This window comes from Triticum urartu, chromosome 1A (assembly GCF_056163025.1).
Source record: "Triticum urartu cultivar PI428250 chromosome 1A, HENAU_Tu73, whole genome shotgun sequence".
NCBI classification, from domain to species: domain Eukaryota; kingdom Viridiplantae; phylum Streptophyta; class Magnoliopsida; order Poales; family Poaceae; genus Triticum; species Triticum urartu.
The window spans coordinates 161,286,580-161,358,668 of NC_141873.1; the positions used below are offsets into that span (position 1 = coordinate 161,286,580).

At 46.2% G+C, this 72,089-nt stretch overlaps 1 protein-coding gene and 2 long non-coding RNA genes across 3 annotated transcripts in view; 1 reads left to right on the forward strand and 2 right to left on the reverse strand.

The window, feature by feature from the left end:
- Positions 1 to 33,632: 33,632 nt before the first annotated feature.
- Positions 33,633 to 34,707, reverse strand: LOC125552796 (uncharacterized). The gene is made up of 3 exons (XR_015599559.1): positions 34,320 to 34,707; positions 34,055 to 34,177; positions 33,633 to 33,934 (listed from the first exon to the last, which is right to left on the reverse strand). It is a non-coding gene; the product is annotated as an uncharacterized LOC125552796 (long non-coding RNA).
- Positions 34,708 to 34,853: 146 nt separating this feature from the next.
- LOC125552787 (abscisic acid receptor PYL5) lies at positions 34,854 to 37,197 on the forward strand. Its single transcript, XM_048716471.2, has 3 exons — positions 34,854 to 35,207; positions 35,484 to 35,702; positions 36,534 to 37,197. Exons 1-3 carry the CDS (start codon positions 35,025 to 35,027, stop codon positions 36,747 to 36,749), a joined length of 618 nt encoding a protein of 205 aa, XP_048572428.1. The 5' UTR covers positions 34,854 to 35,024; the 3' UTR covers positions 36,750 to 37,197.
- Positions 37,198 to 71,782: 34,585 nt separating this feature from the next.
- Positions 71,783 to 72,089, reverse strand: part of LOC147990454 (uncharacterized) — a 3,229-nt gene continuing 2,922 nt past the window's right edge. Inside the window, exon 2 of the long non-coding RNA XR_015608608.1 lies at positions 71,783 to 72,052. This is a non-coding gene — a long non-coding RNA (uncharacterized LOC147990454). The remainder of the gene's footprint in view (positions 72,053 to 72,089) is intronic.

The following is a 72,089-nucleotide window of genomic DNA, read 5'->3' on the forward strand; positions in this document are numbered from 1 at the left end:
ATTGTATAGGTGCACTAGTTCGGCGAAGAGATGGTGATACAAGTGCAATATGGATGGTAGATAAAGGTATTTGTAATCTGAAAATATAAAAACAGCAAGGTAACTAATGATAAAAGTGAGCACAAACGGTATTACAATGCTTGGAAATAAGGCCTAGGGTTCATACTTTCACTAGTGCAAGTCCTCTCAACAATACTAACATAATTGGATCACATAACTATCCCTCAACATGCAACAAAGAGTCACTCCAAAGTCACTGATAGCGGAGAACGAAACAAAGAGATTATGGTAGGTTACGAAACCACCTCAAAGTTATTCTTTCCAATCAATCCGTTGGGCTATTCCTATAAGTATCACAAACAGCCCTCGAGTTCGTACTAGAATAACACCTTAAGACACAAATCAACCAAAACCCTAATGTCACCTAGATACTCCAATGTCACCTCAAGTATCCGTGGGTATGATTATACGATATGCATCACACAATCTCAGATTCATCTACTCAACCAACACAAAGGACCTCAAAGAGTACCCCAAAGGTTCTACCGGAGAATCACAACGAAAACTTGTGCCAACCCCTATGCATAGGTTCATGGGCGGAACCCAGAAGTTGATCACCAAAACATACATCAAGTGAATCACGTGGTATCCCATTGTCACCACAGATACGCACGACAAGACATACATAAAGTGTTCTCAAATATTTAAAGACTCAATCCGATAAGATAACTTCAAAGGGGAAACTCAATCCATTACAAGAGAGTAGAGGGGGGAGAAAACATCATAGGATCCAGCTATAATAGCAAAGCTCCCGATACATCAAGATCGTATCACCTCAAGAACACGAGAGAGAGAGAGAGAGAGAGAGAGAGATCAAACACATAGCTACTGGTACATACCCTCAGCCCCGAGGGAGAACTACTCCCTCCTCGTCATGGAGAGCACTGGGATGATGAAGATGGCCACTGTAGAAGGATTGCCCCTCCAGCAGGGTGCCGGAACGGGTCTAGATTGGTTTCCGGTGGCTACAGAGGCTTCTAGCGGCAGAACTCCCGATCTATTGTCTGTTCTGGAAGTTTTAGGCTACGTGAGTATATATGGGTGCAGGAAGTACGTCGGTGGAGCTTCGGGGGCCCCACGAGGCAAGGGGCGCGCCCCCCACCCTCGTGAGCTCCTCCCTTGGCTCCTGACGTGGGGTCCAAGTCCATCCGGTAGCTTTCCTTCCAAAAATAACTTCTCTAGTTGATTTTGTTCCGTTTCGACTCCGTTTGATATTCCTTTTCTTCGAAACACTGAAATAGGCAAAAAACAGCAATTCTGGGCTGGTCCTCCAGTTAATAGGTTAGTCCCAAAAATAATATAAAAGTGGATAATAAAGCCCAATATTGCCCAAAGCAGTAGATAACATAGCATGGAGAAATCAAAAATTGTAGATACGTTGGAGACGTATCAAGCATCCCCAAGCTTAATTCCTGCTCGTCCTCAAGTAGGTAAATGATAAAAGAAAGAATTTTTGATGTGGAATGCTAGTTGGCAAAATTTAAATGCAATTCTTCTTAATTGTGGTATGAATATTCATATCCGAAAGATTCAAGACAAAAGTTCATATTGACATAAAAATAATAATACTTCAAGCATACTAACTAAGCAATTATGTCTTCTCAAAATAACATGGCCAAAGAAAGTTCATCCCTACAAATCATATAGTTTAGTCATGTTTCATTTTCGTCACACAAGAATGCTCTCATCATGCACAACCCCGATGACAAGCCAAGCAATTGTTTCATACTTTAGTAATCTCAATCCTATAAACTTTCACGCAATACATGAGCGCGAGCCATGGATATAGCACTATGGGTGGAATAGAATATAATGAGGGGGGTTATGTAGAGAAGACAAAAAGGAGAAAGTCTCACATCAACGAGGCTAATCAATGGGCTATGGAGATTCCCACCGATTGATGTTAATGCAAGGAGTAGGGATTGCCATGCAACGGATGCACTAGAGCTATAAATGTATGAAAGCTCAACAAAAGAAACTAGTGGGTATGCATCCAACTTGCTTGCTCACGAAGACCTAGGGCACTTGAGGAGGCCCATTGTTGGAATATACAAGCCAAGTTCTATAATGAAAAATTCCCACTAGTATATGAAAGTGATAACAAGAGAGACTCTCTACTATGAAGATCATGGTGCTACTTTGAAGCACAAGTGTGGTAAAAGGATAGTAACATTGTCCCTTCTCTCTTTTTCTCTCATTTTTTGGGCCTTCTCTTTTTTATGTCCTTTCTCCTTTTTATTTGGGCCTTCTCTTTTTATGGCCTTTCTCTCTTTTTTTCCTCACTTGGGACAATTCTCTAATAATGATGATCACCACACTTCTATTTATTTACAACTCAATGATTACAACTCGATACTAGAACAAAGATGACTCTATATGAATGCCTCCGGCGGTGTACCGGGATATGCAATGAACCAAGAGTAACATGTATGAAAGAATTATGAACGGTGGCTTTGCCACAAATACTATGTCAACTACATGATCATGCTAAGCAATATGACAATGATGAATGTGTCATGATAAACGGAACGGTGGAAAGTTGCATGGCAATATATCTCGGAATGGCTATGGAAATGCCATAATAGGTAGGTATGGTGGATGTTTTGAGGAAGATATAAGGAGGTTTATGTGTGATAGAGCGTATCATATCACGGGGTTTGGATGCATCGGCGAAGTTTGCACCAACTCTCAATGTGAGAAAGGGCAATGCGCGGTACCGAATAGGCTAGCAAGGATGGAAGGGTGAGAGTGTGTATAATCCATGGACTCAACATTAGTCATAAAGAACTCACATACTTATTGCAAAAATCTACAAGTCATAAAAAACCTCGGCACTACGCGCATGCTCCTAGGGGGATAGATTGGTAGGAAAAGACCATCGCTCGTCCCCGACCGCCACTCATATGGAAGACAATCAAATAAAACCTCATGTTTCAAATTTGTTGCATAACGTTTACCATACGTGCATGCTACGGGACTTGCAAACCTCAACACAAGTATTTCTAAATTTCACAACTACTCAACTAGCATGACTTTGATATTATTACCTCCATATCTCAAAGCAATCATCAAGCATCAAACTTTTCATAGTATTCAACACACTTATATGGAAGTTTTATTATTAATCTTGCATACCAAGCATATTAGGATTTTAAGCAAATTACCATGCTATTTAGACTCTCAAAATAATCTAAGTGAAGCATGAGAGATCATCTATTTCTTCAAAATAAAACTACCACCATGCTCTAAAAGATATGAGTGAAGCACTAGAGCAAATGACTAACTACTCCAAAAGATATAAGTGAAGATCAATGAGTAGTCGAATAATTATGCAACTATGTGAAGACTCTCTAACATTTAAGAATTTAAGATCTTTATAATTTATTCGAACAGCAAGCAAAGCAAAATAAAATAACATTCTAATAATGGCAAACATCATGTGAAGAAGCAAAAACTTAGGATCAACCGATACTAACCGATAGTTGTTGAAGAAAATAGGTGGGATGCCAAACGGGGCATCCCCAAGCTTAGACGCTTGAGACTTCTTGAAATATTATATTGGGATACCTTGGGAATCCCCAAGCTTGAGCTTTTGTGTCTCCTTAATTCCTCTCATATCACGGTCTCACTAAATCTCAAAAGCTTCATCCACACAAAACTCACAAGGACTCGTGAGATAAGTTAGTATACACCATTGCAAAAACCTTATCATACTCTACTGTAGCAAATCACTAAAATTATTATTCAACATTGCATACTAAATGCCTCTGCATATTTAATAGTCCTATCCTCAAATAGAATCATTAAAGAAGCAAACATATGCAAACAATGCAAACATAACAGCAATCTGCCTAAACAGGATAGTCTGTAAAGAATGCTGCAACATCCATACTTCCCTAACTCCAAAAATTATGAAAGAAAATTCCCACTGTGGTAAATTTATCAGAGCGTAATATGCAAAAGGTTTCAACATTTTATCACATTCTGACTTTTCTAGGGAATTATTGCAATAGCGGCAAACTTTCTGTTTTCAAACAGCAACATGTGGACTTCTAAAATAGGCATAGTAAAGGCTATCAATGCCACTTTTATTGTTATAAAATATGCAAAACATTGTTATAAATAACAGTAAGCAAATTCTAACAAAATAAATTGACGCTCCAAGCAAAACACATATCATGTGGCAAATAAAAATATAGCTCCAAGTAAAGTTACCAATGAATGAAGACGAAAGAGGGGATGCCTTCCGGGGCATCCCCAAGCTTAGGATCTTGGCTATATTTGAATATTACCTTGGAGTGCCTCAGGCATCCCCACGCTTAGGCTCTCGCCACTCCTTATTCCATAGTCCATCGAATCCTTACCCAAAACTTGAAAATTTCACAACACAAAACTTAACAGAAAACTCGTAAGCTCCGTTAGCATAAGAAAATAAATCACTACTTCAAGGTACTGTAATGAACTCATTCTTTATTTATATTGGTGTTAAACCTACTGTATTCCAACTTCTCTATGGTTTATAAACTATTTTACTAGCCATAGATTCATCAAAATAAGCAAACAACACACGAAAAAACAGAATCTGTCAAAAACAGAACAGTCTGTAGTAATCTGAATCAAACGTATACTTCTGGAACTCATAAAATTCTCAAATAAATTTCTGGACCTGAGGAATTTATCTGTTAATCATCTTCAAATAGAATTAACTAAATATCACTCTCCAAATAAAAATGGCAGCAATTCTCGTGAGCGCTAAAGTTTCTGTTTTTTACAGCATGATCAACAAGACTTCACCCAAGTCTTCCCAAAGGTTCTACTTGGCACAAACACTAATTAAAAGCATAAACCCACATCTAAACAGAGGCTAGATGAATTATTCATTACTAAACAGGAGAAAAAATCAAGGAAGAAATATAAAATTGGGTTGCCTCCCAACAAGCGCTATCGTTTAACGCCCCTAGCTAAGCATGATGATTTCAATGATGCTCACATAAAGGATAAGAATTGGAACATAAAGAGAGCATCATGAAGAATATGACTAACACATTTAAGTCTAACCCACTTCCTATGCATAGGGATTTTGTGAGCAAACAACTTGTGGGAACAAGAATCATCTTGCATAGGAAGGTAAAACAAGCATAACTTCAAAATGTTAAGCACATAGAGAGGAAACTTGATATTATTGAAATTCCTACAAGCATATATTCCCCCCTCATAATAATTTTCAGTAGCATCATGAATGAATTCAACAATATAACCAGCACCTAAAGCATTATTTTCATGATCTATAAGCATAGAAAATTTACTACTCTCCACACAAGCAAAATTCTTCTCATGAATAATAGTGGGAGCAAACTCAACAAAATAATTATCATGCGAGGCATAATCCAATTGAAAACTAAAATCATGATGACAAGTTTCATGGATATCATTATTCTTTATAGCATACAAGTCATCACAACAATCATCATAGATAGCAACTTTGTTCTCATAATCAATTGGAACCTCTTCCGGAATAGTGGATTTATCACAAAATAAAGTCATGACCTCTCCAAATCCACTTTCATCAATAATCATCATAAATAGGAGGCATGCTTTCATCATAATAAATTTTCTCATAAAAACTTGGGGAACAAAAAATATCATCTTCATCAAACATAGCTTCCCCAAGCTTGTGGCTTTGCATATCAGTAGCATCATGGATATTCAAGGAATTCATACTAACAACATTGCAATCATGCTCATCATTCAAATATTTAGTGCCAAACATTTTATAGATTTCTTCTTCTAGCACTTGAGAACAGTTATCCTTTCCATCATACTACAAAAGATATTAAAAAGGTGAAGCGTATGAGACAAACTCAATTCCATTTTTTTCTAGTTTTCTTTTATAAACTAAACTAGTGATAAAACAAAAACTAAAAGACTCGATTGCAAGATCTAAAGATATACCTTCAAGCACTCACCTCCCCGGCAACGGCGCCAGAAAAGAGCTTGATGTCTACTACACAACCTTCTTCTTGTAGACGTTGTTGGGCCTCCAAGTGCAGAGGTTTGTAGGACAGTAGAAAATTTCCCTCAAGTGGATGACCTAAGGTTTATCAATCCGTAGGAGGCGTAGGATGAAGATGGTCTCTCTCAAGCAACCCTGCAACCAAATAACAAAGAGTCTCTTGTGTCCCCAACACACCCAATACAATGGTAAATTGTATAGGTGCACTAGTTCGGCGAAGAGATGGTGATACAAGTGCAATATGGATGGTAGATAAAGGTATTTGTAATCTGAAAATATAAAAACAGCAAGGTAACTAATGATAAAAGTGAGCACAAACGGTATTACAACGCTTGGAAATAAGGCCTAGGGTTCATACTTTCACTAGTGCAAGTCCTCTCAACAATACTAACATAATTGGATCACATAACTATCCCTCAACATTCAACAAAGAGTCACTCCAAAGTCACTAATAGCGGAGAACGAAACGAAGAGATTATGGTAGGGTACGAAACCACCTCAAAGTTATTCTTTCCAATCAATCCGTTGGGCTATTCCTATAAGTGTCACAAACAGCCCTAGAGTTCGTACTAGAATAACACCTTAAGACACAAATCAACCAAAACCCTAATGTCACCTAGATACTCCAATGTCACCTCACGTATCCGTGGGTATGATTATACAATATGCATCACACAATCTCATATTCATCTATTCAACCAACACAAAGGACCTCAAAGAGTGCCCCAAAGTTTCTACCGGAGAATCACGATGAAAACGTGTGCCAACCCCTATGCAAAGGTTCATGGGCGGAACCCGCAAGTTGATCACCAAAACATACATCAAGTGAATCACGTGGTATCCCATTGTCACCACAGATACGCACGGCAAGACATACATAAAGTGTTCTCAAATCTTTAAAGACTCAATCCGATAAGATAACTTCAAAGGGGAAACTCAATCCATTACAAGAGAGTAGAGGGGGAGAAAACATCATAGGATCCAACTATAATAGCAAAGCTCGCGATACATCAAGATCGTATCACCTCAAGAACACGAGAGAGAGAGAGAGAGATCAAACACATAGCTACTGGTACATACCCTTAGCCCCGAGGGAGAACTACTCCCTCCTCGTCATGGAGAGCACCGAGATGATGAAGATGGCCACCGGAGAAGGATTGCCCCGCCGGCAGGGTGCCGGAACGGGTCTATATTGGCTTTTGATGGCTACGGAGGCTTCTGGCGGCGGAACTCCCGATCTATTGTCTGTTCTGGAAGTTTTAGGGTACGTGAGTATATATGAGTGCAGGAAGTACGTCGGTGGAGCTTCGAGGGCCCCACGAGGCAGGGGGCGCCCCCACCCTCGTGAGCACCTCCCTTGGCTCCTGATGTGGGGTCCACGTCCATCCGGTAGCTTTCCTTCCAAAAATAACTTCTCTAGTTGATTTCGTTCCGTTTCGACTCTGTTTGATATTCCTTTTCTTCGAAACACTGAAATAGGCAAAAAACAGCAATTCTGGGCTGGGCCTCCAGTTAATAGGTTAGTCCCAAAAATAATATAAAAGTGGATAATAAAGCCCAGTATTGCCCAAAACAGTTGATAACATAGCATGGAGCAACCAAAAATTGTAGATACGTTGGAGACGTATCACGGCTATGCCTCTAAGTCATGCCCCGACACGTGGGAGATATAGCCGCATTGTGGGTGTTACAAGTTGGTAATCATAGCCTTCCCCGACTTAGGAGCCCCCTGCTTGATCCAATTGCTGACGTTGTTGAGTCTAGAACAAAATGTTTTGAGTCTTAGGATTATATATATCGGAGAGTAGGATTATTTTACTCCTCAATCCCTTCGTCGCTCTGGTGAGGCCTCCTGACGTAGAGTTTTGACTCTTCTCTTCTCAAATTTCATGAATTTTTTTAGGATCATGCGGGTATCTTGGAATTGTTCTGATGGTTTTGTGACGAGAACATTGTTCTTGGTGCCTCCTGACATTTAGGGGTTGTGGCAGTGTCCCGGGGAGTTGAGCTCCGAGGTGTTGTCGTCACAATTTTTTTGTTGCAGTTCTGGAATACCTGAGTTCGCCGACATCGAAAATCTCTTTTATGCAGTTGTTGGTGAGATAACCTCGACGCCACCCAGTAATGGGGCGGGAGTTCAGGAGTATTGCCATAACTGGTATAACAGATGCTTTTCGAAGGTTGAGGTAAATGATTTCCGAAGGTTTCTTGGTTATGTGTTGAAGGATGGATACAGCTGGATGTAGGAATTGTTAGTTTTGGGTGAGATATTATGCTTCCCCTGTATCCCCAACACCTGATTGCATAACCAGAAAGTTTCGGGAGTTTATAAGTGGGAATTCAAGTATATCGTAGGATATCTTTCCAACAGACATATGATACGATATGGTATCTATCATATGTTTGCTTCTGGCTTATTTTGCAAGCCAATCCTTTGTTTTTTTTTGAGTTGTGGTATTCGAGTTGCTTCGATGTCAAGTATTGAATCCATACCTTTTCCTAAGTGGTGTTCTCAAATTTCTATGTGAATACTAATCCTTCATGATAATTGAGATTGCCATGTCAATCCTTTTCAGCTGACGTGTTTCTCTTCAAGTGGATCCGATCATTTCAACATCCGCGAGATCACCTATCGGTTTTTTCCAATGTTGTTCGTTTCATCTATGCCCAAGTTTCCTTTGTTTTCCCGCCCACCCACCCCTTTTTTCTTCAAGGAATTAGATGTATTAATCAAGTATCCATTTTATTCATGTGAAGTCTCTTCGTTATTTTCAATCAATGTTCTTACCCGGTGGTTCTCATGAAGATGCTCTACAAGTTCATCATTCTTCGTTCTTTGTCTTCTCCGGTGGATTCAATCCAAGATTTCGGTGTTAATCTTATCCCTTTCCTCATTTCACAATGCTTTCTCACATCAGTGCACCTCTTAATTGCGCATCTCTCTCTATTCATATCCGTACTGCTGAAGATATCTCAGGAGATTCGCGTTTCCATTGCTACTTCGTTTAAGCTATCTCGAGGTTGTTATCTCATTCAAGCCATTTAATTCAACCGGCGCAATCTATCTTTTAAATCGTTCAACGGTGTTTCTTTTGAGTGGGCCCTAACCCACAGGTCTTTTTCCAGGATCTTACCTGACTCTTCTAATTTTTCCAGAGTTACTCTCAAATTCTTCTCCAAGTTTGACGTAAGAATGAATTATCATCAGCCATATGTCTTCCTCCAAGATCTTTCAAATTCTTTCATCGTTGGCTCAACCTCTTCGCTTTTGATTCTCCTGGAGTGTCTAAACAATTCTTAGTGGTGGTTCTCGTCATCATTCTCAACATTTGAAGACCGAAGAAGATTTTCTCTTAAATCTTGCTTCGTTCTCTTGAAGATGCATAGTTCAAGCTTGATGCCATCCTTTCATAGTTGTTTTCGATTGTGAGAATTCTTTTCGCCCATTTGGAGCAATTCAAGAGTCTTTCAGTTTGATTCTCCGAAGGCCATCATTTCGGGACTATTCATTCTAGCTTTCAGCTCTCGTTCTCCAAATCTTACCGGTGCATCATTCAAATTTCTCTAATAAGCTCGGGATCTCTTCGTTCACTTGTATCTAAATCCCCTCAAGTATCTTCATTCGTTCTCTAATTCTTCCCGGTGTTTCTTTATTTTTTTCTTCGTTCTTTTTCAATTCTTACGATGGTTTGTTCAAGTTTCTTCTTCCTTCATTTTCATATCAATTCATTCGTTGTTTCCAAATTCTACCGGTAGTTCGTTGAAGGCCTCTTCAAGTTGGCGCTATATCTATTGAAGGAAATATGCCCTAGAGACAATAATAAAGTTATTATTTATTTCCTTATAATCATGATAAATGTTTATTATTCATGCTAGAATTGTATTAACCGGAAACATAATACATGTGTGAATACATAGACAAACAAAATGTCACTAGTATGCCTCTACTTGACTAGCTCGTTAATCAAAGATGGTTATGTTTCCTAACCATGAACAATGAGTTGTTATTTTATTAACGGGATCACATCATTGAGAGAATGATCTGATTGACATGACCCATTCCATTAGCTTAGCACCCGATCATTTAGTATGTTGCTATTGCTTTCTTCATGACTTATACATGTTCCTATAACTATGAGATTATGCAACTCCCGTTTACCGGAGGAACACTTTGGGTACTACCAAACGTCACAACGTAACTGGGTGATTATAAAGGAGTACTACAGGTGTCTCCAAAGGTACATGTTGGGTTGGCGTATTTCGAGATTAGGTTTTGTCACTCCGATTGTCGGAGAGGTATCTCTGGGCCCTCTCGGTAATGCACATCACTTAAGCCTTGCAAGCATTGCAACTAAATGAGTTAGTTGCGGGATGATGTATTACAGAACGAGTAAAGAAACTTGCCGACAACGAGATTGAACTAGGTATTGGAATACCGACGATCGAATCTCGGGCAAGTAACATACCGATGACAAAGGGAACGACGTATGTTGTTATGCGGTCTGACCGATAAAGATCTTCGTAGAATATGTAGGAGCCAATATGGGCATCCAGGTCCCGCTATTGGTTATTGACTGGAGACATGTCTCGGTCATGTCTACATTGTTCTCGAACCCGTAGGGTCCGCACGCTTAAGGTTACGATGACAGTTATATTATGAGTTTATGCATTTTGATGTACCGAAGGTTGTTCGAAGTCCCGGATGTGATCACGGACATGACGAGGAGTCTCGAAATGGTTGAGACATAAAGATTGATATATTGGAAGCCTATGTTTGGATATCGGAAGTGTTCCGGGTGAAATCGGGATTTTACCGGAGTACCGGGAGGTTACCGAAACCCCCCGGGAGCTAAATGGGCCATGATGGGCCTTAGTGGAAAAGAGAAGAGGCAGCCCTACATGGGCCGCGCGCCCCTCCCCTCCCTTGGTCCGAATAGGACAAGGAGAGGGGGCCGGCCCCTCTCTCTCTTTTCCCCCCTCCGCGAATCCTATTCCAACTAGGATTGGGGGGGGAATCCTACTCCCAGAGGGAGTAGGACTCTCCTGGCGCACCCTCCTTGGCCGGCCAGCCTTCCCCCCTTTAGTCCTTTATATACTGAGGCAGAGGCACCCTAGAACACACAAGTTGATCCACGTGATCTATTCCTTAGCCGTGTGCGGCGCCCCAGCCACCATAGTCCTTGATAATACTGTAGCGGAGTTTAGGCGAAGCCCTGCTGCTGTAGTGCATCAAGATCGTCACCACGCCGTCATGCTGACGGAACTCTTCCCCGACACTTTGTTGGATCGGAGTCCGGGGATCGTCATCGAGCTGAACGTGTGCTAGAACTCGGAGGTGCCGTAGTTTCGGTGCTTGATCGGTCGGATCGTGAAGACGTACGACTACATCAACCAAACGCTTCCGTTGTCGATCTACTAGGTATGTAGATCATACTCCCCCTCTCGTTGCTATGCATCACATGATCTTGCGTGTGCGTAGGAAAATTTTTGAAATTACTACGAAACCCAACAGTGGTATCAGAGCCTAGGTTTTATATGTTGATGTTATATGCACGAGTAGAACACAAGTGAGTTGTGGGCGATATAAGTCATACTGCCTACCAGCATGTCATACTTTGGTTCGGCGGTATTGTTGGATGAAGCGGCCTAGACCGACATTACGCGTACGCTTACGCGAGACCGGTTCTCCCGACGTGCTTTGCACAGAGGTGGCTTGTGGGTGACAGTTTCTCCAACTTTTGTTGAAGCAAGTATGGCTACGCCCGGTCCTTGTGAAGGTTAAAACGGAGTCAAATTGACAAACTATCGTTGTGGTTTTGATGCGTAGGTGAGATTGGTTCTTGCTTAAGCCCGTAGCAGCCACGTAAAACTTGCAACAACAAAGTAGAGGACGTCTAACTTGTTTTTGCAGGGCATGTTGTGATGTGATATGGTCAAGACATGATGCTGAATTTTATTGTATGAGAGATCATGTTTTGTAACCGAGTTATCGGCAACCGGCAGGAGCCATATGGTTGTCGCTTTATTGTATGCAATGCAATCGCGATGTAATGCTTTACTTTATCACTAAATGGTAGCGATAGTCGTAGAAGCACAAGCTTGGCGAGTCGACAACGATGCTACGATGGAGATCAAGGTGTCACGCCGGTGACGATGGTGATCACAACGGTGCTTCGGAGATGGAGATCACAAGCACAAGATGATGATGGCCATATCATATCACTTATATTGATTGCATGTGATGTTTATCTTTTATGCATCTTATTCTTCTTTGATTGACGGTAGCATTATAAGATGATCTCTCACTAAATTATCAAGAAGTGTTCTCCCTGAGTATGCACCGTTGCGAAAGTTCTTCGTGCTGAGACACCACGTGATGATCGGGTGTGATAGGTTCTACGTTCAAATACAACGGGTGCAAAACAGTTGCACACGCGGAATACTTAGGTTATACTTGACGAGCCAAGCATATACAGATATGGCCTCGGAACACGGAGACCGAAAGGTCGAGCGTGAATCATATAGTAGATATGATCAACATAATGATGTTCACCAATGAAACTACTCCATCTCACGTGATGATCGGACATGGTTTAGTTGATTTGGATCACGTAATCACTTAGATGATTATAGGGATGTCTATCTAAGTGGGAGTTCTTTAAGTAAATTAACTGAACTTAAATTTATCATGAAACTTAGTACCTGATTAGTATCTTGCTTGTTTATGTTTGATTGTAGATAGATGGCTCGTGTTGTTGTTCCATTGAATTTTAATGCGTTCCTTGAGAAAGCAAAGTTGAAAGATGATGGTAGCAATTACACGGACTGGGTCCGTAACTTGAGGATTATCCTCATTGCTGCACAGAAGAATTACATCCTGGAAGCACCGTTGGGTGCTAGGCCTGCTGCAGGAGCAACGCCGGATGTTATGAACGTCTGGCAGAGCAAAGCTGATGACTACTCGATAGTTCAGTGTGCCATGCTTTACGGCTTAGAATCGGGACTTCAACGACGTTTTGAACGTCATGGAGCATATGAGATGTTCCAGGAGTTGAAGTTAATATTTCAAGCAAATGCCCGGATTGAGAAATATGAAGTCTCCAATAAGTTCTATAGCTGCAAGATGGAAGAGAACAGTTCTGTTAGTGAGCATATACTCAAAATGTCTGGGTATAATAATCACTTGATTCAATTGGGAGTTAATCTTCAAGATGATTGCGTCATTGACAGAATTCTCCAATCACTGCCACCAAGCTACAAGAGCTTCGTGATGAACTATAATATGCAAGGGATGAATAAGACTATTCCCGAGCTCTTCACGATGCTGAAAGCTGCGGAGGTAGAAATCAAGAAGGAGCATCAAGTGTTGATGGTCAACAAGACCACTAGTTTCAAGAAAAAGGGCAAAGGGAAGAAGAAGGGGAACTTCAAAAAGAACGGCAAGCAAGTTGCTACTCAAGAGAAGAAACCCAAACCTGGACCTAAGCCTGAAACTGAGTGCTTCTATTGCAAGTAGACTGGTCACTAGAAGTGGAACTGCCCCAAGTATTTGGCGGATAAGAAGGATGGCAAGGTGAACAAAGGTATATGTGATATACATGTTATTGATGTGTACCTTACTAATGCTCGCAGTAGCACCTGGGTATTTGATACTGGTTCTGTTGCTAATATTTGCAACTCGAAACAGGGACTACGGATCAAGCGAAGATTGGTTAAGGACGAGGTGACGATGCGCGTGGGAAACGGCTCCAAAGTCGATGTGATCGCAGTCGGCACGCTACCTCTACATCTACCTTCGGGATTAGTATTAGACCTAAATAATTGTTATTTGGTGCCAGCGTTAAGCATGAACATTATATCTGGATCTTGTTTGATGCGAGACGGTTATTCATTTAAATCAGAGAATAATGGTTGTTCTATTTATATGAGTAATATCTTTTATGGTCATGCACCCTTGAAGAGTGGTCTATTCTTGTTGAATCTCGATAGTAGTAACACACATATTCATAATGTTGAAGCCAAAAGATGCAGAGTTGATAATGAGAGTGCAACTTATTTGTGGCACTGCCGTTTAGGTCATATCGGTGTAAAGCGCATGAAGAAACTCCATACTGATGGACTTTTGGAACCACTTGATTATGAATCACTTGGTACGTGCGAACCATGCCTCATGGGCAAGATGACTAAAACGTCGTTCTCCGGTACTATGGAGCGAGCAACAGATTTGTTGGAAATCATACATACAGATGTATGTGGTCCGATGAATATTGAGGCTCGTGGCGGATATCGTTATTTTCTCACCTTCACAGATGATTTAAGCAGATATGGGTATATCTACTTAATGAAACATAAGTCTGAAACATTTGAAAAGTTCAAGGAATTTCAGAGTGAAGTTGAAAATCATCGTAACAAGAAAATAAAGTTTCTACGATCTGATCGTGGAGGAGAATATTTGAGTTACGAGTTTGGTGTACATTTGAAAAATTGTGGAATAGTTTCACAACTCACGCCACCCGGAACACCTCAGCGTAATGGTGTGTCCGAACGTCGTAATCGTACTTTACTGGATATGGTGCGATCTATGATGTCTCTTACTGATTTACCGCTATCGTTTTGGGGATACGCTCTAGAGACGGCCGCATTCACGTTAAATAGGGCACCATCAAAATCCGTTGAGACGACGCCTTATGAACTGTGGTTTGGCAAGAAACCAAAGTTGTCGTTTCTGAAAGTTTGGGGCTGCGATGCTTATGTGAAAAAGCTTCAACCTGATAAGCTCGAACCCAAATCGGAGAAATGTGTCTTCATAGGATATCCAAAGGAAACTATTGGATACACCTTCTATCACAGATCCGAAGGCAAGACTTTTGTTGCTAAATTCGGAAACTTTCTGGAGAAGGAGTTTCTCTTGAAAGAAGTGAGTGGGAGGAAAGTAGAACTTGACGAGGTAACTGTACCTGCTCCCTTATTGGAAAGTAGTACATCACAGAAACCTGTTTCTGCGACACCTACACCAATTAGTGAGGAAGCTAATGATAATGACCATGAAACTTCAGAACAAGATACTACTGAACCTCGTAGATCAACCAGAGTAAGATCCGCACCAGAGTGGTACGGTAATCCTGTTCTGGAAGTCATGCTACTAGATCATGATGAACCTACGAACTATGAAGAAGCAATGGTGAGCCCAGATTCCGCAAAGTGGCTTGAAGCCATGAAATCTGAGATGGGACCCATGTATGAGAACAAATTATGGACTTTGGTTGACTTGCCCAATGATCGGCAAGCAATTGAGAATAAATGGATCTTCAAGAAGAAGACTGACGCTGACGGTAATATTACTGTCTACAAAGCTCGACTTGTCGCAAAAGGTTTTCGGCAAGTTCAAGGGATTGACTACGATGAGACCTTCTCACCCGTAGCGATGCTTAAGTCTGTCTGAATCATGTTAGCAATTGCCGCATTTTATGATTATGAAATTTGGCAGATGGGTGTCAAAACTGCATTCCTGAATGGATTTCTGGAAGAAGAGTTGTATATGATGCAACCAGAAGGTCTTGTCGATCCAAAGGGAGCTAACAAAGTGTGCAAGCTCCAGCGATCCATTTATGGACTGGTGCAAGCCTCTCGGAGTTGGAATAAATGCTTTGATAGTGTGATCAAAGCATTTGGTTTTGTACAGACTTTTGGAGAAGCCTGTATTTACAAGAAAGTGAGTGGGAGCTCTGTAGCATTTCTGATATTACATGTGGATGACATATTACTAATTGGAAATGATGTAGAATTTCTGGATAGCATAAAAGGATACTTGAATAAAAGTTTTTCAATGAAAGACCTCGGTGAAGCTGCTTACATATTAGGCATTAAGATCTATAGAGATAGATCAAGACGCTTAATTGGACTTTCACAAACCGCATACCTTGACAAAGTTTTGAAGAAGTTCAAAATGGATCAAGCAAAGAAAGGGTTCTTGCCTGTGTTACAAGGTGTGAAGTTGAGTAAGACTCAATGCCTAACCACTGCAAAAGATAGAGAGAATATGAAAGACATTCCCTATGCATCAGCCATAGGATCTATCATGTATGCAATGCTGTGTACCAGACCTGATGTGTGCCTTGCTATAAGTCTAGCAGGGAGGTACCAAAGTAATCCAGGAGTGGATCACTGGACAGCGGTCAAGAACATCTTGAAATACCTGAAAAGGACTAAGGATATGCTTCTCGTATATGGAGGTGACAAAGAGCTCATCGTAAAAGGTTACGTTGATGCAAGCTTTGACACTGATCCGGACGATTCTAAATCGCAAACCGGATACGTGTTTACATTAAATGGTGGGGCTGTAAGTTGGTGCAGTTCTAAACAAAGCGTTGTAGCGGGATCTACATGTGAAGCGGAGTACATAGCTGCTTCGGAAGCAGCAAATGAAGGAGTCTGGATGAAGGAGTTCATATCCGATCTAGGTGTAATACCTAGTGCATCGGGTCCAATAAAAATCTTTTGTGACAATACTGGTGCAATTGCCTTGGCAAAGGAATCCAGATTTCACAAGAGAACCAAGCACATCAAGAGACGCTTTAATTCCATCCGGGATCTAGTCCAGGTGGGAGACATAGAGATTTGCAAGATACATACGGATCTAAATATTGTAGACCCGTTGACTAAGCCTCTTCAATGGGCAAAACATGATCAGCACCAAGGCTCCATGGGTGTTAGAATCATTACTGTGTAATCTAGATTATTGACTCTAGTGCAAGTGGGAGACTGAAGGAAATATGCCCTAGAGGCAATAATAAAGTTATTATTTATTTCCTTATAATCATGATAAATGTTTATTATTCATGCTAGAATTGTATTAACCGGAAACATAATACATGTGTGAATACATAGACAAACAAAATGTCACTAGTATGCCTCTACTTGACTAGCTCATTAATCAAAGATGGTTATGTTTCCTAACCATGAACAATGAGTTGTTATTTGACTAACGGGATCACATCATTGAGAGAATGATCTGATTGACATGACCCATTCCATTAGCTTAGCACCCGATCGTTTAGTATGTTGCTATTGCTTTTTTCATGACTTATACATGTTCCTATAACTATGAGATTATGCAACTCCCGTTTACCGGAGGAACACTTTGGGTACTACCAAACGTCACAACGTAACTGGGTGATTATAAAGGAGTACTACAGGTGTCTCCAAAGGTACATGTTGGGTTGGCGTATTTCGAGATTAGGTTTTGTCACTCCGATTGTCGGAGAGGTATCTCTGGGCCCTCTCGGTAATGCACATCACTTAAGCCTTGCAAGCATTGCAACTAAATGAGTTAGTTGCGGGATGATGTATTACAGAACGAGTAAAGAGACTTGCCGGCAACGAGATTGAACTAGGTATTGGAATACCGACGATCGAATCTCGGGCAAGTAACATACCGATGACAAAGGGAACGACGTATGTTGTTATGCGGTTTGACCGATAAAGATCTTCGTAGAATATGTAGGAGCCAATATGGGCATCCAGGTCCCGTTATTGGTTATTGACTGGAGACATGTCTCGGTCATGTCTACATTGTTCTCGAACCCGTAGGGTCCGCACGCTTAAGGTTACGATGACAGTTATATTATGAGTTTATGCATTTTGATGTACCGAAGGTTGTTTGAAGTCCCGGATGTTATCACGGACATGACGAGGAGTCTCGAAATGGTCGAGACATAAAGATTGATATATCGGAAGCCTATGTTTGGATATCGGAAGTGTTCTGGGTGAAATCGGGATTTTACCGGAGTACCGGGAGGTTACCGGAACCCCCCGGGAGCTAAATGGGCCATGATGGGCCTTAGTGGAAAAGAGAAGAGGCAGCCCTAGATGGGCCGCGCGCCCCTCCCCTCCCTTGGTCCGAATAGGACAAGGAGAGGGGGCCGGCCCCTCTCTCTCTTTTCCCCCCTCCGCGAATCCTATTCCAACTAGGATTGGGGGGGGGGGGGAATCCTACTCCCAGAGGGAGTAGGACTCTCCTGGCGCGCCCTCCTTGGCCGGCCAGCCTCCCCCTTTAGTCCTTTATATACTGAGGCAGAGGCACCCTAGAACACACAAGTTGATCCACGTGATCTATTCCTTAGCCGTGTGCGGCTTCCCAGCCACCATAGTCCTCGATAATACTGTAGCGGAGTTTAGGCGAAGCCCTGCTGCTGTAGTGCATCAAGATCGTCACCACGCCGTCGTGCTGACGGAACTCTTCCCCGACACTTTGCTGGATCGGAGTCTGGGGATCGTCATCGAGCTGAACGTGTGCTAGAACTCGGAGGTGCCGTAGTTTCGGTGCTTGATCGATCGGATCGTGAAGACGTACGACTACATCAACCAAACGCTTCTGTTGTCGATCTACTAGGTATGTAGATCATACTCCCCCTCTCGTTGCTATGCATCACATGATCTTGCGTGTGCGTAGGAAAATTTTTGAACTTACTACGAAACCCAACATCTATCTTAATCCTTTCTACGAGAATAAGTAGTATGCAAAAATCCATTGCTTGTCATCAATTTAAATTGGTGAAGGATAAGCACAATGTAATTCTTATTCTTGTTTCATCGAGTAAATTCAATTCCATATTACGGAGGCTCATCAAGTTCTCGGTTTTCAATTGTTTCATCTTTTCTTTCCTGGAGTTCCAAGCTCTCACGATTATATCACCACGGAGATCCATCTAAATCATTATAGGCTTCACCTTGTGTTGTCAACTTCTCTTTCTTTTTATCATCATTTTGTTACCGGAGTTCTTCATGGAGGATCTACATGGGGTTCATCAAGGATTCCTTTCATTCTTCAGTTGTTAGTCAAAATTTCCCTTGAAGTTTTGATCTGCCAAGATATACTCTAAAATAAACATGGTGTTCAACACATGTCTTGTTTTGAGGAGTTCAAGCTCTCTTCATCTTGCATTCCGAAGTGCAATTCGTTCTACCTTATCTTTTGAGGTGGTGTTATGTCACTCTTGACAATTTTTCCCTTCGTGTTTCATGATTCTCAAGTTTTCTAGAGTGACATATCTAAATCCATCATTTTCTCTTCGCTCAAGACATCTTTTCAATCCATAAATCTCTTCATTGGAGTTATATTGCGTTATATTTCACCTAAAGCTTTCCCTAAGGATTGTTGCTATTTATGGTGCTCATAAATTGTGATGCCCCGAGACCGATGCTCGAGAAGACTTCCTTATATTCCGGGTTTCGCCGTGTGTTTCATTTGTGCTTGCCCTTTTATTTTTTGCATTGCATCATGTCATCATGCCATCATCTCATAAATCTTTTGCATCTCAACTAAATAAATCGTATGGATCTTCGATCCATTTAAATATAGGGAAGGATGACTTCTCTTTATAATATATCCTCCCGATACTAGTGGAGCTATTATAAAATATTCCATTCTTATGGAATCACCTAAAACACACTTGCAAATTTCCCCATGCCTTTGTTATCTCGCTGCTTGACCTTGAACCTTGCCATTTATTCTTTCATCATTTTCCGGAGCTCTACCAAAATTCTCAACATTTTTGGAAACTCCTAGAACCTAGTCCTAGTTCAAACCCATTTGAATTAAATTCAAATGAGTTTGAATTTACATCTTCCAATCTTGGCCTTTTCTATTTTCTCGGAACAAGCGTATTTTTGTGAGTTCGGGAAAATTATTTGCGTGTCCAACTTCTTCCCCTAACCCCTCTTCCTTTTCTTTCTTAATCTCTATTTTTTTCTTTTCTTTTCTTTTAGTAAGGAGAGAGGAGCCCAGCCAGGCCTTTTCCCTCTCCACGGGGCCGGCCTCTAATGCCATCCACCGGCCCATCTACTTCCAGCCGGCCCACTCCCTCCCAAACCCTAGCGCCAGGGGAGACCTCCCGTGCTCGATCCCTTGCACCCGTCCTCCTCATTCCCTGGCGCCACCATAGGCCCGCACCCCAATCCCCATCTCCTCGATCCCCCTCGCTCTCTCCCTCACATTCTCTCTCGCACACGCAAGAGCCCCGTGCTCGATCCCGATCCCACATCCCCCACTCGCGCCGCTGCAGCGCCCGACCTCCCTTCCCCTGCTCGTAAGCTCCTCCAGCCGCCTCCCATGGCGCCCTCACCCGCGCCGCGAGATCTCCCTGTCGCCGGCACCGCTGCCCTGCTGCGCCTGAGTCTCCTTGTGCGCCTCCCTGCTTTGTCCGGCCGCTGCGCCACCAAGCACCTCCACCGCGCCCCGCCCTCGACCTCGGATTCTGCGCCCCATGGCCACGAGCGCCACCAGCAGCAGTTCAAGCGTCCCCGTCGCCGAGCCCCTCGCTGCCCTTCTGCACCTCGTCTCCGACCCTGCCTGTCGGAGCCCCGCCTCCCGGTGCCCGCAGCTGCGTCGCGCCAGTCGACTAGCGACGCTCCGGCCGCTTTCACCGGAGTACCACCAGGGAGCCGGACCCCTATGCGCCAGCGCCGCGACTCCCTCCTATGCTCGCGAGCCTTGCTTCGCTACTCCACCTCCCTGGCCTCGCTGCCTCCACAAGGCACCAGTAGCTCGTCCACTTCGCCGTTGAAAGCCGCTGCGCCTTCGACCTGTCACATGGTGAAGGAAATGAGCAGCAGCAAGCCCCATCGAGCTCCTTCAAAAGTTGTCCGAGTCCTGGACAAAAACCACCCAAGTCGTCGCCTCCTTGCACCATGCAGTGTCACCGTGGACGCATGCACCACTGGATCGGAACCGCGAGCACCAAGTACCACTACAAACCCGAGGAATTCGGATGCATCAAGTCCCCGAGAAGACCCGTTTTTCGTCAAGTTCGACTACCCGTATCATCAAGAACCACTACGGTCGGAGACCTCGGACCCGTCAAGTACCCATTCGAGCTAACAATACTGCAAGCGCAAAGTAACACGATGACCCCTAAAGACTTCGAATTCGACAAGACCAACGACGCGGAAACGCCAAGTACCCCCACGTGCGAAGACGCCTAAGACCATCTCGGGATTCATCGAGTACCACTACCGTCGACCCTCGAAGACCCCGTGGACGTCAAGTTCCGTCTCGTGATCCCGAACCTCTACGAAAATGTTGTATGACTACTTCCGTGGCTGAAAACCCGTGTACAACTACCATCGCCGTGTACGACTACCTCCACGACGAACGTCCCGAGAACGTCTACTTCCTCTACTTTGCACCGAACAAGAACCGTCCCTTTTGCACGCTTCGAAGGTATAACCCCGAGACGACCGTCCGAGAACGCTTGCATGTGATGTATGAGATGCCCGTGCTTGCTCCGTGCTCGAATTGTTGATGCACGTCGCCCCTCTTTTGCCTTGGCACCCACATGTGGGAACTCGGTATCCGAGATCACCCCACCATCCCTGCATGTCACGTTCCGCACACTTCCCCTTTGCATCGGTATCTCAATCGAGTACCGGAACCGGAACGTTGCCGTGGTACCATTTCCGTTATCGTCGCTGTGGCATCCTTTCTTTCTGCCACGATGACATATGCTCCATATTATGCTCTTATCAACATTTTCTTTAAAACTTGCATAAAACTTGCCCATGTCATCCGCATCATAGTAACAACAATTAAAATGTTTAAATTGTTGTTGCATTAAATTGCTAATGCATATGGGGATTTACCGGATTTGTTGTTTGTTATGTCCGGCCCCATTTAAATTGCTTAGTTAGATAGTTTCTTTTATGCTTCACCTCTTGCCATGCTTAATAACATTTAATATTGTTGGGTACATAACCGAGAGAGAACTAAATAAGTCATGTGGTGTTCCGTCAATATGCAACTCATTGCATATTGAGACCCACTTAATTTGTAGTATTGTTTTTGCACTTTGCCATGCCATGCATATTTAAACCGGACATGCATCATACTTGTTTGCGCATCATGCCATGTTATGTGATGATTGTTTACTATATTGTGTGCTTCTTTCCGGTGTTTGCTTCTTCGGGTTGGTTCCGGTAACGTCGTGTTGTGAGGACCCGTTCGTCTACGTCCGTTTGTCTTCTTCATGGACTCGTTCTTCTTCCTTGCGGGATCTCAGGCAAGATGACCATACCCTCGAAATCACTTCTATCTTTGCTTGCTAGTTGCTCGCTCTTTTGCTATGCCTATGCTGCGATACCTACCACTTGCTTATCATGCCTCCTATATTGTTGAACCAAGCCTCTAACCCACCTTGTCCTAGCAAACCGTTGTTTGGCTATGTTACCGCTTTGCTCAGCCTCTCTTATAGTGTTGTTAGTTGCAGGTGAAGATTGAAGTTTGTTCCTTGTTGGAACATGGAGATGCTGTTCCTTGTTGGAACATGTTTACTTGTTGGGATATCACAATATATCTTATTTAATTAATGCATCTATATACTTGGTAAAGGGTGGAAGGCTCGGCCTTATGCCTGGTGTTTTGTTCCACTCTTGCCGCCATAGTTTCCGTCATATCGGTGTTATGTTCCCGGATTTTGCGTTCCTTACGCGGTTGGGTTATAATGGGAACCCCTTGACAGTTCGCTTTGAATAAAACTCCTCCAGCAAGGCCCAACATTGGTTTTACCATTTGCCACCTAGCCTCTTTTTCCCTTGGGTTAGGCCAGCCCAAGGGTCATCTTATTTTAACCCCCCCTCCCCCTTGCCAGTGCTCCTCTGAGTGTTGGTCCAACCCAGAGCACCGTGTAGGGCCATCCCTTGGCAACTTGGGTTACGTCGGCTCCTGTACGCTTAGCTTATCCGGTGTGCCCTGAGAACGAGATATGTGCAGCTCCTATCGGGATTTGTCGGCACAGCGGGTGGTCTTGCTGGACTTGTTTTACCATTGTCGAGGATGTCTTGTAGAACGGGGATACCGAGTCTGATCGGAATGTCTCGGGAGGAGGTCTATTCCTTCGTTGACCATGAGAGCTTGTGATGGGCTAAGTTGGGACACCCCTGCAGGGATTTGAACTTTCGAAAGTCGTGCCCGCGGTTATGGGCAGATGGGAATTTGTTAATGTCCGGTTGTAGAAAACCTGAAGTTGACCTTAGTTAAAATACATCAACCGCGTGTGTAACCGTGATGATCTCTTCTCGGCGGGGTCCGGGAAGTGAACACGGTGTTGGAGTTATGCTTGACGTAGGTTGTTCTAGGATCACTTCTTGGTCATAGTTTCTCGATCGTGCTTTGCCTTCTCTTCTCGCTCTCTTTTGCGTATGTTAGCCACCATATATGCTAGTCGCTTGCTGCAGCTCCACCTCATACCTTTACCTTACCCATAAGCTTAAATAGTCTTGATCGTGAGGGTGCGAGATTGCTGAGTCCCTGTGGCTCACAGATACTTCCAAAACCAGCTTGCAGGTGCCGATGAGTTCGTGCAGATGACGCAACCAAGCTCAGGAGGAGCTCGATGAAGATCTTGACCTTTGTTTTGTTTCGTTCTAGTTAATCAGTAGTGGAGCCCAGTTGGGGTCGATCAGGGACCTTTGTCGCACTTGGGGTTCTTCTTTTATTTTGGTTCCGTAGTCGGACCTTGATTGTATTTGGATGATGTAATGTTTTATTCATGTATTGTGTGAAGTGGCGATTGTAAGCCAACTATGTATCTCTTTCCCTTATGTATTATACGGGTTGTGTGAAGATTACCTCACTTGCGACATTGCTTTCAATGCGGTTATGCCTCTAAGTCGTGCTTCGACACGTGGGAGATATAGCCGCATCGAGGGCGTTACATAAATGAACCAAGTTCTTCATTTATCCTCCCGGCGAAATAAGTTTCTCGTCTCCTTGTTCATATCAACCCAACCTTTCGTTTTTTGTATGTGGCAGAATTTCGCCTCAAGATTTCGAGATGTTTTCCATAATCCCACAACAAGCTTACTCTTTTCGTTGTTGGTTTTCCAACAACTCCGTTATAACCTTCTTGTAAGGGTGCCTTCCAATCTCATTTGTGGCAGAAGTTGACATTTGCAACTCCATTCTTTTATCCAAACAATCTAGCTTCTATTCTTTTGTTCCGGAGGCTTTGTGATGTTGCTCTCTTCACTCATCATCCCGAATTGTGAGGACTGTGTTCTTTTCGTGCTTATCCATTCAAACGGAGTGTCGTGTCCTCCATTCAAGTTCTCTCATCTTATCAAGTTTTACCTCCCTTCTCAACCGTAGTGTTGCCTGAAATCTTTCTTGCCCATTGTGCCATTCTTTCAGTAGTTCTAGAGGCAATGTGTTGTTAATTTCAGCAAGCATCCTCTCATCTTGTCAAGTTCATGTTCAATTCCTTCCATTTACAATTGGAGTGTTGTCCAAATTATATCATTCTTATTCCTTCTCTATCTTGTTTCAACCAGAGTGTTGTCCTAATTGACCTTTATCGTTCCTTGTACATCTCGTTTCAACCAGTGTGCTTGCATGTACTCTTGTCCATTCCAACCCTTTTCTTATGTCTTTCAACCTACAAGGTTCTCGTAATGTCCCGTGTTCCTCTTTTCTATCGGAGTGTTTTCAACTTTGGTCATCTTCGTTGTATTCTTTCTTTCAATTTGTTCAACCTCACAAGGTTCTTTGGTTTCACTTATTTGTCAAATAAGCAACTTTGTTTTACCTCTTCCTCTTCCGTTTTCTCTCCGGTGCCATCCTAGATCTCGGGACGAGATCCTCTTGTAGTGGTGGAGTGTTGTGACGCCCTGAGACCATTGCGCCAGGTGTCTTCCAGTTATTCGCTGTTGTTGCCTTGCTATTCGCTTGCGCGTTGCATCTTACCATGTCATCATCCGCATTGCATCATCATGTTTTCAAACTTGCATCCGTCCCGATCTCCTCGTTCCCTTCGTTGTCCGTTCTGAGCTCAACCACACTTGCACAAGCCCGCGGCCCCTCTGAAATAGTATTTTATAAGTGACCGGAAATTGTTCTTGGAATGGGATGAAAGTTGGCGTGTGGTGTTGTTTTGCTGTCAGTAGGCCGCCTGCCAAGTCTCATCGCATTCGGAGCTCGTTTGATAGCCCAGCCGTTAAACTATAGCGGCAATATAGCTGGTCTAACGTCGGACGTTTTCGGTCTCCGGAAACCTTGCCGGGCTGTATTTCCGTCTCGCTCTTCTCAGCCTGAGACCTCTCCTACACAGTCCACAAATCCCACCTAGTTCCCCCTCTGTCCGGAGCCGCACGATCATGATCGGAGGCTCCGAAACGCTCCAGAAAACCCTCCTAACCCTAATCCTAACCCCCCCTTTCCTATTTAAACCTCTCCCCTTGCCATTTTGGGCCGCAGCCATCCTCCTCCTCATTTTCCGCGCCGCCCAATATTCAGTGCCGCCACCCACCACCATTTCCGCGCCCGGCCACCTCCCCGCCACCACTTGGTGCCGTCCCACACGCCAACGCCGCCGCCAGCGGCCTCCTCACCATATCCACACCTGCCACGCGCCCCCCTGCCCGCTTCCAACGCCGTGACCCGCTGCGGCCCGCAACCGCCCGCCCAGCGCCCCTGGCTCCCGCGCCTCTCTCTCTAGCGCGCAGCACCGCCGCTGGCCGGTTCCTCGCAGGAGCCGCACACCGCAGGACCTCGACCCCGCCAGACTTCTACCACGCCGTCGGCGACCGCGGCAACCCCGTCGGACCAAGGTCCTATTGCCCACGCCCTGCTCCTTCCTTTCTCCTCTCTTCCTTCCTGCCTCACTCCCTCTGTTCCTTGCAGCGCCGCCACTGGAGGGCGTCGCCGGAGCCTCGATCCGCTCTGCTCCGCCCCGGATCCGAGCTCCTTGACCCAGATCTGGCCTCTTCGCGTCGTCCGCCGCCTCTTCTGCTTTCCCCCGTCGGATCCGCCTCCGACCTTGCCGTCCCCGTCGCCCTCACCAGCGAGCGCCGCCGTGCGTCGTTCGGATCGGGAGGAGCCCCGGTCCCGTCTCCCTCCGCGTCGGCGTCCAGGTGGGTCGCGACCCGACCCGAGGCCCAGCTCCGTCTGCCTCAGCCAGCCCAAGATCCGGCCGAGCCAAGGCCCATGGTGAGGCCACACCCCAACGCCCCCTCTTGTTTTTTTACCTGTTGGGCCAGCCAGTTTTGGCCCAGATCTGTTTTTTTTCTCTCTATGATTTTAGCATTATTCAGAGACCACCGGTTTTATAGAAAACCCCTTCATGATCATGCATTTAACAACGCCACAACCGTGCATCGGATTAAAATGATTTATATATGAAAAATGACTAGAATTTCATATAGTTTCACAATATCAAACTTTCATGCATGTGTGACATGTTTAAATTGCTGTTTGCTTTAATTTGCTCCAATGCCATGCTAAAATGATTTAATTCATAACTAAATAACTGTAGCTCCAAACCTAACAAACTTTATATGTAAATGGGGTAGAAAAATGCATAGTTTTACATGGTGGCATTACTTTGCATGTTTAATAACTCTAAAATTGTGTTTAGGGAAGATCATTACCAAATTCAAATATTGCATGTGGGGATTTACCGGAATTGTTGTTTGTTATTTCCGGCCTCATTTAAACTTGCCTAGATAGGTAGTTTTCATATGCTTCACCTCTTGCCATGTTTAACAACATTTAATATTGTTGAGTACCTAACCAGGAGTGAACTAAATAAGTCATGTGGTGTTCCGTCAATATGCAACTCATTGCATATTGAGCTCCACTTAATTTGTAGGATTGTTTGTGCACTTTGCCATGCCATGTATCATTAAATCGGACATGCATCATACTTAATTGTGCATCATGCCATGCTTATGTGATGGTTGTTTACCATGTTGTTTGCTTCTTTCCGGTGTTGCTTCTTCGGGTTGGTTCCGACAATGTCGCGTTTGTGAGGATTCATTCGACTATGTCCGGTTGTCTTCTTCATGGACTCGTTCTTCTTCCTTGCGGGATTTCAGGCAAGATGACCATACACTCGAAATCACTTCTATCTTTGCTTGCTAGTTGTTCGCTCTATTGCTATGCCGCGATACCTACCACTTGCTATATCATGCCTCCCATATTGCCATGTCAAGCCTCTAACCCACCTTTCCTAGCAAACCGTTGTTTGGCTATGTTACCGCTTTGCTCAGCCCCTCTTATAGTGTTGCTAGTTGCAGGTGAAGTTGAAGTTTGTTCCATGTTTGGAACATGGATTTGTTGGGATATCATTATTATATCTTATTTACTTTAATGCACATATATACTTGGTAAAGGGTGAAAGGCTCGGCCTTATGCCTGGTGTTTTGTTCCACTCTTGCCACCCTAGTTTTCGTCATACCGGTGTTATGTTCCTTGATTTTGCGTTCCTTACGCGGTTGGGTGTTATGGGAACCCCTTGACAGTTCGCTTTGAATAAAACTCCTCCAGCAAGGCCCAACCTTGGTTTTACATTTGCCTCACCTAGCCTTTTTCCCTTGGGTTTCCGGAGCCCAAGGGTCATCTTTATTTTAACCCCCCCCCCCCCGGGCCCGTGCTTCTCTAAGTGTTGGTCCAACCTGAGCGATGTCCGGCGCCCCCTAGGCAACCAGGGTCTATGCCAACCTGACGTCTGGCTCATCCGGTGTGCCCTGAGAACGAGATATGTGCAGTTCCTATCGGGATTTGTCGGCACATCCGGGCGGCTTTGTTTGTTGGTCTTGTTTTACCATTGTCGAAATGTCTTGTAATCGGGATTCCGAGTCTGATCGGGTCTTCCTGGGAGAAGGAATATCCTTCGTTAACCATGAGAGCTTGTGATGGACTAAGTTGGGACACCCCTGCAGGGTTTGAACTTTCGAAAGCCATGCCCGTGGTTATGGGCAGATGGGAATTTGTTAATGTCCGGTTGTAGAGAACTTGACACTTAACTTAATTAAAATGCATCAATTGTGTGTGTAGCCGTGATGGTCTCTTCTCGGCGGAGTCTGGGAAGTGAACACGGTTCTTGTGTTATGTTTGAACGTAAGTAGTTTCAGGATCACTTCTTGATCACTTCTAGCGTCTCAACCGTTGTGTTGCTTCTCTTCTCGCTCTTATTTGCGTAGGTTAGCCACCTTATATGCTTAGTGCTTGTTGCAGCTCCACCTCACTACCCTTTCCTACCCATAAGCTTAAATAGTCTTGATCTCGCGGGTGTGAGATTGCTAAGTCCACGTGACTCACAGATACTTCCAAACAGTTGCAGGTCCCGATGATGCCAGGGCAGGTGATGCAACCGAGCTCAAGTGGGAGCTCGATGAAGATCTTGTTCGTTGTGTTGTTTCGTTTCCCGTTGATCAGTAGTGGAGCCCAGTTGGGACGATCGGGGATCTAGCATTTGGGGTTGTCTTTCTTTATTTTGGTTCTGTAGTCGGACCTTTGATTGTATTTTGGATGATGATTATTTATGTATTTTGTGAAGTGGCGATTGTAAGCCAACTCTTTATCCCTTTCTTATTCAGTACATGGGATGTGTAAAGATTACCCCTCTTGCGACATGCCTACCATGCAGCTATGCCTCTAAGTCGTGCCCCGACACGTGGGAGATATAGCCGCATTATGGATGTTACACAATGTGTCGCGGTGAGGGAAACGTGGCATACATGCTTTGCAGCTTTGTGATTGATCATTACTGCGCCAAGCAGTGAGGACACTTGGTGGAATGGTGGTCCATGATTAGACATGGAGCCCGTACAAGAGTTCGGAAGGCTTTGGACTCGCTGGTGATCCTAATTTGCTGGAACCTCTGGAAACAAAAAGATGCCCGAGTGTTCGACATCAATGCACTTAACCGAAGTTGGTGGGTGTCATCCTTGCGTAGTTGAGGGAATGGCGGACAACGGGTGCTAGAGGATTATGTCGTTTTGTGAGTAGTTAGACTAGAGCTAGGTGTCGATGATGGAGCGTCTTTGTTCCTCTTTTTGGCCTACGAATTTGGGTGTCTTCATCCTACTTGTATGCTCTTGTACATTATCTCTGTCTTTTATAAAAATATGGCACATGTGTTGCGTGCTCTAAAAAACATCCTTGTTTACTTGTACAACTTGTTTCAGCGTTTTTTGAAACCGAAAATTTTGAAGTTTTTTAAAAAAATGGCCTCTATGAAAGCCGAGATCCAGAACGCCACACTCCTTATTTATTATTTCGAAAACACTATATATCACCCGGCATATTGCAGCCTCGCGTCCGCCGTCTTCTTTGCACACCACGTGTCCCATGACCACCACCACTAGTTTTTGCAATTAGCTCATTGTTGCAATCTATCTTAGAGCATCTGCAGCCGGGCGCCTCAAAGCCGCCTCATACGCCCGGGCGGACCGCCCAGTGACTGTCCTATCACGATTTTTGACCCAGACAGCCCCCTTAAATGACCCTCGAACGCCCGGGCTTACTGGCACCCCTCATATTCAGCCCAAAAATGAGACAAATATAGGGGCGCCCGGGCATGCCTGCCACGTTGGACCCGGCCCACGCTGGCCCACCCGACTCCACATATATTCCTCCCCATCCGCTCGCCGGACCAAACCCTACCCACTTCACTCCACTCCCCTCCACTCACCTTCGCCGCCCAAGCTCATCTCCGACATGGAGGGCAGCGGATCCGAGTCCTTCACCTCCAGATCCGTCGACCCCGAGCTCATCCCATGCGGCCCCGAGGAGGAGATGCTTGTCCGGCTTGTGCTCCGCCGTGCCTGGGAGGAGGTCCGTGCACGACAGCGCTTGGACTCCTTCCGTCGGGAATCCATTGCGTCCGCCCAAATGGCGCATGGAGCCGGCGCTAGGCCAGTCGTACCTGCCTCGCTGGAGGCCGTGCGGTCTGTCTGGCGTTCAAACGCGTTGGCGGACGCGCAACCTCTCCGTTGGTGCGCCGAGCATCGGGACACACCATGGGCCTCATCCGACGAGAACATGGCATGGCGTGCCCGCCGTGCAAGGCATCGGGCGCGGGAGGCGGCGGCAACCCTCGCGGCGGTGGAGGTCGGTGAGGCGGAGTCGCATTCTCCGATGCCCCATACACGCATCAGTCCGGGCGCCGCAACCGCATCATGGTGGATGTCGGCGGCTCATCCCAGGATGGATCCGTCATCGATCTAACGTCCACTAGCACCCGACGGGTTCCGGGTTCCGACGAGGAAGAGTAGGGTATGGGAGACAGCGGCGCCTTGAGTCCTGTGAGCCGCCTCGTGTCCCATATCCTACTCTACCTTGCCGGTGACCGGACCAACACTCTGAGGGGCACAGCCAGCCGCCGGACATGGCCATGGCGGAGCCGGGCGAATGGGGAGCGAAACCGGACGAAGCTCCACTCAAAGATCGATGCGTTGCATGTAATAATATGAATTTGAGGTATCCATATGTTGAATGCATTTTTTGAGGTGTGACCGACCACTGTCCGCGAACGCGTCCGGGCGCGTCCGCGGGCATTTGAGGGGTCGAATTTGCCAAGTATGATTGTAGATGCTCTTATCGCAACAACGGCTCCATTTGCAGGATCTAGATCCTTGAGAGAAGTCGCTTCTCGTGCTCCTCCCTAGCTCTAGTCGAGTGCGCCGCCTCCCCACTGCTTCGAGTTCCCGTCGAGTTGCCGCCTCCCTATGCTGTTCCGACTGCCGCCACCAGTGCTTGCCACTGACTAGCATGCCGGCAAGCTTCTCTGGAGAGCCGCACCCCGTTGCAAGGGGAACGGATCCTCTAACATCACGAAGGGATGTCACAAAGCTACAATACAAATCCAGTGCAAAACAGAGAAGGGATGTCACGGTTATTGTAGCGATATGTAATGTAGACAGTTATTGTTCATAGAAAATAAATCTAAAATTGATTTTATTGTATCATAATTTTGTTTGTATGTGATTTTTGTAAATGTATATAGTAGACTTGTAATTTGTAAATTAATTCAAGTCATTTTAACCTTAATCATATGGATATGAAGAAGGGATATCAGGGTACTGTAGCTTCCATGACATCTCTTCATGATGTTAGAGGATCTCGTTCCCGTTGCAAGGCGTGCAATCAGAGTGACCGAGCTCCCCCGTCAAGCTGTCACCTGCCCATGTTACTTTGAACGCCAGCAACCATGTACTCGTCGTGTCGCCCTTATTATTTTTGGGCGTGTTTAGCTAGCGGCCGAAGGCTCGCTAGCGCTTGCGAGCGACCGGCCAAAAAAAGCAAGCGCATGTCCCCCTGGTCTTAGAAAAGGACATTGTTAATTGATCACCCTATGTGGTCTCTTCTTATGTAATGGATGTCTGCATGCTGCTGCATTAATGTTCCTTTTCTTGTGCATTAATTTTTGGTTTTCAAAATTATAAAAGACATATCTTCTAAATCACGTGTCGAAATTCAGATCCGTTTTTACCGTTAAAACCCTCGTGATGTGCTTTTCAAAAATAGACCCCCCATGGTGATGTTTCGACGAACTAGTATTTCCGCCAACTAAATATCAATGTATGTGCAACTAGACTACATTACTTCGTCAACTGAGTATATGTGTGTGCCAACAGTCCTGCCAACCAAACATCGATGTGTATGCTAGACTACATTGTCGCGCCAACTGAGTATATGTGTGTGTGTGCCAATAGTCCTGCCAACTAAACATCAATGTGTGTGCAACTAGACTACATTGCCGCGTCAATTGCGCATATGTGTGTGCAACTAGTGTCCTATCAACTAAACATCAATGTGTGTGCAACTAGACTAAATTACAAACCAACTGAGCATATGTGTGTGCAACTAGTCTTCCTGTTAACTAAACATCAATGTGTGTGTAGTTAGACTATATTACAAGCCAACTAAACATCAATGTGTGTGCAACTAGTCTTCCTGCCAACTAAGGGCATCTCCAGCCGCGCCTCCAGGAAGGCCTCCCCAGGCGGTTTTTTGCCCCGGCGCCGAAAAATCGGCCCAGTCGCGCCCCTAGGAGCTCGATTTTCGCCGGCCTGGGCCGAAAACAGCGCCGGCGGACCCAGGCCGAACCCGGCGTGCTGGGGGCGCCCGGGGGCGCCGGGGCGAACTGTTTTGGCGCGAAACAGCCGCGGGCCCGCCGCGTCTGCGACTCTACCCTCTTCTCGCCCCTTCGTCGTCCTCATCGCCTCGTTTCCCGCGGCGAATCAATGCCAAAGCTGCCGCGCTGCCGCGCCGGTCAGCCTGCGCCATTGATGCCTCACGGGCGGCGCAGTGAAGACCGGATGACGCGCGTCCCTCGCCCTCCCTCGCCCGCCACGCGTACTCACGGCGGCTCGCGCACGGGCGGCGCCTCGGCCTATATAAACGCGCCCCAGCGCACTCGGCGACCCGCACTCTCTCGCCATCGTCGTTCCTCCTTCTTCTCTCTCTCGCCGTCGTCGTTCCTCCCTCTTCTCTCTCTCGCCGTCTCCCATGGCCGAGCGCTTCCCAGGCGACGGCGCGGCGGCGAACGGCTTCGGCCGCCGCCATCTTCACGAGAGCGAGGCTCGCCTCCTTTTCGAGGCCGAGTACCCGGTCTCGCCGGACATGCGGGTGCCCGGGGCGTGGAGGATCAGCGCCGGCGGTGTGCCGGTGCCCTCGATACCCACCGGCGCGGCGCGGCGTGCGGAGATCGCACGCATCCGCTCGTCCCTGCCGCGTGCGGCGAGGGAGGGGCCACGGTACGTCCCCGACAACCCGCTCTGGGAGCCCTACTTTTGCCGCCATCACGCCGAGCAGCTCGAGGCCACCAACGGCGTCGAGCCCTCCGGCAGGCTCAACGCCGTCGGCCGGCGTCGGTGGTGGGGCGTGCCCGGGCGCACGTTGGAGGCCGTTCTCGAGTACATCGAGGGCGGCAACACGCCGCGCCTCGAGTACCCCGCTTCCCCGTCCTTCACACGCCGCCAGGGAAGCTCCTGGACCCCGAGGCGCATGGAGACCGGGGGGTCCTCCTCCTCGTCCGGTGGCTCCCCCTGCCTCCACCTCCGCCCCGTCAAGCCGGAGCCCCAGGGCGCGCCTGTCAGCGCGCGCACCCGCAGCTCCGGCGTCCGCATCGGCGACAACGCCTCCCCCATCGGCCGCTTCGTCCTCGTCGAGTCCAAGCCGGAGCCTGGCCTCCCCGCGGAGTATGAGAAGGTAGCCCGGCGTGGCATCTCCGACGAGGACGCCCTGCGGTGGGCGCGGGACGACTACCTCCGCGACGAGATGGTCCGGCAGCGCCGGGCCCTGGAGGAGATCACCGCCCGCAAGCGTGGGCACGAGGACGAGCACGTCATCGTGGTCCTCGACAGCGACGGCGACGACGACGCCCCCGGACCGTCCAACCTGCCGCGCCAACCGGGGGAGGGATGCAGCAGGGACGGCGGAGGCGTCGGCGGGGGCGACGACGACGACGACGACGGCGGTGACTACACGCGGTTCTACCGCCTCCTCGGCATGTAGAACCGCGGGCGGGCGGCAAGGCGGGCGGCGAGGGAGACGGCGGAGGTAGCCCGCGGTAGTTTTCCCTTTTTTTCATAAAATATGTTTAAATTTGAACGAATTCGAACGTGTTTGCGCCGAATTTAATCATTTTAAAAACCCGTGGGGGGCCGCGACTGGGGGGCATCACGCCTCCAGTGCGCGGTTTAGCGCCGGTGCGCCCTCAGGGGGCGATTTTTTGCCCCTCCTGGGGGGCCAACGGCTGGAGATGCCCTAAACATCAATGTGTATGCAACTATACTACATTACAAGCCAATTAAATATCAATGTGTGTGCAGTTAGTCTTACTGCTAACTAAACATCAATATGTGTGTAACTAGACTACATTAGAAGTCAACTAAACATCAATTTATGTGCAAATAGACTATATCGCGGCGAGGTCGAATCATCTTGATCTGCACCGTACGGGCGGTCGCTGCACCCCAACATCTCCAACGAGTTCGCCGGAGCGCCCCTCGTTCACATGCTTTCTTCTGCCCATGAAAACCATGCACTTCATCCATGAGAATCTACACAGCTCGTAGCAGCAGCTGCATACACAAAACAGTGATGGGATCTCTATCAAATCTTCTATCAATCAAGAAGATGGTGCATGCTTGGGCCAGTGACATGCCGCCTGTTGCTGCAGCCGGCTAGGCTGGGCGTCCTACCGGTGGAGGAGCTAGCGGCGGGAAGGTCCTCACAAGCATCGCGCACATGGCGTCTTTGGGGTAGCCGAGGCGGGGGAGCAGATGGCAGAAAGCTGTGACATGGCCGTGGCCGTCGTCCTGCACCTGCAAGAAAGAAGGTAGAGTGGAGCTGGTGGAGAGAGAAGGGAGGAATACGGTGGCCGGAGAGCAGTGCCTTGGGGAAGGAGCGGCGGAGGGAGCGGAAGAGCTCGGAGGGCGGGGTGGAGGAGGGGGAGGAGGCGATTACGTAGTCGACGACGGCACCTACAGCCTCGGGCGAGACGGCGCGGAAGAAGCTCTCGAGGGCGGCGAGCGCTATGGTTGGACGGGACGAATGGATAGAAACAGTTGTGGTCATCGAGCGGCGTCGGCTCGAGAAACCGCCCCGACCAGGTACCACCTGACCAACGCGCGAGATGATAGGAGTGAGATCGTGCGCCAGGAGCCGGCCGCTCGACTCCTCCGAATAGTGCGCGCGCACTTTTTAGAATTTAGGATTATTTTTTGCCTCGGAACCTCAAAATTTTGAAGATAGCCCTGTCCGCCGTTTATTGTCCTAGCTGGCGATGACATGTAAATGCCTTTTGGGGGGTCATGTGTCACATGACCGAAGATATTTTTGCCTACACATGCCGACTGGGTGGGTCGCCACCGTCGTTCTAATAAACAACGCTCTAGTCCATAGACCAGGCGCACGCTCCATCGAAGCTTGTTGGCGTTCCCTGCCCTCGGGGTCTGCGCATGGATAACTCGTGGGTGGGCCCGCCGCTCCCTTCACCCCGCAGATTTTTGTACCCGCCCGTGCAAGGAACCCACCAAACCGATTAGCCCAACCCAGCCATTCCCCAAGCAGCAGAGGCGGAGAAAAAGACAGCCGGCGGCAGAGGAGGGGAGGCCAGGCCAACCACCGGTCGGAGCGGCGGCGGTGGCGGTGGGTATCTGAGTTACTGGCATGGTGGGCCTCGTAGGTGGCGGCGCGCGGGCCTGGAGGCTCAGCGACGAGGCGGCTAACGGCGCAGGTGGAGGAGGGGCGGCGACGGAGGCGGACTACATGCGGCGGCTGCACGGCCACGCGCCCGGCGAGAACCAGTGCACCTCCGCACTCGTCAAGCACATCAAGGCCCCCGTGCACCTCGTGAGACCCCCATCCTTTCCCTCCCTGCCCCTGCTCCTCCTTTGCTGTACCTTTCACTGTTGCGTGGTTAATGGATTCTGATGCCGTGCTTGCCTCGGTTGGTGGGTATTTCCTGGATCTGGGATTCTCGTTTTGCTGCGCTTGCTTTGGCGATCTTGTTCGGCTATTGGCTTGTTGACGTGTTTGTGATAGAATTCAATGGCCCAAATCTCCCGGGCAGATGGATAGCTATTTCATCGCGCCGACTGTTTGATTCATGTACCACTGTGTTTGCAGGTTTGGTCGCTCGTGCGGAGCTTCGACCAGCCGCAGCGGTACAAGCCGTTCGTCAGCCGCTGCGTGGTGCGCGGTGGCGACCTCGAGATCGGCAGCGTGCGGGAGGTCAACGTCAAGACCGGTCTGCCGGCCACAACTAGCACCGAGAGGCTCGAGCAGCTGGATGACGACGAGCATATCCTCAGTGTCAAGTTTGTTGGAGGCGATCACCGGCTCAGGGTTCGTGCTTTCTAGTAGTCATTTACTGCTCTACTTCTTACTAGTGCCTAAATGCTCCATTATAATAATTGCTAGATCCTGCAAAATAATAGCTAGATGCTCCATTACAAGTCTGATGCTAACATAGTCATAGATAATATAAAATTGAATGCAATAACTTTGTCTGCCATATTAGAATGAACCAGCCCCCTTGCAGAATTATTATGCAGGGGTAAAGGCTGTCTAGAAATTCCCTTCCCCAGACCCCACCTTGTGTGGGTGCTTTGAGCATGGGTACACCCTTCATTAGAACTAATAATGGTGTCATTGAGAGTGTTGGGATTTCCACAACGATCACAAACCCCTCAGATAGAATCTGAGAATAAAACTCAGAATGGCCACCCCTCAATTCAAGAGAAGAGTACCGATTGGATCAAGAAGAAAACCCCTATTATATGAGGGGTCTTGGAAACTGTTGTGACGCTTTCGTGACGAAGGTCACCGGGGCAACTTGTGACAAATGATAGCATTTTACTCACTTTGTGTACATTTGTAATTACTAATTGGAAAGGAAGCATTTAGCTTTTGAAGAGATCACAAGTGCTTGTCCTGCAGTTTTCAAAATCAGGTATTTGACCACTAAGGAAGGAACACGGTCATAATAGTTTGCAGTGTGATTTTCTTGCGTTGTCTACCTTCTCTAGAAGGAACATGATGTGCATGTGGTTTTACTGTATCTTGAACCTTGCAAGAAGTTGAAAAGTTAAGTTTTTGTTGATGGACATGCCTGCACCGATGATCTTTAAGCTTCTGTTTGATCCATACTGATCTGATGTGTTTCCACTTCTTCAGAACTACTCATCCATCATAACAGTCCACCCACAGAGTATTGATGGGCGGCCAGGGACACTTGTGATCGAGTCCTTCGTGGTTGATGTGCCCGACGGCAACACAAAGGATGAGACTTGCTACTTCGTTGAGGCCGTGATCAAGTGCAACCTCACATCTCTCGCTGAGGTATCGGAGCGGCTAGCAGTTCAGTCACCTACATCGCCGCTTGAACAATAGCATCCTCACGGGCACGGACTTGTGAATCGGCATGAATAAGAAAGAAGCTTCAAAGGCTAGCAGGAAATTTCTATCTTTTACAGACCGGTAGATTCTCCATTTTCTTCCATATATATATATCGTAAGGATTAGTATGTAGACTTGTGTACTTGTACTAGTAGCTAGTGATGCTTTAGATCTTAGCAACTGCACCTAGCTACCTCATGGTTATGTATGCATACCTAGTATGTGTATGTAACAGGGAAGCATATGGAGTGGTTTTGCCTCTTTGGTGCATTTGAGACAACTAGTTGCCTACTGTACTATGTTCTTGGATAACATTCCACTAACGCTTGGGGTTGAGGATTTTGACTTGTAGATTTTGGAATGGCGCTGTAATATATACATTGGTGGAAGAGTTCTCCTCGCTGTTATTGAGATGGAAGTAAATGGATAATTTATCTCTGTAGCACCGTAGTCAAAGGATATGAGGGTATATCCGTTTCAGCAATTTTTGGTTAATCATGGGTTCTTGGGGTTCTAATTGACATGATTGGTGAGAGAAATGTCTGAGTTTTCCTGTGTAAAGTTAGGTTGCCAACCGTTTGAATGCCAATAGAAAGTCACGAGGACGAGGAAAGAAGATCATCCTTCTATGCCTCTCTTTCATGCTTGCTTGGCTAGGCTCGATTCACATTGATACATTGATTTGAAGTCAAACAATTAAAGTCTCGTCGTTCTAATCCTCTTGTTGTAACTTGTAAGTACCTTTCTAAGCATGTGTAGATAAGCCAAGGCATCACTTTCAATACTAGAAGCTCCTGAAATGACTTCTAGAAAGAAAAGAAAAAAAAAGTCTGCTGGGCAAAACAATGCGGGAACTGTTTGCGTCTGCTTGTAATTTTGTGTGGTTGAGGGAGACGTTGACAGCGACTTATTCCTACCCCGATGGATGTCAGTTTTGCAAGAAAAAGATCTTCAAGAAATTGTGAGCATCTCCAAGGTCTCCTCCAAATCACCCCGTTTATTCATACAACGGATTTGGACGATGTAACCACAAGTCGACACCCCTGGATCACCGAAATATGTCCATTTATCCACTCATCCCCTATTTCTTCCTACAATTTTGGGGACAAAGCAGGGTAGCTCCATTTTGTCTCATGTTTGTTGCCACATCAGGACGGGCCTACCACCAACCCTCTTTCCTCTATTTTGTTGACATTGTTTGTTTCGAGGTTGCTTACCCCTTGTGCTCGCCTTTGTCAAAAACGTTCCTAGGCTCCCGCCGCCGGCCCTCTCCCCCTGCCTCTCCTCTCCCTCGTCGCAACCGAAGGTGGTTGCCGGCTCGCCGCAGGGCCGCTGGTGAAGGTGGCGGCGAGGATTTGGCTGCTCTTCCTCGGGGAGCTCTGGATTCGTGGCGGCGGCCTCGGCTGGTGGATCGACGTCGGGCCTGCGGCGTCCGGCGCTCGTTGGTGCTGGCCATTCTTTCTCGGCAGCGGGGGTGGCGAGGTAGCGGCGGGTGGTGGCTGTGATGCGGGCGGCTCCTTGGCGCCCGATGTAGATCTGGAGGCTTCCGTTTGCTTCGGCCAGGGCTGCCTCCGATGGTCCTCCCTTGGGCGGCCATCAGTCGCTGGAGTTGGGCCAGTTTGGAGGCTGGAGGTGGGAGGTGGCTCCGGAGAAATCCGAGGCCGACACTGTTGGCCACGACGGCGGTGATGCCCAAGGGCGTCGTACCCTTCTTGTAGGCGCTATCCAGGTTGACTTCTTCCACTCTTCCTCCCAGGTCGTATGCCGGGTGAAAGCCCCAATCCTTGCTGGATCGAGCGACAGCGGCGCTCCGGGCGTCGTTCGTGGTGAGCTTGGGGTGGATGTGATGCTTTGTTTGCTTGGCGGCGGTTGTGTGACACCCCCGACTTAATCGTGCACTAATCATACACGCAAATGCACACGATCAAGATCAGAGACTCACGGGAAGATATCACAACACAACTCTAGACACAAATTCAAACATAAAGCTTTATATTACAAGCCAGGGCCACGAAGGCTCGAATACATAAGTCAGAGGAAGCAACAATATCTGAGTACAGACGTGAATAGACAAGTTTGGCTTAAGAAGGCTGAGCAAAACAACGATATCTACATCAAAAAGGCACATGCCTCCTGCCTAAGAGTCTCCTAACTACTCCTGCTCATCGGTGGTCTCCACGTAGTAGTAGGCTCTATTGGTGTAGTAGTAGTCATCGACGGGATCAACTAGCTCCTGAGCTCCGTCATCTGATCACAGCAATCGCGTAGAGAAGAAAAAGGTAGCAAAGCAACCGCGAGTACTCATCCAAAGTACCCGCAAGACTTACATCAGATCTATGCTAAGTATGCATCGATATCAAAGGAATGGGGCTATATCTTTGGACTATACTGCAGAAATGCCAGAACAGAAGGGAAGGCCTAGCCTATCGAAGACTAGCATCTTGCAGCGTCTTGCAGCATTAGAAAGAGAGTAGAGTAACATATCATATAGTAACAAGTATATATTAGCCATGCCCAGAGATCCTACCTCGACTCCCTGCGAGAAAACAATCTCAGAGCCATCATATGCATTTAGGCTCTCCAATATCCAGTTCTTGTTGTAATAGATCAGGATACAACTCCGAGCGTTCATTACCGTGGACACGGCTATTCAAATAGATATACTTCCCTGCAGGGGTGCATCAACTTACCCAACACGCTCGATTAACTATGGGTGGGCACACTTTTTGGGTCATGCCCGGCCTTGGTTGATCGACACACCGTAGTCCTACCTAGACTCAACAGAGAGGCCAGCACGCCGGTCTACATCCTAAATGCGAAGGGGTAATGGACCAATCACCCTTTGCAATCCTACGCGTTATGAACGCGGCCTGGAGCAGACCCACCCCCTTATACAAGCGCAGGTGGTTACCGTCCAACTAGGCGCGCGCCGCTCAATTGCTGACGTTTGTGAGCTTTCGGAAGAATCGTACGCCGTCGAGTGCCCATAATTATTCTCGCGTGGTGGTTAGTGCGAAAAGGCCAAAGGCCTGCTCAGATCACATATCCAAGCCCGTTAGTGTTTTGGGAGCACGCGGGGACGATCAGTGACCTTGTCGCCCCGTCTCGAGGACTTACGACAAGGGTCAGGCCCATCCCTCTCTAGGGCGGTTTGCTTACCCGGCCATGCCTCGTAATTATCTCGCGGGTACCCTCCAGGTCAACCCGACTCACAAGATATTGTCAGGAACTCAGGTCTCCACCTCTACCGGGATGGTACCGCATGTCCCTTCAGTCCCACAGCACCAGTAAGAGGGGCAACATGTAAAGGTAACAGTATGTCCGTGTCATCAAGGGGGAAATCCAAGGAATCACCCTCGATGGATTCCCACTCGATGTAACCGTCAAGGTGAACTTGGAGGAATCAACCTTGATAGGTTCACACTTGAGGGGATGCACAGCAGAGGCATCATCGAAGGTGGTGAAAGAGGAATCACCCTCGGTAACCCACAACTACGCTACAAAGGTATCATCAGGAGCGAGGTAGGAGGTATCATCCTCGACACTCGATAGTAGCTCTGTAGAGTCGTACAACTAAAGGTGGGTGTGCGGTGATGTGTCGGCCTCAGCATGTCGATCACCCCAGATCTAATCTTCTAGTAACAAAGCGGGGCAACAAGGACAAGGGTGAGGGGTCACCGATGGATCACTAACCAACCTATACTAAGCATATAGGATAACATGCAAGGTAACTACAGCAGGTTACGAAAGCAGGCTATGCATTAGAATAGGAGCTATCGAACAATAGTAGAAAAATCTAATGCAAGCATGAGAGAGAAAGAATGGGCGAGATAGGAATGATTGAGGGGGTTTTGCTTGCTAGGAAGCTCTACTAAAAGGGGCTGGTCGTCAGGAGTGCAGTCATACTTGGGAGCAGCGTCGGTCTCGGTATCTACCGGAGAGAAGAGGGGGGGGACAATAAATATAAAGCAATCAAATGCATCATGATGCATGACATGACAATATCCTGTGCTAGGGGTGACCTAATGCAAGGCTAAGCGTTACAGACGGAGCAGGAAAATATCCGGGAGTATTTTCCCGACTTTAGGTAGTTATCGGACAAATTAACCGGAGGGAAAGGTTCCATGTTTGTAGTATTAGAGGCATGTGGCAGGCATGTGGCAGGCATGTGGATGGCATATTCGGATTCGTCTTTTTCTGATCATTTTTCATATATAAATTATTTTCAACTAAGCTACGGTTGAATTTATATGATTTTTTGAAGTTTTAAAGAATTTCTGGAATTTACTGGAATTGTTATTTATTCGAAAATAAATGGATAAGTGCTAGATACACCCAGAAGTGTACCCAGCAATTGCAATAGGGCTGACAGTGGGCCTGTTGACTGGCTCAACAGCCCAGTCACCAGTTGCCCAGTCAGCAAGCTGACTGGGCCAACCTTATCCATTGGAACAATGCGCGTGGGTCCCATGTGTCATACACACACTGATAACAAAACATTTTAACTAATCTATATTAGGTTAATTAGATGCGGGGCCTAGTGGCAGTGTCTCTTTAGGGCAGCTTTTAGATTAGTGGCTAATTGGCCTTAGGCTAATGACCCTAGGCCCACCTGGAAGTGGCCCAGGGGTGGCTTAAATGGCGATGGCGCCCAGGGCACGTCGGTGACCAATAGGGCAACGTAGTGCACACGACACAGGGCCAGGGCGGCAAGCAGCGGGTGATGGCGGCGGCAGAAACGCTGGTCGGCGCAAATGTGCTTGGCGACTGCGGGTGAGGTGCGGCCCGGGCATGGCGGCTGCGTGCGCGAGCGCGGGAGAAGGCAGCGACGGCGGCGGGCAACAACCAGCGGGAGCAGCAACTAGCAAGAGGAGGGGCGCGGGGTACTGGCGTGGTCGCGGCCAGGGCGCGCGCCGGGGAGTCAAGCGCGGGGCGACTGCGGTGCAGGGGACCGCTCGGGGCGAGGGGCAGCGGCGAGGCCTCAGTGTGGGTGTCAAAACTGGTAGATCTCAGGTAGGGGGTCCCGAGCTATGGATCTAGGATCAATGGGGAACAAGGGATGAAGAACACAGTGTTTACCCAGGTTCGGGCCCTCTCGAAGAGGTAAAACCCTACGTCCTGCTTGATTGTATTTGATGTGTATGATATGGTTACAAAGTCGATCTACCCCGAGATCAGGCGAGCTAAACCCTAGGTTGATGGGATGATTGTTGGGAATTGTTGCATGGAAAACAAAAAAAATTCTACGCACATGCAATGATCTATCCATGGAGATGCATAGCAGCGAGGGGGAGAGTGTGTGTACATACCCTCGTAAACCGTAAGCGGAAGCGTTTCACAACGCGGTTGATGTAGTCGAACTTTCTTCGTGCTCCAACCGATCTAGTACCGAACACACGAGACCTCAGCGTTTCTCCACATGTTCAGCTCGGTGACGTCCTCCGCCTTCTTGATCCAGCAAGACGGCGAGGTAGTAGATGAGTTCCGGCAGCACGACGACATGGTGACAGTGATGGTGAAGTGATCTCCGTAGGGCTTCGTCTAAGCACTATGAAAATATGACCAGGGGTGTAAACGGTGTGGGGGGGGCGCACATGGTTAGGCAATTGTCTGTTGTATGCTAGGCGCCCCCTCCCACATATATATAGGTGGAAGGGAGGGAGGAGCAGCCAAAGGAGGCGCCCAAGTAGGAGGAATCCTACTTGGGAACCCTCCCAAGCCGCGCCCCTTTCCTTATTTGGAGTGCAGGGAAAGGCAGGGGAGGGTGGCGCCCCCTTTCCTTTCACCTATGACAGGGAAAGGCAGGAGGGGCTAGCCCTCCCCCTTTCCTTCCCAGGGCTGGCCAAACAAGTTAGGGGGCACACCAGTCCCCTTGTGGGCTGTTCTGTCTCATCCTTTGGCCCTTAAGGCCCATATCTTGTCGGGGGGGGGGGGTGCCCGAATCCCCTTCCGATGACCCGATTCCTTCCCGGTACGTCCCGAAACACTTCTAGTGTCCAAATACCATCGTCCTATATATCAATCTTTACCTCTCAACCATTTCGAGACTCCTCATCATGTCTGTGATCTCATCTGGGACTTCGAACAATATTCTATCACCAGAACGTATAACCATATAACACTATATCGTCAAAGAATGCTAAGCGTGCGGATCCGATGGGTTCGAGAACTATGTGGACATGAACGAGAGACCTCTTCGGTCAATAACCAATAGTGGAACCTGGATGCCCATATTGGCTCCTACATATTCTACGAAGATCTTTATCGGTCGAACCGTTATGACAACATACGTAATTCCCTTTGTCCATCGGTATGTTACTTGCCCGAGATTCGATCGTCGGTATCTTCATACCTAGTTCAATCTCGTTATAAACAAGTATCTTTACTCGTTCCATAATACATCACCTTGTGACTAACTCCTTAGTCATTTGCTTGCAAGCTTATGATGTGTATTACCGTGAGGGCCCAGAGATACGGCTTCGATACTCGGAGTGACAAATCCTAATCTCGATCTATGCCAACTCAACAAACACCTTCGGAGATACCTGTAGAGCATATTTATGATCACCCAGTTAGGTTGTGAGTTTGATAGCACACAAGGTATTCCTCCGGTATCCAGGAGTTGCATAATCTCATGGTCGAAGGAATATGTATTTGACATGAAGAAAGCAATAGCAATAAACTAAACGATCAATATGGTAAGCTAACAGACGGGTCTTGTCCATCACATCATTCTACTAATGACGTGAACCCGTTATCAAATGACAACACATGTCTATGGTTAGGAAACCTTAACCATCTTTGATCAACGAGCTAGTCAAGTAGAGGCTTACTAGGGACACGGTATTTGCTTATGTATTCACAAATGTATTTAAGTTTCCGATCAATACAATTCTAGCATGAATAACAAACCTTTATCATGAATAATAAATATAAAATAACAACTTTATTATTGCCTCTAGGGCATATTTCCTTCAGTCTCCCACTTGCACTAGAGTCAATAATCTTGATCACATCGCCATGTGATTAACACCCATAGTTCACATCGCCATGTGACTAACACCTAGAGAGTTTTTACTAGAGTCAACAATTGAGTTAACATCGCCATGTGATTAACACCCAAAGAGTGCTAAGGTATGATCATGTTTTGCTTGTGAGAGAGGTTTAGTCAACGGGTCTGCCACATTCAGATCCGTATGTATTTTGCAAGTTTCTATGACTACAATGCTCTGCATGGAGCTACTTGCTAATTGCTCCCACTTTCAATATGTATCCAGATTGAGACCCAGAGTCATCTAAATCGGTGTTTAAAGCTTGCATTGATGTAACTCTTTATGACGAACTCTTTATCACCTCCATAACCGAGAAACATTTCCTTAGTCCTCTTTAGGTACCTAAGGATAATCTTGACCGTTGTCCAGTGATCTACTCCCAGATCACTATTTTACCCCCTTGCCAAACTCATGGCAAGGCACACAACAGGTCTGGTACACGACATGGCATACTTTATAGAACATATGGCTGAGGCATAGGGAATGACTTTCATTCTCTCTCTATCTTCTGCCATGGTTGGGTTTTGAGTCTTACTCAACTTCACACCTTGTAACACAGGCAATAACTCTTTCTTCGATTGATCCATTTTTGAACTTCTTCAAAACTTTATCAAGGTATGTACTTTGTGAAAGTCTATTAAGCATCTCGATCTATCCCTATAGATCTTGATGCCCAATATATAAGCAGCTTCACCGAGGTCTTTCATTGAAATTCTTATTCAAGCATCCTTTTATGCTATACAGAAAATCTATATCATATCCAATCAATAATATGTCATTCACATATAATATCAGAAATGCTACAGAGCTCCCACTCACTTTCTTGTAAATAGAGGCTTCATCATAAGTATGTATAAAACCATATGCTTTGATCACCTCATCAAAGCGTATATTCCAAATCCGAGATGCTTGCACTAGTCCATAGATGGATCGCTGGAGCTTGCACACTTTGTTAGCACCTTTAGGATCGACAAAACCTTCTGGTTGCATCATATACAACTCTTCTTTAAGAAATCCATTAAGGAACGCGGTTTTGACGTCCATTTGCCAAATTTCATAATTATAAAATGCGGCAATTGCTAAGGGACTGACTTAAGCATCGCTACGGGTGAGAAGGTCTCATCATAATCAACCCCTTGAACTTTTCGAAAAAACCTTTCGCAACAAGTCGAGCTTTGTAGATGGTGACATTACCATCAGCGTCTGTCTTCTTCTTGAAGATCCATTTATTCTCAATGGCTTGCCGATCATCGGGCAAGTCCACCAAAGTCCACACTTTGGTCTCATACATGGATTCTATCTCAGATTTCATGGCCTCAAGCCATCTATCGAAATCTAGGCTCATCATAGCTTCTTCATAGTTCGTAGGTTCGCCATGGTCTAGTAACATGACTTTCAGGACATGATTACCGTACCACTCTAGTGCAGAACATGCTCTGTTTGACCTACGAGGTCCAGTAGTAACTTGATCTAAAGTTTCATGATCATCATCATTAGCTTTCTCTCTAGTTGATGTAGGCATCACGGGAACGAATTTATCTGATGTGCTACTTTCCAAATTGAGAGAAAGTACAATTACCTCATCAAGTTCTACTTTCCTCCCACCCACTTCTTTTGAGAGGAACTCCTCTAGAAATGTTCCATTCTTGGCAACAAAGATCTTGCCTTCAAATCTATGGTAGAAGGTGTACCCAATTGTTTCCCTAGGGTATTCTATGAAGACGCACTTCTCCAATTTGGGTTCGAGCTTATCAGGCTGGAGCCTTTTTACATAAGTGTCGCAACCCCCAAACTTTAAGAAACGACAACTTAGGTTTCTTGCCAAACCATAGTTCATACAGTGTCGATGGTGCCCTATTTAATGTGAATGTGTCTGTCTCTAATGCATAACCCCAAAACGATAGTGGTAAATCGGTAAGAGACATCATAGATCGCACCATATCCAATAAAGTACGGTTGCAATGTTTGGACACACCATTTGGCTGTGGTGTTTTGATAACCCACGAGTATAGGGGCTCGTTTGTAGCCTTCTTCGATAAAATAAGAGTGTCGAACCCAACGAGAATATTCCCTCAAGTTCTATCGACCACCGATACAACTCTACACACACTTGACATCTGCTTTACCTAAAACAAGTATGAAACTATTTTGCAAGAATAAATCTACGAGTACTTTGCGAGAATAAAACTATGAATAAATTTGAAGGTAATAAAAGTGGATAGCTTTTGTCAATAAGAAAGTCATTTGTCCCTAGGCAATCGATAACAAGTACCAGCAATCATTTTTGCAATTTTATATGAGGGAGAGGCATGAGCTAATATAATTTCTCTACTTGGATCATATGCACTTATGATTGGAACTCTAGCAAGCATCCAGAACTACTAAAGATCATTAAGGTCGTGAAACCCAACCATAGCATTAAGTATCAAATCCTCTTTACTTCCATACGCCATAACCCACTTATCCGCGTTTAGGCTACTGTCACCCCCGCAACACTGACAATAAGCAAACCATGAACATATTGCAACACCCTACAGTGGGTATCCCCCATGTTTGCGCAAGATGGAGGGCACCGTAGGACAGCACCATAAATAAAATATACAATCATACCAACCAAGGTCATGATTAACCCACATGACAAAACGGATCTACTCAAACATCATAGGACAACCATAGATCATTGGGAAATAATATATGGAGTTGAGCACCATGTTTAAGTAGAGATTACAACGGAGAAGAGGTGCTACACCGCTGCATAGAGGGGGAGAGAGTTGATGGTGACGGTAGCAAGATTTTTGATGTAGATCGTCGTCCCGATCCTTGCCCCGGCGGCGTTCCGGCGCCATCGGGAGAGAGGGGGAGAAAGCCCCTTCCTTCTTCTTCCTTGGCCTCCCCCCTAGATGGGAGGAGATTTCCCCCTCTGGTCCATGGTCTCTGTGGTGGAAGAGGGGTGGGACCCCTCCGAGATTGGATCTCCCTCTCTGTTCTCTTCTATTTCACATTTTTCCAAATCTGGCCGAAAACCATTTCTTATATTCCGGGAGATCCGCAACTCCGATTGTGCTGAGATTTTAACACGACTTTTTTCCAGATATAAGCTTCCTTGCGCCCGAAGTAGATCTCCAACCGACGTTCAAGGTGAGCACAACCCACCACCACGCGCCTGGCTCCTTGGTCGCGTCGTGGTGTCTTGTGGGCTGTGTGGGCCTCCGTTTGCGGTGATTCCAACTCCCAAAAATCACATATATTCCAAAATAATTCTCCGTAAAACTTTATTGTATTTGGACTTCGTTTGATATGGATTTTCCATGAGACAAAAACATGTAAAAAACAAGAACTGGCACTAGATCAATAGGTTAGTCCAATAAATAATATAAAAAGTTGCCAAAAATATGTGAAAGTTGTATAATATTGGCATGGAACAATCAAAAATTATAGATACAACGGAGACGTATCAGCATCCCCAAGCTTAATTCCTGCTCGTTGTGATGCCCCCGATCTGGCCATACACTAATCATACACACAAATGTGTACGATCAAGATCAAGGACTCGTGGAAAGATATCACAACACAACTCTAGACACAAATAAAAATAATACAAGCTTTATATTACAAGCTAGTGGCCTCGAGGGCTCGAATACATAAGCTCGAAAACACAAGAGTCAGCGGAAGCAAAAATATCTGAGTACAGACATGAGTTAAACAATTTTGCCTTAAGAAGGCTAGCACAAAAGTAGCAACGATCGAAAAGGCAAGGCCTCCTGCCTGAGACCTCCTAACTACTCCTCAAAGTGGAAATCCACGTTGAATCATCCTCGGGATCCTCTGGCTCCTCGACTCCATCATATGATCGCAATAACCGTGAAAGGGAAAAAAAGAAAAAGCAAAGCAACCATGAGTACTCATCCAAAGTACTCGCAAGCAAGGATCTACACTACATATGCATCAGTATCAATGAAATTGGTAGTATCTGTGGACTGAACTGCAGAATGCCAGAATAAGAGGGGGATAACTAGTCCTATCAAATATTATGCTTCTGGCAGCCTCCATCTTGAAGCATGTAGAAGAGAGTAGCAAGTACAACATCAAGTAGCATCGCATAGCATAACCCTACCCGACGATCCTCTCCTCGTCGCCCTGTGAGAGAGTGGTCATCGGGTTATATCTGGCACTTGAAAGGGTTTGTTTTACTAAGTATCCGGTTCTAGTTGTCATAAGGTCGAAGTACAACTCCGAGTCGTTCTTTTACCGAGGGACACAACTATTCGAATAGATCAACTTCCCCGCAAGGGTGTACAACATTACCCAACACGCTCGATCCCCTTTGGCCGGACACACTTTCCTGGGTCATGCCCGGCCTCGGAAGATCAACACGTCGCAGCCCCACCTAGGCACAACAGAGAGGTCAGCACGCCGGTCTAAATCCTACGTGCGCAGGGGTCTGGGCCCATCGCCCATTGCACACCTGCACGTTGCGAACATGGTCGGAAGCAGACCTAGCCTCCCTAATACAAGAGCAGGCGTTCCAGTTCAATCCGGCGCGCGCCGCTCAGTCGCTGACGTCAAGAAGGCTTTGGGTGATACCACGACATTGAGTGCCCATAACTATTCCCGCGTAGTTGGTTAGTGCGTATAGGCCAGTGGCCAGACTCAGATCAAATACCAAGATCTCGTTAAGCGTGTTATTTTAAAGTAGCCGCGGACGCCGACCAGGGCCAGATCCCCTCTCACCTAGGTGGTCTCAACCTGCCCTGTCGCTCCACCTCAAAGTAACAATCAGGGGCTGCCAGGAACCCAGGCTCACCTCTACCGGGATGGAGCCACCTGTCCTTTCAGCCCCCACATCGGAATCACTTGCGGGTACTCTGCGAGCCGACCCAACTTTAGTAACCACATGTATCATATAATATGTATGTAAGTATATACGCGTGATCACCTCCTGAGTGATCACGACCCGGTAGTATAGCATGGCAGACGGACAAGAATGTAGTGCCATTGATGGAATACTAGTATCCTATACTAAGCATTTAGGATTGCAGGTAAGGGTAACAACTATAGCAACAATGACATGGTATGCAGCAGAATAGGATTTACCGAAAGCAGTAACATGCTACACTACTCTAATGCAAGCAGTGGAGAGAAGGAATATGCGATATCTAGTGATCAGGGGGGGCTTTCCTGGAAGCTCTATAGAAAAACTCGAATCCTCGACGATGAAGTAGTTGATCACCGGTTCACCAGCGGTCTCGGGGTCTATCAAAAAGGAAGTAACGGAGGAGGAACACAATAAATAACAGAGCAAACAATTGCATCACGAAGAAAGACATGGCAAAACATTGTGCTAGGGCCAACCTAACGCAGTGCTACGCGTTACAGACGGAGCGGAAAATATCCGGGAACATTTCCCCGGCTCCGGACAATTATTGGACAAGCAATCCAGAGGGGAAGGTTCCATGTTTGCTGTGTTAGAGACATGTGACAGGTATGTGGATGGCGTAAACGAATTTGTCTTATTTTTCTGATCGTTTTGCATACATAAATTATTTTCATCCGAGCTACGGTTTATTTTCTACGAATTATCGAAGTTTGTTGCATTTTCAGAATTTGTTTTAATTCGATTTTAAAAGAAAAAGGCTAAGTGCACACAACAACAGTTTAGCTACAGTGGTTTGCAAGTGGGGTCCAGTGGCTAAGTTGACCCAGTCAACATTTGACTGGTCAACATGTGAACAGTACAAGTGGGCCCCGCATGTCATAGGCTTACATATATTTTTATTTGATTTAACCGTTAATTGTCAGCAGGGGCCACATGTCATGTGGCTATACCTAATCACTAATTTGTTTTTTTGAGACAATTCACTGAATCTTTGTTAACTCGTCACAATGTTTACATGAATGGACGAAAGATTCCCCAGGTGACCTAACCAAACATGGCGGCCACCTCCCAGGGTAAGAGCATGCTTCGCTAAATTGTGAGCCTCAAAATTTGAGCTCCTAATTTCATAAATTATTTTACACGACGTAAAAGAAGAAGAATGAGTAATGATCTCCTGGACTACCTCTCCATAACTTGATCGGTGATGCTTCTGAATGTCATCAACAACCACCTTGCAATCTGATGCAACATGAATCCTCTGAATATACAGGTCGTCCGCTAGAGCCAATGCCTCCCTGACGGCAAACGCCTCAACTGTTGTTGGGTCTGTAATGTGCCTGAACACCATTGCTGATGCTCCTAAGAAAGATCCTCCACGATCCCTGCAAATTACTCCTATCGCTCCATAGCCACGACGAGACACTGATGCATCCGCATTAACTTGGAGTAATCCACCACTGGAGGGATCCAGCGAGCTGAGTTTGAAGACACCGGCTTAATGGGCGTTCCCGATCGAATCGACTTGATCGCCTGCAACTCCGACAAAAATGAGTTGATGAACCCGTGCATTGTATATGGTGATTGGAAAATTCCTTCATGAATGGCCTTTCTTCTCGCCCCCAGATCGCCCATAGAGTTACCACAACTCGGATAAAATCACTGCTTGCTAAAGGCTCATGAATTTCGAACAGCCAGTCCTTCATGCTTTCCTCCGAATGGATGCTCATCAGCTCGACAATATGTTCTGGAGCGAGAGCCCACACGCTCCCAGCCATTGGACAGGAGAGAAGGGCATGCCTCCACGTATCCCTCGCCCCACATATCATGCATGTTTCCGTCGTTGCCATGTTCCGATGATGTAATAAAACACCACATGGAGTAGATTGTCTTGCTAATCTCCAGACAAATACACGTAGTTTTGATGGAACCTCAGTGTGCCAAATGGACGACCAATGGTTGTGCTCGGCTTGTGCAACTGAAGTGCCAACTTCTTCATCTAGCCAATTTTCCCTGCGAAGTTTGGTACGCATTATCATACGATAAGCAGAACATACCGTAAAAATACCCTTGCTCTCCTCGTGCCACGCCCAAAAGTCAGCCACTCTCCTCATGCACAGTGGAATCTTAAGTATCTCCTCCGCATCAAAATGTGTAAACACTGATCTGACCAAGTCCGCCTTCCAGCTCGCTGATGTTGCATCGATGAGCTGCGAAACTCTGGCTGGCGGGTGTGGAACTAGGGACGTAATAGGCCGTTTGAAACTGTCCCTTGGTATCCAGTTATGTGTCCATATGCCCATGCTCTCGCCATCACCAATTCTACGAATTAAGCCCTGTGCCAGAATATCGCGCCCATCCAGTATCGCCCACCATATCTGAGAAGGATGAGACCCAAGTTCTGCATCTAACAACTCGCATGCGGGAAAATATATAGCTTTTAGCACTCGGGAACTCAGTGAAGTTTCATCAGTGATTATCCGCCATGCTTGTCTCGCAAGAAGTGCCAAGTTGAAAATCTCCAAATCTCGAAATCCGAGGCCTCCAAGATGTTTTGGCCTCGTCATTACTTCCCATGCCACCCAACTTGGTTTCCTTTTTCCTTGCTTTGAACCCCACCAGAACTGCCTAATAATTGAAGTGGTATTGTCACAAAGGCCTCGCGGTAACCTAAAACAAGACATAGAAAAGACCGGGATGGCTTGCGCAACTGATTTGATCAGCACTTCCTTTCCTGCAGCAGACAAGAGCTTTTCCATCCACCCCTTTATCTTCTCTCATACTCGGTCTCTCAAATACTTAAAGGTCCCATTCTTGGAGTGACCAATGACAGTCGGCATACCAAGATAGCGGTCACTGAGGGATTCATTATGAACATTCAAGGACCCTTTTACCTCTTCTCTTACCGGTCCCAGACATCCTTTGCTGAAAAGATCGATGATTTCTCAAGATTTTCCCTCTGGCCCGAGGCTAAGCAATAAGTCTCCAACAGGTTTGACACTGCAACTGATCCCGCTACACTCGCCTTGAAAAGCAACATGCTGTCATCTGCAAATAAAAGGTGGTTAATGGTGGGCGCCGTGGGTGCCACCTTAATACCTGCTAAATCTGATGACTGAGAACTGGATTTCAGGAGGCACGAAAGGCCCTCTGCTGCAATAAAAAAACAAGTAAGGGGAAATTGGGTCTCCCTGTCGGATTCCTCTTGACGGTTTAAAGCCCTGGAGCTTCTCTCCATTAAACAGCATAGAAAAAGAAACTGAGCAGACCATACTCATAACAACCTCAACCCATTGTCATGCGAAACCCATCTTGGCCATAATTTCTCTTAGATACGACCACTCCAATCTGTCATAGGCCTTCATCATATCAAGTTTTAATGTACAAAAGCTGTTTGTTTTTTATTTCATCCGCTTCATGAAATGCAAACACTCATAGGCATAGATAATGTTGTCTGTGATTAATCTTCCCGGAACAAAAGCAGACTGTTCTTCAGATATGATCTCCGGTAAAATAACCTTCAACCTATTAGCTATCACCTTTGAAGCAATATTATAAAGGACGTTACACAAACTGATGGGTTTGAACTGAGATATAGTTGTGGGATTAGTTACCTTGGGGATCAGAACTAGGATTGTGTCATTAATACATTCTGGGCTCTCCTCTCCTCTGACAATCCTCTGAACAATCTTTGTGACCACCTCCCCACATATGTCCCAGTGACGCTGGTAAAAATGAGCAGGAAAACCGTCTGGGTGCCTTTGTGGGGAATATTTCAAATAGGGCCTTCTTTACTTCATTGCTGGTATAAGGTGCACACAAAGAAGCATTCATCCCATCTGTCACCTTTCTAGGAACATGGTCGAGCACACCATTCATGTTCTGAACTCCTTCTGATTCATATAGATTTTGATAAAAATCATTCACCAGTTGCCGTAGCTCCACCGGATCAGTTATCTCCACCCCTAGAGAGTTTTGAAGGGCGTTTATCATATTCTTTCTTCTCCTCATACTTGCCGGATCAGTTAACTAAACTAACAGACCGGCCACCACACGGCCATGCACAAAGGCACTGGGCCATGGATACAGAGGGCACATGAGGCCTGAATGTGCAAGCAGCCTCAACCAACAGCAACATCAGCTATGATGGCAACGAAAGAAACAATGGGTAGCAACAGCAAGAGGAGCAGCAGTAGCAGCGGCAAGTGCATAGCAGCAGCGCAGTAGGCAACCGCGGCAGTAGAAGCAGTGGCGCTAAGCAGCAGTAGCAAAAGAGCAGCAGTAATCAGCCGCATGGAGCAAGAGCAGCCGCGTGCAGCGCGATAGACGACTGCAGGCACAAGGGCGCGGCCAGGTGGGGCGGGCTCAGCTGCGAGCGTTGGCTAGCGGCAGGCTCAGGCCGACGGTCAGTGGCGCGCGGCGAGGAGCTCGGGCTTCCTGCCATGACGGCCAAACTTGAGGGAGGAGACGTACGACACGGGATTGAGAGGGAACAGAGGGGATTCGGAGGAGGGACTCACGGGGAGGCCGCAGGAAAGCTCGGGGGAGGTTGGGGTGGATCGGAGGGACGGCGGCGACGGCGACATATAGACGGTTGTATGAAGAAGAAGATGATGGCATCGGCAACGCAGTGCCCCGGCTTGATGCGGCGCCCAAAACCGATGAAGTCGAGCACGATGGAGCTCCTAGACGTCCTCCCACACGCTGGAGACACCAGTGACCTGTAACGCCCCGGACACACTCGCCGGTGGTCGTTACTCCTGGCAGGATCTAGACTGGCCCCACAGATCAATACTAGTCTTTTCTGCGCACTCTGTCCTCACTCGTGCGCACCCGGGAGCAACTTCCCGGTCGGTCACCCATCCTGAAACTACTCCAAGCTGAGCACGCTTAACTTTGGAGTTCTGTCCAAATGGGCTTCCAGAAAAGAAGGAATTCCTTATTGATATGAGTAGTCTATCATCCCTAATAAGCCAGGCTATCACATACACCCACACTCAGAGGAACCGACGTCCTCGTTGGGCCACAGGAACGTTCCCTCTTGGCACATACGTCTGTGCTTCCAGTCCAGTACATGTGCCATGCCGTGTGCCACGACGGGTCACAAACATCATGAACAACACGACCGCGCACCTATCCGCAAACATCCGTGTAACCGCGAGGGTCGGCTCTGATACCAACTTGTAACACCCCGGACACACCCGCCGGTGGTCGTTACTCCTGGCGGGATCTAGACTGGCCCCACAGATCAATACTAGTCTTTTTTGCGCACTTTGTCCTCACTCGTGCGCACCCGGGAGCAACTTCCCGGTTGGTCACCCATCCTGAAACTACTCCAAGCCGAGCACGCTTAACTTTGGAGTTCTGTCCGAATGGGCTTCCAGAAAAGAAGGAATTCCTTATTGATATGAGTAGTCTATCATCCCTAATAAGCCAGGCTATCACATGGCCATGACAACGACGACGGGGCAACGATCACCGCAGGATCTCACGAGCTCGATTCGATCCAGAGGGGAAGGGGGCCGATGGGGATCGAGGGGGGAATGATTGAGACGGGGTCTAGGGTTTTGGTGGACGTCTTTATAGGCCCGGGGAGGCGACGTGGTGGCCATCCGGCCATGGCACCATCGGATGGTTGCCACACCATGGCCTCTGCCTCCTTCCCTGTACAGAAGGGGAAAGGCCCATGGTGGGCTGGGCCAACCACTGTAGCAGTAGGCTACAATTGCACATAAGTGACCTTTTGTTTTATTCCTATCTGTCTTATTATTTGTTTTTACCACCGTTTTGCCTTTAGTTTATGCAGCGAGTGATTTTTGCTATAGTTGAAACTTGGCATATAAATCAAGCACATTATTCTGGAATTGCACATAAAGCTTGAGGCCATTTTGTAATGTTTTTTAAAAAATGTTTGTATTTAAATGGTCCATTACGATGTTGTTGGCCCACTTCATAATTTACTAGCGATTATTTGTTGAGTCAAATGATGTGGTTTCAACATGAAAAATGATCAGGGGAATTTATAGAAAAGTGCGAACATTTTAGTTTTATCATTTGAAGAAATAATAAGTTGACTTGCAATTCAAATTTGAACTATTGTTTGACTTTTATTAGGTGGCAGATTGGCTTAATAAAACATGATGAGATGGCACATTGGGGTGAGGTTACTGTAGCATGATTCCTGGGGTGTTACAATTCTCCTCCACTACAAGAAATCTCGTCTCGAGATTTAAGAGGTGGAGTAAGGGGGATAGTTTTGGTTACGAAATTCTAATAGATCTTCCCATTCTTGGTTGCCCTTCTCGAAGAAGTTGATTCCCTTTTGTTCATGTCTTCATTTCTCTGCTTCACGTCATCGTGATGAAGTTGTCATACTTTCTTTGGAAACTCCATCGTACTTACCAAAAGGATAAGGGTTAACTTTGGAGGAACGGACATCTACAAGGTTGATTAACTGGTAGATGACTCGGGAAATGTGGTAGAAAGTAACTCTTGAATTGATCTTAAGAAAACACCGAGAGAAAAATAAGAAGGTACCATAAGAAGTTTTGAGCGGGTAGGCAATTGTTTGATGCCAAATCAGAAGGCGAAAGGGGTTCAGAGGAACGAAAGAAATATTGCGTCTGATACCAAACTAGGTGATCCATAGGAGGGAGGCTCATGGATTTCATACGAAGCCAAGTGCAAAGGATACTTTAGAATCAGGGTTGTATAGGAGAGTCAGGTTTTGATCCTGTGGAACTATGGGTTATGGTCCCACCATGTGGGTTAAAAGCAGAAAGGGCACTGACATCTTACATGGTCATGATAGCAAGGCATGTCAGAGAATAGCATGTCAGTTATGTCGGCAACAACGTCGGTACCAAGGGCGAGGGACGAAGAGAACCATTTTCCTGTTGGACGAGGCGGAACGATAGGTAAAGTTCTCATCCATCGACAGTTACCGGAATGTCATCAACAATAGTAACAAGATCATACTGATAGAGGGTTCACCAAGGTGTTACATAAGAAGGGGTTATTACTGCTTAGATTATATGTAGATCACAAGAAAGGTTAAACAAACCAACGGAAAGAAAAAAATTGATTATAAGTTTAAACAAACCAATGGAAAGAAAAATTTGTTTGCACAAGTAATAGGAGTATATCCTTCCCAAGGACAAACAGAGCATAATATCTATGACAAGATATAACGTAGAAAACCCTTTAGGGAAGGGGAGAGAAATTTCATGACATTACGCATACAACGGTGTTTGGATAATTGATAAAGAAAATTTAGCATTGTGCTTCAAATGTTCTTATTGAAAATTGGAGTACCACAGACATGCTTCGAGATAGCATTGACATGGTCTTCAAGCAAAGGTCATACTTTGGATACCCAAAGGATCCATCAGGAACAACTCATAGAATAAGTCGTACAATTTCCTCATGGCGGAATGGCTAACCTTGCTAAAATGGAAACTATAACAATAGGTCCTCCGGCCAGGTGTGCTAGGCATGACATCACCTTACCAGGTGTAACGCCCCAAGACCGGAGCTTCAGATGCCTTCCGGGGTTTCCAGGTTTCATCGTGTGATTTGTTTCGTCTGTTGCATTCATCTTTGCATCGTGTGCATTACATCATGTCATCATGCCATCATGTCATTTCTTTTCTTAACTCAACTAAATAAACCGTATGGATCTTCGATCCATTTAAACCGAGGGAATTCACGTGGTGATTCTCTTTATAATATATCCTCCCGATATTAGGGAGCTATATTAAATATTCCAATAATTTGGATTCACCCATAAACACACTTGCAAATATCCCAATGCCGTTGTTATCTTAAGTCTTGGTCTCCAACATTGCCATATATTCTTTCATCATATTCCGGAGCTCCACCAAAAACCCGAACATTTTGGCCACACCGAACCTAGTCCCAATTCAAAACCATTTGAGGCATATTCAAATGAAATTTGAATTTAATTCCTGCATCTTGCCACTTCTATTTTTCTGTGGTCATGTTTATTTTTATGAGTCTAGGAAAATTGTTCTCCTACTCAAACTCTTTTCCCTAACCCCCCCTTCTTTTTCCTCTCTCTCGCTATTTTCTTTTCATTTAAAGAATAAAGAGAGGAGAGGGAGAGCCCAATCCAGCAAGCCCAGCTGACTCCTCCTCTCTTTTGGGCCGGCCTCCAAGGCCCAACCGTGCCCCGGTAACCCTAGGCCCGAGCGAGACCCCATCCCTATCGATCCCCTCCTCCTCCTTCATCCCTTTTCCCTCGTGCCGCCAGAAGCTCCCTCGACCTCGTCTCCCCTCGATCTCCCTCACGCCGCCAGGAGACAGCGAGCGCTCCTGTCTCGCTCGTCTCTCCTCGATCTCCCTTCCCCTCCTTCCACCTAGCGATGCCCCCGCTCCTTCCTCCTCTCGCATGGGCGCTCGCCCGACCCATGGCCAGCCTTCCTCCCAGACTCCGTCCGCTTCTCCTCACCTTGCGCCACCCCTCTCCCTCGAGTCCTCGCCATGGACCTGCTCCCAGCGCGTCGAACCCTCCAACCCTGTTGGGCTCCTCTCCTTGCACTCCTGCAACCCCTGCCTCACTCCCGAAGGCCACCCTACGCGCGACCCTGACGACTTGCTGCGGTCGTTCGCCGCCACAGGAGCCTCGCGCCCGGTTCCCTCGAGGTCCCGTGCCGCCGGACCTCTCCTGCACCTCTGCCGCACGCAGGGCCCCCGTGCTTTTCCCTACCGTGCTCGCCCGGCCAGATCCGGAGGTCTGCCGCTCCTTGCTGCCCGTTCAATCGTCCCACTGCGTTCGTCGATCGTCTCCTCGAGGAAGTGACGAGGCAGCCGGCAGCGCCTGTGTCTACCCGCGATCCCCTGCTCGCATGCTTTCCTCCCGCATCACGCCCGTCCTCAAGCCCCGCCGCGAGACCCCGGTTCGAGTATGACTACCGCCGATACCCCGAGGACACCGAGTACGACTACGTTGGATGAGGCATCAAGTTCCGCGGCTGTCTACATGGAAGTACCACTACCGTCGCCTAGGCCAAGATGGCGCCAAAAGTACCAAGACGAACGGGAACGACTACCGAGGTCCCTCCAAGTTCGACCAAGATTGGCGTGTACAACTACTGTCGACTCGGATTACGCCAAGTACACCGTCGGACTTGGTTTCGTCAAGACCACCTCGAGTACGACTACACGACCGGAACACAAGTTCCTTGTACCACTATCGTCACAAGAACCGAGTCCGGCATGTCCGAAGACCCCAAGTACCGTTCGGATGCGCCAAGTTCGACTACATGGACCGCCAAGTTCCTCCACCGATGACTCGAACTGCTACAAAACGTGAACCACGATCGTTGACCTGCAAGACCCCGTGGACGTCAAGTTCCAGGTCGCGACCTCGAACAACTACGAAACGAGAACAACTACTTCGACTACAGTCGCGGAACGTCTACTTCCCCTACACCGCATCAAACTTGAACCCCTCCGATAACGCACGCTTCGAAGGTATAACCGCCGGAACGACGTTCGTGAACGAATGCATGTGTGATGTATGAGTTGGTCGTGCTTGCTCCGTGCTCGAATTGTCGGTGCACGTTGCCCCTCTTTTGCCTTGTCACCATCGTCGACTCATGGGACACCCGGTATCCGAGAGTGCCCTACCATCTTTTGCACGCATCCGCACACTTCTCCTTTGCATCGGTATCTTAATCGAGTTACCGGAACCGGGACGTTGCCGTGGCACCGTTTTTGGTATCGTTGCCGTGGCATCCCTTTCTTTCCGCCACGATGACAAATGCCTCATATCTTATCATGTCAACTTTTTCATAAATTTTCCATATAAACTTGCAATGTCATCCGCATCATGATAACAACATCAAGAATGTTTAAAATTGTTGTTTACATTAAATTACTAATGCATATGGGGATTTACCGGATGCGTTGTTTGTTATATCCGGCCCCATTTAAATTGTTTAGATAGTATAGTTTTGTTATGCTTCACCATCTTGCCATGTTTAACTACATTTAATATTGCTGGGTTCATAACCGAGAGAGAACTAAATAATTGATGTGGTGTTCCTCAATATGCAACTCATTGCATATTGAGCTCCACTTAATTTGTAGGATTGCTTGTGCACTTTGACATGCCATGCTTCATTAAACCGGACATGCATCATACTTGGTTGTGCATCATGCCATGTTATGCTTGGTTGTTTACTATGTTGTTTGCTTCTTTCCGGTGTTGTTTCTTCGGGCTAGTTCCGATAACGCCGCGTTTGTGAGGAACCGTTCGACTACGTCCGTTTGTCTTCTTCATGGACTCGTTCTTCTTCCTTGCGGGATCTCAGGCAAGATGACCATACCCTCGAAATCACTTCTATCTTTGCTTGCTAGTTGCTCGCTCTTTTGCTATGCCTATGCTGCGATACCTACCACTTGCTTGTCATGCCTCCCATATTGTTGAACCAAGCCTCTAACCCACCTTATCCTAGCAAACCGTTGTTTGGCTATGTTACCGCTTTGCTCAGCCCCTCTTATAGTGTTGTTAGTTGCAGGTGAAGTTTGAAGTTTGTTCCTTGTTGGAACATGGAGATGTTGTTCCTTGTTGGAACATGTTTACTTGTTGGGATATCACAATATCTCTTATTCAATTAATGCATCTATATACTTGGTAAAGGGTGGAAGGCTCGGCCTTATGCCTGGTGTTTTGTTCCACTCTTGCCGCCCTAGTTTCTGTCATATCGGTGTTATGTTCCCGGATTTTGCGTTCCTTACGCGGTTGGGTTATAATGGGAAACCCTTGACAGTTCGCCTTGAATAAAACTCCTCCAGCAAGGCCCAACCTTGGTTTTACCATTTGCCACCTAGCCTTTTCTTTCCCTTGGGTTCTGCAGACTCATGGGTCATCTTTATTTAAACCCCCGGGCCAGTGCTCCTCTGAGTGTTGGTCCAACCTGTCAGCCGTCGGTGGCCACCAGGGGCAACTCTGGGCTGGCCTACCGGAAGTTTGAACAATCCAGTGTGCCCTGAGAACGAGATATGTGCAGCTCCTATCGGGATTTGTCGGCACATCCGGGTGGCTTTGCTGGTCTTGTTTTACCATTGTCGAAATGTCTTGTAATCGGGATTCCGAGTCTGATCGGGTCTTCCTGCTAGAAGGAATATCCTTCGTTGACCGTGAGAGCTTGTGATGGGCTAAGTTGGGACACCCCTGCAGGGATTTGAACTTTCGAAAGCCGTGCCCGCGGTTATGGGAAGATGGGATTTTGTTAATGTCCGGTTGTAGAAAACCTGAAATTGACCTTAATTAAAATACATCAACCGCGTGTGTAACCGTGATGGTCTCTTTCCGGCGGAGTCCGGGAAGTGAACACGGTGTTGGAGTTATGCTTGACGTAGGTTGTTCTAGGATCACTTCTTGATCATAGTTTCTCGACCGTGCTTTTGCCTTCTCTTCTCGCTCTCATTTGCGTACGTTAGCCACCATATATGCTAGTCGCTTGCTGCAGCTCCACCTCATACCTTTTACCTTACCTATAAGCTTAAATAGTCTTGATCGTGAGGGTGTGAGATTGCTGAGTCCCCGTGACTCACAGATACTTCCAAAACCAGCTTGCAGGTGCCGTTGAACCGAGCAGGTGATGCAACCAAGCTCAAGGAGGAGCTCGTTGAAAATCTTGTCCTTTCTGTTGTTTCATACTAGTTGATCAGTAGCGGAGCCCAGTCGGGACGATCGGGGATCTGTGTAGCTTTTGGGGTAGTCTTCTTTTATTTTGGGTTCCGTAGTCGGACCTTGATTGTATTTGGTTGATGTAATGCTTTATTCATGTAATTGTGTGAAGTGGCGATTGTAAGCCAACTATGTATTCTTTTCCCTTATTGTATTACATGGGTTGTTTGCGAAGATTACCTCACTTGCGACATTGCTTTCAATGCAGTTATGCCTCTAAGTCGTGCTTCGACACGTGGGAGATATAGCCGCATCGAGGGTGTTACAAGTTGGTATCAGAGCCTTCCCCGACCTTAGGAGCCCCCTGCTTGATCGAATAGCTGGCATTGTTGAGTCTAGAAAAAAAGTTTTGAGTCATTTAGGAATTATATATCGGAGAGTTTAGGAATTCTTTTTACTCCCCAGTCCCTTCATCGCTCTGGTAAGGCATCCTGACGTAGAGTTTTAACTCTTCTCTTCTCAAATTTCACTAAAAAAAATTTTAGGATCACGCGGGTATCTTGTAATCGTTCCGATGGTTTTGTGACGAGAACATTGTTCTTGGTGCCTCCTAACATTTAGGGGTTGTGGCAATGTCCCGGGGAGTTGAGCTCCGAGGTGTTGTCGTCACAATTTTATCGTTGTAGTTCTGGAATACCTGAGTTTAGTTTCGCCGACATCGAAAATCTCTTTTATGCAGTTGTTGGTGAGATAACCTCGACGCCACCCAGTACTGGGGCGGGTGTTCGGGAGTATTGCCATAACTCGTATAACGGATGCTTTTCGAAGGTTGAGGTAGACGATTTTAGAAGGTTTCTTGGTTATGTGTTGAAGGATGGATACAGCTGGATGTAGGATTTGCTAGTTTTGGGGTGAGATATTATGCTTCCCCTGTATCCCCAACACCTGATTGCATAACCGGAAAATTTCAGGAGTTTATAAGTGGGAATTCAAGTAGCTCTTAGGATATCTTTTCGACAGATGTATGATACGAAATTGGGGTTCGACGTCTAGTGGTCCGCCTATTCACGGTTGGTTTTACAGTGGTCTCGTTGTGTCTTAAAGAGTCCTTGGCTATGCCGACTCGGGGACGCTTCATATGTCATGTGCACTGCCTTGTACATGATGGTGCTGTACGATCGAGCCCGTGTAGGCCCCACCATGAAAACTTCGGACGAAATCTCTATCATATGTTTGTTCCGGCTTATTTTTCAAGCCAATCCTTTGTTTTGTTTTGGATTGTGGTATTCGAGTTGCTTCGAAGTCAAATGTTGATTCCATACCTTTTCCTAAACGGTGTTCTCATACTTCGATGTGAATACCAATCCTTCTTGATAATTGAGATTGTCATGTCAATCCTTCTCAATCGGTGTGTCTCTCGTCAAGTGGATCCGATCATTTCAATATCAACAAGATCAATTATCAGTTCTTCTCAACGGTGTTTGTTCCATTCGTCCCAAGCTGCCTTTGCTTTTCCCTCCCTCCCACCCTTTTTCTTCAAGGAATCCGATGTATTAATCAAGTATCTTTTTATTCTTGTGTAGTCTCTCCATCCTTTTCCGTCAATATTCTTATCCGGTGATTCTCAAGAAGATTTTAATGAAGCCTCAAGTTCATCATTATTCGTTCTTTTTCTTCCCCGGTGGATTCAAATCAAGCTTTGGTGTTGATCATATCCTTTTCCTCGTTTCAATTACCTTCTCATGCCGGTGCGCCTCTTAATCATTTCCCGCTGGATGTTCATTGTTCCGGAGTGCTAAAGATATCTCCGAAGGCTCGTATTCTCATTCAAGATCCGTTCAACCTATTTTTGAGGGTGTTATCTCATTCAAACCATTTAATTCAACCGGTGAATTCTCCTTTTCAAGTAATCGTTCTACGGTGTTTCTTTTGAGTGGGCCCTAACCCACGGATCTTTTTCCAGGGTCTTACCTGACTCTTCTTATTTTCCCGGAGGTATTCTCAAATTCCTTTTGAAGTTTGACGTAAGAATGATTTATCATCAGTCAAATGTCTTCTCCTAGATATGTCAAAATCTTTTCATCGTTGGCTCAACCTCTCCTCTTTTAATCATTCCGAAGTGTCTCAACATTTATTGTTGGTGTTTCTCGTCGCCATTCTCAGGTTTTGAAGACCGAAGAAGATTTTTCCTTCATATCTTATCCGTTCTCTCAAGGTTCGTGATTCTAGCTTGCTGCCATCTTCTCATAATTGTTTTGATTGCGAGAATTCTTTTCACCCATCCAGAGTAATTCAAGATTCTTCTCAGTTTGATTATCCAGAGCCCATCATCTCAGGATTATTCATTCCAGCTTTCAGCTCCCGTTATCCAAATCTTACCGGTGCATCATTCATGTGATCTATAATTAGTTCGTGATCCCTTCATTCTCATGTATCTAGACTCTCTCATGTATCTTCAATCATTTGCTAATTCTTCCCGGTGTTTCTTTATGTTATCTTCGTTCATTTTCAATTCTTACGGTGGTTCGTTCAAGATGTCTCTTCCTTCGTTATCATATCAATTCATTCGTTCTTTTCGATCCCGACCGGTGATTCGTTGAAGATCTCCCCAAGTTTATGTTATATCTCTCTTAATCTTTCTATGAGAATAAGTAATATGTCAAATCCATTGTTTGTCATCAATTTAATTGGTGAAGGAGAAGCATAATGTAATTCTTATTCTTGTTTCATCGAGTGAACTCAATTCCTTATTCCGGAGGCTCATAAAATTCTTGATCTCAATTATTCATCTTTGTTTTACCGGAGTTCCGAGTTCTCCCAATTATTTCATCGCGAAGATCCATTTAAATCATCGCAAGGCTTCACCTTGTGTTTTTCAACTTCTTTTTTTTCTCATTATCCTTTTGTTACCGGAGTTCTTCATGAAGGTTCTACATGATGGTTCATCAAGGATTTAATTCCTTCTCCAAGTTTTTCATCAACATTCTTTTCTAAGGAGCTCAAGTATTCTTCTTCGTGCAGTCCGGAGTGCAATTCTTTTACCATATTATTGGAGGTGGTATTATGTCATTCTTGATAATTTGAGTTCATGGCTCATGATTCACATGTTGTTAAGAATGGGGTATTTTAAATCCATCAACCTCTTCATTGGAGTTATCTTGGGTTATATTCCACCTAAAGCCTTCCCTAAGGATTGTTGCTAATTATGGTGCTTATAAGTGACCCAAGTTCTTCATCTATCCTTCCGGTGAAATATTTTCTCCTCTCCTTGGTCATATCAATCCAATCAAATCTTTTCCGTGAGTGGCAAGTTGTCACCTCATAATGTTGAGATGCCTTCTATAAGCCCACTTCAATCTTGTCCTTCCGTTGTTGGTTTTCCAACAATTCCGTTCGACCCTTCTCCTAAAAGATGCCTTGTCAAGCTCTTTCGTGGCAGAAGTTGGCTTTTCTTCTCCATTATCCTATTTCAATTATCTATCTTCTATTCTTTTGTTCCGGAGGCATTGTCATGTTGCTCTTTTCAACCCATCATCTCGTTTTGTCAAACATCATGTTCTTTTCATGCCTATCCATTTAACCGGAGTGTTGTGCCCTTTTTCTCAAGTTCTTTTTCGCCTTATCAAGCCTTGCATCTCTTTTTAACCGGAGTGCTGTCTGAGATCTTTCTTACCCCTTGCTCCATTCATTCAATAGTTCCGGAGATAGTGTGTTGTGATTTCTTCAAGTATCTTCTCATCTTATCAAGTTCTTATTCAATTCCTTTTCTTTTCAATCGGAGTGATGTCCGAATTTGTTCTTCCTTGTTCCTCTTTCCTAACAGAGTGCTTTCAACTTCATTCATCTCCATTGTATTCTTTTCTCGAGATGGCTTAACCTTTTCAAGGTTCTTTGGTTTCACTTGTTTGTCAAAGAAGCAACTTAGTCTTACCTCTTCTCTTTCTCTTCCGTTTTCCCTCCGGTGCCATTCTAGATCTCGGGACGAGATCCTCTCGTAGTGGTGGAGTGTTGTAACGCCCCAAGACCGGAGCCTCAGATGCCTTCCGGGGTTTCCGGGTTTCGTTGTGTGATTTGTTTCAAATGTTGCATTCATCTTTGCATCGTGTGCATTGCATCATGTCATCATGCCATCATGTCATTTCTTTTCTTAACTCAACTAAATAAACCGTATGGATCTTCGATCCATTTATACCGAGGGAATTCATGTGGTGATTCTCTTTATAACATATCCTCCCGATATTAGGGAGCTATATTAAATATTCCAATAATTTGGATTCACCCATAAACACACTTGCAAATATCCCAATGCTGTTGTTATCTTAAGTCTTGGTCTCCAACATTGCCATATATTCTTTCATCATATTCCGGAGCTCCACCAAAAACCCGAACATTTTGGCCACACCGAACCTAGTCCCAATTCAAAACCATTTGAAGTATATTCAAATGAATTTGAATTTAATTCCTGCATCTTGCCACTTCTATTTTTCTATGGTCATGTTTATTTTTATGAGTCTAGGAAAATTGTCCTCCTGCTCAAACTCTTTTCCCTAACCCCCCCCTTCTTTTTCCTCTCTCTCGCTATTTTCTTTTTGTTTAAAGAATAAAGAGAGGAGAGGGAGAGCCCAATCCAGCAAGCCCAGCATACTCCTCCTCTCTTTTGGGCCGGCCTCCAAGGCCCAACCGCGCCCCGGTAACCCTAGGCCCGAGCGAGACCCCATCCCTATCGATCCCCTCCACCTCCTTCGTCCCTTTTCCCTCGCGCTGCCAGAAGCTCCCTCGACCTCGTCTCCCCTCGATCTCCCTCACGCTGCCAGGAGATAGCGAGCGCTCCTGTCTCGCTCGTCTCTCCTCGATCTCCCTTCCCCTCCTTCCACCTAGCGATGCCCCCGCTCCTTCCTCCTCTCGCATGGGCGCTCGCCCGACCCATGGCCAGCCTTCCTCCCGGACTCCGTCCGCTTCTCCTCACCTTGCGCCACCCCTCTCCCTCGAGTCCTCGCCATGGACCTGCTCCCAGCGCGTCGAACCCTCCAACCCTGTTGGGCTCCTCTCCTTGCACTCCTGCAACCCCTGCCTCACTCCCGAAGGCCACCCTACGCGCGACCCTGACGACTTGCTGCGGTCGTTCGCCGCCACAGGAGCCTCGCGCCCGGGTCCCTCGAGGTCCCGTGCCGCCGGACCTCTCCTGCACCTCCGCCGCACGCAGGGCCCCCGTGCTTTTCCCTACCGTGCTCGCCCGGCCAGATCCGGAGGTCTGCCGCTCCTTGCTGCCCGTTCAACCGTCCCGCTGCCTTCGTCGATCGTCTCCTGGAGGAAGTGATGAGGCAGCCGGCAGTGCTTGTGTCTACCCGCGATCCCCTGCTCGCATGCTTTCCTCCCGCATCACGCCCGTCCTCAAGCCCCGCCGCGAGACCCCGGTTCGAGTACGACTACCGCCGATACCCCGAGGACACCGAGTACGACTACGTTGGATGAGGCATCAAGTTCCGCTGCTGTCTACATGGAAGTACCACTACCGTCGCCTAGGCCAAGATGGCGCCAAAAGTACCAAGACGAACGGGAACGACTACCGAGGTCCCTCCAAGTTCGACCAAGATTGGCGTGTACAACTACTGTCGACTCGGATTACGCCAAGTACACCGTCGAACTTGGTTTCGTCAAGACCACCTCGAGTATGACTACACGACCGGAACACAAGTTCCTTGTACCACTATCGTCACAAGAACCGAGTCCGGCATGTCCGAAGACCCCAAGTACCGTTCGGATGCGCCAAGTTCGACTACATGGACCGCCAAGTTCCTCCACCGATGACTCGAACTGCTACAAAACGTGAACCACGATCGTTGACCTGCAAGACCCCGTGGACGTCAAGTTCCAGGTCGCGACCTCGAACAACTACGAAACGAGAACAACTACTTCGACTACAGTCGCGGAACGTCTACTTCCCCTACACCGCATCAAACTTGAACCCCTCCGATAACGCACGCTTCGAAGGTATAACCGCCGGAACGACGTTCGTGAACGAATGCATGTGTGATGTATGAGTTGGTCGTGCTTGCTCCGTGCTCGAATTGTCGGTGCACGTTGCCCCTCTTTTGCCTTGTCACCATCGTCGACTCATGGGACACCTGGTATCCGAGAGTGCCCCACCATCTTTTGCACGCATCCGCACACTTCTCCTTTGCATCGGTATCTTAATCGAGTTACCGGAACCGGGACGTTGCCGTGGCACCGTTTTTGGTATCGTTGCCGTGGCATCCCTTTCTTTCCGCCACGATGACAAATGCCTCATATCTTATCATGTCAACTTTTTCATAAATTTTGCATATAAACTTGCAATGTCATCCGCATCATGATAACAACATCAAGAATGTTTAAAATTGTTGTTTACATTAAATTACTAATGCATATGGGGATTTACCGGATGCGTTGTTTGTTATATCCGGCCCCATTTAAATTGTTTAGATAGTATAGTTTTGTTATGCTTCACCATCTTGCCATGTTTAACTACATTTAATATTGCTGGGTTCATAACCGAGAGAGAACTAAATAATTGATGTGGTGTTCCTCAATATGCAACTCATTGCATATTGAGCTCCACTTAATTTGTAGGATTGCTTGTGCACTTTGACATGCCATGCTTCATTAAACCGGACATGCATCATACTTGGTTGTGCATCATGCCATGTTATGCTTGGTTGTTTACTATGTTGTTTGCTTCTTTCCGGTGTTGTTTCTTCGGGCTAGTTCCGATAACGCCGCGTTTGTGAGGAACCGTTCGACTACGTCCGTTTGTCTTCTTCATGGACTCGTTCTTCTTCCTTGCGGGATCTCAGGCAAGATGACCATACCCTCGAAATCACTTCTATCTTTGCTTGCTAGTTGCTCGCTCTTTTGCTATGCCTATGCTGCGATACCTACCACTTGCTTGTCATGCCTCCCATATTGTTGAACCAAGCCTCTAACCCACCTTATCCTAGCAAACCGTTGTTTGGCTATGTTACCGCTTTGCTCAGCCCCTCTTATAGTGTTGTTAGTTGCAGGTGAAGTTTGAAGTTTGTTCCTTGTTGGAACATGGAGATGTTGTTCCTTGTTGGAACATGTTTACTTGTTGGGATATCACAATATCTCTTATTCAATTAATGCATCTATATACTTGGTAAAGGGTGGAAGGCTCGGCCTTATGCCTGGTGTTTTGTTCCACTCTTGCCGCCCTAGTTTCCGTCATATCGGTGTTATGTTCCCGGATTTTGCGTTCCTTACGCGGTTGGGTTATAATGGGAAACCCTTGACAGTTCGCCTTGAATAAAACTCCTCCAGCAAGGCCCAACCTTGGTTTTACCATTTGCCACCTAGCCTTTTCTTTCCCTTGGGTTCTGCAGACTCAAGGGTCATCTTTATTTAAACCCCCAGGCCAGTGCTCCTATGAGTGTTGGTCCAACCTGTCAGCCGCCGGTGGCCACCAGGGGCAACTCTGGGCTGGCCTACCAGAAGTTTGAACAATGCAGTGTGCCCTGAGAACGAGATATGTGCAGCTCCTATCGGGATTTGTCGGCACATCTGGGTGGCTTTGCTGGTCTTGTTTTACCATTGTCGAAATGTCTTGTAACCGGGATTCCGAGTCTGATCGGGTCTTCCTGCTAGAAGGAATATCCTTCGTTAACCATGAGAGCTTGTGATGGGCTAAGTTGGGACACCCCTGCAGGGATTTGAACTTTCGAAAGCCGTGCCCGCGGTTATGGGAAGATGGGATTTTGTTAACATCCGGTTGTAGAAAACCTGAAGTTGACCTTAATTAAAATACATCAACCGCGTGTGTAACCGTGATGGTCTCTTTCTGGCGGAGTCCGGGAAGTGAACACGGTGTTGGAGTTATGCTTGACGTAGGTTGTTCTAGGATCACTTCTTGATCATAGTTTCTCGACCGTGCTTTTGCCTTCTCTTCTCGCTCTCATTTGCGTATGTTAGCCACCATATATGCTAGTCGCTTGCTGCAGCTCCACCTCATACCTTTTACCTTACCTATAAGCTTAAATAGTCTTGATCGCGAGGGTGTGAGATTGCTGAGTCCCCGTGACTCACAGATACTTCCAAAACCAGCTTGCAGGTGCCGTTGAACCGAGCAGGTGATGCAACCAAGCTCAAGGAGGATCTCGTTGAAGATCTTGTCCTTTCTGTTGTTTCATACTAGTTGATCAGTAGCGGAGCCCAGTCGGGACGATCGGGGATCTGTGTAGCTTTTGGGGTAGTCTTCTTTTATTTTGGGTTCCGTAGTCGGACCTTGATTGTATCTGGTTGATGTAATGCTTTATTCATGTAATTGTGTGAAGTGGCGATTGTAAGCCAACTATGTATTCTTTTCCCTTATTGTATTACATGGGTTGTTTGCGAAGATTACCTCACTTGCGACATTGCTTTCAATGCGGTTATGCCTCTAAGTCGTGCTTCGACACGTGGGAGATATAGCCGCATCGAGGGTGTTACACCGGGTCACATAAAGACCAATGCTATAACTCTTGGAAATATGTTCCAACCATCATATCTAACCGAGATTCAGATCTGATTGGTGTCAGGATACCTCGGACTCAGGATGCCTGAGAAGAAAATGTGCAACACAAATTGACGAGATGACATTGTAAGATTCTCCGTAAATGAACTATGGAAGCAAGTTCCAATCACATCATTAAACCAAGGAAAGAATGTGGAGGTGGTTGATGAACTCAGCGACAATTCATCGAGATTTCCAAAATATGGATTTCCACAAGTATGTGAACAGGGAGATAACATTTGTTAGATTAAAATGATATATTGAGGTATGCTCGAGGAAAACATACACAATTAGACATTGGTTGATAGGTGCACCCGAAATATGGGCTCATGTAACATGATAAATGTTAGAATGGTGATTCAATAACCAATAGTCTAAGAATGAACGGTGGACCATTAGCTTCAAAGCAATACGGTTGCTAGAAGGGCAGAATCCAAACAACACCGTTCACTTTTTGATATTCCCGGTTAGTCAATACGGGGACCAAAAAAGAATGGTGCTTGTGAGAAGTATCACTGTACCAAGAATTCTTAAGAGGTGAAGCAATCCTTGCAACATCCTTGACATAAAGGACAGTAATACTTCAAGGTAGAACATAATACAAACTGGATAGCAAGTTGCATCCATAACATGAACAAGTTTGTGATGAAAGGAAGGTAAAGATGTTGTCGATGGTAACTCAAATTACCAAGGGACGAGGATGGCACTTACCTTCATGAATTCAATTGATATCCTCGAAGGAGTCAAAATGTTGATGATGATCACGACAAATTTTGTCGAGAGGCTCGAGGAAGATGTAATAGATCAGCGATGACATCAAGTCAAAGGAATGATGAAGTGAAAGGTTAATGGAACCAAGGGTACGACAAAAACTCCAAACCAAGCTTGCTGTCCAAAGCGAAATGATATAATAAGGAAGATCGACGTAAGCTTAGCTCATCATCAAAAATTATGCTCCGGGAAGAAGGACCAGGTAGCACAGTTAAAATTTAGCACGATAATGATATAGACGATCAGGCTTGGGATGACTTGAAGGATTATTAACTCATAAGCAACAAAAAATACTTAGAGTTATTGAATTGGAGTGTGGACTCGATTCACTATTTTGTGTTCTTGGTTGACGACAACCCAGAACCCAGGAAAATTGGAGCCGGTGACAAATAACAGTTGATGAAGAACCCATAAGAAGTTATGTAGTTCGATGATATTCTCGAGATACCAGAGTGTAATACTCGGGTATAGATCAAAGTCAAGGTTGGACTGGGGTATCGATCCGCATAAGACAAATGCTTAAACTTTCCCAAGAAATGGGATCAAAGAAGAACAATATGATCGGAACCATAGCTGCAAGGGATCCAATTTAATGACACCGAAAGAATTACCCAACTGATTAAATATTTTTCAAGAAGCTTTCATGATAAGTTCCACATCGGGTCCATGGGCATGAACACAAAGTTCAAGGTTGACTCTCACTTCTTTAATGCATAACCTTTCATTCACTTCTTGTCTTCAAAAAAGTTGTAGTGTTGAAATTTTATCTAACGAAGCACCAGAAGAGTATGACTCGTGAAAACTTTCGGGTTCACACGGTTTAGAGAAGGTATAGGTTCAACCCATAAGGGATTCTTAGAAACATATACCACAAACTTTAGGAGTAAATAACTCAAGCTCGGAAGTAGACATGGTTGAGGAAGTAGAGGATACAATTTACTAAAGGCATTATGTATCCGAGGAAAGGCTCACAAGGTTATTGAATATGAAGGATGTTGTCAGATAAAATCCAATAAAGGATATGGTTGTCCACGAGGGATCTGATGTGAGCATCGGTACTCAACCAAAAGAAGAAAGAATGCAAGGAGATAAGATTATAGAAACAACTGACTAATTCAAAGCTCAAATGCAAAGGAATTTACGATTTCCAAATCAAGGGGTCAGAAGCAAACGCTCTGATTAAGGATTGATAAGTTGAGTAGGCTTAGGGGTACCATCGATGGCAAGTTGATTGGTCGAGATCCAGCTCATGTTTAAAATTACGTCCGAGCTGGAAGGATAATTCTAGGATTCGACTGATGATTGTGAACATTCATAACTTACTTAATCAATGGACTCAAAAATGACAGTGACAAAGGATGCCAATAAGAGTACTATATTTATGGGATTAACCATAATGTAAGCAATCAAGAATTTCAAGAGCAATAGTCTGCTGAGGATTTTCGGAAGATCGAATGGTATTTCAAAGACTGGTCACATACATGAATGAGTGGATACTCAGTAAGTGCGAGAAATTATCCGTAGGGGTATTCATGTGGCAAAGAACAATAAGGCAGTAGGCACAAAGTATTCTCGGAACAATAGAGAGAATTTTGGGGTATCTTGTAATAACAAGATCAACGGGGAATGGTTGTATGAATGGCAAGTGTAGTTGGTTATCCATTGGGGTTTATCGATGGAAAGGAATTGCAAAAGCGATGGCACAAAGTATCGGGAGAACATCAGAGAGTATCTTCAGAATTCTCTAGCGATTCAAGCCATCATTAGGAATGAGCGGATCTCTGGGAGGAAGTATTTACGAGAACCTAAAGTTAGAGTTAGAAAAACCATTTAATCCGAATAGACGAGAGATCAGAGTCCCAGAGTATAGACGAGGAATAAAAGATCCTAATACCACCCAAATGGCGACGTGGACCCGTAAGGCACACATCCATGTTATTAAAAGTTTTGTAGTGAATAGACTCGACTTTGGTCAAGCAGTGTGGAAGGGGGATTCCTACATGCAGTCGACTCTAATACCAACTTGTGAGGCCCCCGATCTGACCATACACTAATCATACACTCAAATGTGTACGATCAAGATCAAGGACTCATAGAAAGATATCACAACACAACTCTAGACACAAATAAAAATAATACAAGCTTTATATTACAAGCAGGGGCCTCGAGGGATCGAATACATAAGCTTGAAAACACAAGAGTTAGCGGAAGCAAAAAATCTGAGTACAGACATAAGTTAAACAAGTTTGCCTTAAGAAGGCTAGCACAAAAGTAGCAACGATTGAAAAGGCAAGGCCTCCTGCCTGAGACCTCCTAACTACTCCTCAAAGTCGAACTCCATGTAGAATCATCGTCTGGATCCTTTGGCTCCTGGACTCCATCATATGATCACAATAACTGGGAAAGGGGAAAAAAGAAAAAGCAAAGCAACTAT

Excerpts from the sequence above, each read along its gene's own strand:
- LOC125552787 (XM_048716471.2), top strand. The coding sequence starts at position 35,025 with ATGGTGGGCCTCGTAGGTGGCGGCGCGCGGGCCTGGAGGCTCAGCGAC. Across the intron at positions 35,208-35,483 it reads TCAAGGCCCCCGTGCACCTC|GTTTGGTCGCTCGTGCGGAG; the intron begins GTGAGACCCCCA and ends CTGTGTTTGCAG. Across the intron at positions 35,703-36,533 it reads GAGGCGATCACCGGCTCAGG|AACTACTCATCCATCATAAC; the intron begins GTTCGTGCTTTC and ends CCACTTCTTCAG.